The sequence below is a fragment of the Lepeophtheirus salmonis genome, chromosome 3, assembly GCF_016086655.4.
Source record: "Lepeophtheirus salmonis chromosome 3, UVic_Lsal_1.4, whole genome shotgun sequence".
NCBI classification, from domain to species: Eukaryota; Metazoa; Arthropoda; class Copepoda; order Siphonostomatoida; family Caligidae; genus Lepeophtheirus; species Lepeophtheirus salmonis.
The window spans coordinates 150,471-211,418 of NC_052133.2; the positions used below are offsets into that span (position 1 = coordinate 150,471).

Sequence of the window (60,948 nt, forward strand, 5' to 3'; positions counted from 1 at the left end):
ACGTCACTCTTTCTTTGTTCTAAAATCTTTTTTATGTGCCCCCTGCCGGGATATCTACTTTTTTATTTCCAGCACGTTCACATTGATTGGTCAATTTAGATTCCACCATTTCTTTTTCAGCAACGTTAGACTCTAATGGAACCATTTTTCTTATTGAGCGTAAAAATTTTCTGCCATTTGTTAGGCTTAGTGTTGTTGAAGTGACAACGTTGTTCTGGTTATTATGAACTTCAGTAATCCTTGATAACTTCCATGAATTTTTCTCTAATGAATCAGGTTTTAGGATTACTGTATCACCCTCTTTGATTGAATTGGTATAAGACTTCGACCATTTTCTGCTAATACTTAATTCATTTAAATATTCTTTTCTCCATCTTGTCCAAAAACCTTTCACGAATATTTTCCTTAACAACCACATGTTAACGTAGGATAACGTGGCCAAGATTGATTCATTCGGAGTGTTTATTACAACCTTTTGACGAACATGAATCAGGAGGTTTGCAGTAGTAGCTGAAGGTGATATGGGATCCTGATCAGAAACTCCCAGTTGTCGATCATTTATAATACTAATTATTTCTATAATTCATGTTTTTCTATTACTCGAATTGTCACTCAATTTGGTTGCACTGCAATTCTGAATTGTCTTTTAAATATGCCAATCATTCTTTCTGTAAACCCGTTTGATCAGGATCCATCTGGTTTGGAGAATTCCCAATCTATGGGGAATCCCCATGAAAGGTTTTTGCATAAAGCTTATCAAACTTGACTTTAGAAAAAAGCTCCTTTAAATGGTTGTTTGCTTTTTGAAAATTTGTTGCGTTATCTGAATAAAATTTGGAGGGTCTACCACAAACTTCCAAAAAATCGTCGAAATGCATCGAGGAAATCTAATGTTGAGCATGACCTTGCAACTTGTATATCTATAGCTCTATTGTTTAAACATGTAAAGAGTGCAGGCCAAATCTTTTGAGGTTCGTTATACATTTCACAATCATTTTTGCTTGATAAAAGTCCTAAGTAGTCTACTCCAACATTATACCATGGAATTGGATTATCAATTCTCATAGTTGGAAGTGCTGACATTTTTGGTGATTCAAACTAAGGTGTTTTGTAGGATTTCACTAATGCTTTGACATATGACAAATTTCCTATTACCCAATATTTTTGTCTTAGCAGATTAAATATCTGTTTTTGACTGATATTCAGTCTAGATTGATGAAGATTTAATATTTTTCTTTCTGCAACCAGACTTTTAGGTAATATTATAGGGCTTTGAATTCATGTGATAAGGATGATGCCCAATGAAGACGACTTTCGAGTCTTATTACTTCTTGATCTTTATCCCATATAACGGGTAAGGGTCTTAGACATGAATTTTTTGGAAACTTGTTTTTATTGTTAATCTTGCCTTTCTATTCTTTTCTATTTCTTTTAAGTATTCAGATTTCAGATTTTAAGTACGTTTTTGATCCCTTTTTATAAGAATAAGTTCTGCCATTGAATTTCTTCATTAGTCATTATTGACCTAAATAATTTGGACCTTTTATCTCTTATTCTTTGACCCATTCTTTTGATTTGAATTAATATCTTTAAAATTTTATATAACTTACTTTGGTTTGATACTAATTTATCTATTAACTCATGGGCGTCTTGTTCCTCTTTATAAGATTCTGCGTTTATCTTAAAATATATGTATTTTTGTATCTTATATTGATTGTATATTTTCTGCAGTAATTTCATTGAAATAGATATCTAAATCATTTTTTCATTGTATCTATAGTTTTCATCTACTACCGAAGGATTGGAAAGAGGTTGTTTGTCACAATTGTTTTGGTTTTATGAAGAAACATGGGACCAAACAACCACATATCCTCTTTTATTTTTAATTCTTTTAATATGAGACCTCTACATGGTAAATCTGCAGGATTAAGAATACCTAGACAACATCTGATAGATGAATCTTGAAAATTGTAAAGTATTTTTACTATTCATCGTTCTTCCTAGATTTTGATGTGTCCTTTATCTCTCTGAACTCTCTGAAGATTGAGAAGGGAGTCTGTAAAGTTTACTATATCTTTACTTGTGACAATTCCCTTAAAAGTTTTTCGGAAATAAAGTCTAACTCTGATTGCCATAAGTAGGCCAACTAGTTCTTCTCTTTTAATCGTTAATGTATCCTTAATATGTGCTCCTTTACGTAGTTTTTTTGGCATTACTGAGGTCTTTGAGATTGCTAGTTGTGATGTGAGCTTATTGTGTCCTGTTTTTGACACTATTTAAACTGCAAATCCCATACCTTTTTATCCGCGTCTCCAAAGATTGCAAAGAATTCAAAGGTACGGCAGTCCATCTTGGAAACGAGAGTTCTTTTAATTTGGGAATTTCAAACTTCCAATCTTTAAAGATTTGTACAGCATCTTGAGCGATAAGATTAGGGATGAGTTTACCACTATCATCTTTTATTGTTTTGGTTAATAGTTTCTCATCCCAAGAAGTCTTATTGTGCTATAGCATAGGTACAATTTATTTGAATTTCGTTACAAACGGTGATACATATCCTTGTGTGTCAAATACCTGACTTGCAAGTGATACTATATCTCTACGAGTAATCTTTTTTGCATTTGGGTCAAATTGTTTAAATTTTGAATAGAGATCAAATTTATATTCGTTTGATTTTTTATCTAATTTAAGACCCAAAATGGAAATTATTTCTGAGGAATCTGTTTTATCTTTATCAATGGTGTTTAATATGACTTGACTATTGGCCGTAATTTTGTGACCTTGAAATCCACCACTTTCAAGAATGATAAGGATTTATTTTATTAATTTAATTGTTTCTTTTTCAGTATCATCACCAATCAGAATATCATCAATATAAGTTTTTGGCAACATAATATTTACTGCTTTTGGATATTCTTTTATCCATCGATTTGCATTAGCTGGGAGACAATAAATTACCATATATGGACTAAATACACATCTAAATGGAAACCAATACATTTCAGGAGGATTTTTATTAGAATTGCTCTAAAGAAATCCTAACATTTCCATATCTGATTCCTTTTTTAGTCGTATGTATAGAAACATTTTTCTTATATCTATTGTTGCAATAAACTTGTGCATTTTTTAATGCAAAATTAATTGAAAAATTTGTGGTAATAAATTTGTACCTGTAATGTATTTAATATAAGTTTTCTATTTTTCGAATTAGGTATATAATCATTTATAACAATCTGACATTTTGTTGTCAATCGTTCAGGCTTTAACACAGGACGACTAGTCAAACTATAGGTTGGGTGATTATTATTTTTTGTAATTGCATTGGAATTTTTTCCGCATATCCGTTTTCAATATATTTATTACAAGTGTCATCTACTAATGACAGATGTTCTAATTTAACTTTATTCAGAACCTTTTGCCAGGTAGCCAATGCGCTGTCATAATTATCTGTCATTAAATGACTTTCTGTGTTAGGATCATTCCGGGGCATTTCAACAAACCAGTATTTTTGTGTGGAATCATACACTGCTGTTTCTTTCATATGTTGTTCTGCTTGGAAGTCCATAACTGAGATAAATTTATTATCATGTTCATGTTGGCTTATACTTACATTTTCTCCTTACCAAAATTTTGTTAAAGTCAAAAGTTCCAACACTATTTTTATATATAGCTTCTATTTCATACTGTAATGTATTTCATATTTCCTTCCCCCTTGTTCTTCTTATCGTCTTGTATTTTCTTTTATTATGTATTAAAGTCCTGTATTTTACGTAGTATAAATATTCATGTATTTTGTATATTAATTAGAGTAGGTTATTGTATTATAAAGAATACAGATGTTCCTTTAATAAGTGTTATATTATTCCTCCACGTGATTTCTTCTCATTTGTCTCTCGGTCGTCCTGGATCTCTCCACCTATAAATAAGTTTGTGTCTCCTCTCCCTCGTCAAGACACAACACATACTTGCATTATTCAACTTACTGAGAGAATTGTACATTTACAATTGTAACTGCATCAATTCCTGTTGCTTCTCTCAAACCCCAATCCAACTTTAAAACTTTTGCTGATGGCATTGAAATTTCAGGAGAAAGTCTTTGTTCTTTCTCTATTAGTTAAGAATAGTAGGGTTCAGCGATCAGAAGTTGAAAAGATATTTTAACTCTAATGGGATAACTTTCTGTGAACCGAATATCTCTTAAGTGATCATAATTCTTAGGATGCATTACCATATGGTGAAAAGGTTCTCCAATTTCTTTTATAGTAGTAGCTGTTATAATTTATGACAAAAATTTATTTGTCAATACTCATTAATTGAAAGAATACATTCAATTCTGAAGATGCAATATTTTGATCTCCTGCCACGTTCATTTTTAAAACAGTGGGATTTCCATTTAATCACAAATTTTGTGCAATATTTCTCTTGATAAATAAAGCATTTGAACTTGAATCGAGTAACGCTCGTACTTTAATTAATTGATGAGTAGATGGATTAATCAAATAACACATAACAGTACCAGATATACCTTTATAATTCGTAACCCGTAATTGATTTGTTTGTTTTACACTAAGTGAATCCCCCTGTGAATTACCCAAATGACAGTTGTAATTGTCATATAAATTAACAACTTTATTGGAATAATTAATATACGATTTTTGTATATTTGTAGGATAATATTTCATAATAGAATTCACTTTTTACTAATCAAACTAATACTTGTGCTTCTTTCCACCAGATTTCTTATTTTGAGAAGTAATAGCTGACGTTATCGACGCCGAGATTTGATCACTCATTAATTTTTCAATTTTTTTGACATAAACAGCTATTAGATAATTCTTTGCACACCTATTGTATCTTTCAACGCTCTTAAGTGGCTCAGATTTTTATAGTTTATTGAATAATTAACTCTTCGCATACCTATTGTATCTTTCAATACTCTTAGGTGGCTCAAATTTAAACAGCTATTAGATCATTCTTTGCAAACCTATCTTTCAACGTTTTTTGGTGGCTCCGAATTACGGCTGTTCTTAAAATTAATTTTATAATTAGTGTGTATGAGGTTATTCTTTAACCCAAACTTAAAGGAGAAGGACTTCACGGCTAAGATAATTCTGTACCAGTGAGCCGAAACACCGCAAAATTGATAAATAAATACAATGCCTTCCATGTTATTCCAATGAATCTTTTGTTCAAAGAAACACAATAGTAATTAGACATGCAATAAAAATGAGAAGAATGATTTGATAATCAGAAGACCATTCAACTAAAACTAGAAAATTTAACCTATGAGATTGATGAGGAACCCTATTCAAAATTTCGATTCAAGGTTGGTCGAAGGACCATGTAAATCTTAGTAAATAAAGACTTTGAAAAGACCCGAGTATCTCTCAATACCAAAAGGTGAATAAATAATAGTAGACTGTATAACTTTCAAATAAATAAATACGTGTATAACAAAAGATGTGTTAACTGTAGAACGGTTATATTTCGAATGAATTATATATTCAAATGAGCAAAAAAAAACCACTTCATTTGGAGGGCAAAAAATGGTGGAATATAATAAGGGTTGCTCTCATAGAAAATAAACAATCAGTGTGAAGATTGAAGAAAATAAGCAAAGAGATACAATGGTTGAATTCAGAGGTGAGTATTCTGTTAATCGCTAAACTATTAATTAGTGGACTAATTAAAAATTAGCAGAATACATCAATTGTAGTAACGCTTATCCCATCATTTCTTCTCACTTACTTCGAAATTTGCTAGTTTTTGAACATGCGATATTTGAGCATATCGTTTCGGTAACACTTTGAATTTGTTCTTAATGTGCTCACCAATATCCAATTTTTAAATGGATAGATTTATAACCCCGTTGCCTAGCTCCTACTGGTCTGTTAGCACCACTTCCATGAGTTCTAGTGAGAAACACGTCTCAAGAATAAAACATTAAAATGATATTGAAGATTTTTTTTAAATAATAATTTGTGGGGCTTGGGGAAAATAGTTTGTTTAACAAGACGTATTGATTTAGAGTAACTGAAGATTTAAAATGTAATAAAATATTCATAATTTATAATAATATATCGAACTCCATTATCCATATCCACTTCAGAGGTATTTTTAGTTAGATTAAATTCAAATATCACCATTTATCATTGATATCAAGTTGTATTCAACACAATTGTTAAGTCATCATTTTACGTGAGATAGTGAGACGTGGAGCTTTATATTTATGCTTCAATTAAACGCTTCTTTAATAATATCAATCCTAATCCTTCTATATTGTACAATATATTGTGTTGATATTTTTTTCACAACATATGTTCCTTTTATTTTATCAAAATCTATAAAAATATATAATGCATAATTATTTCATCAAAATCTAAAAATATATATAATGCATCATTATTTAATCAAAAATGAGAATAAGTGAATATTGAATAGTTTAGTTAGTCATGTTTTTCACATCTTTTTTGATAAAGAATATTGATTGACAAAGGCCGAAAAAAGTCCTGATACTTCAAGACCAAGACGAGACTAAAGTATTTGCTCACAATTCAAATCTAAGTTCTTGAATGTATTCATTGAATCCAGTTCCAGTCCTCGCATTTTTTTCATTGAGTCTAGCTCAAGTCCTCAGAAATAAAACCTACTTAAAATTTCATGCAGTGAAAAAATTAAAATGAATTTTGAGTCTTAGTTGAGTCACAAATCTGAGCTTTTGAGTCCTATCAAGTATCGAGTCTTTGATTGTATAAACTCTGATATGAAAATGGTTTTTTTTGCTATAAAAATATACCTAATATTATCAAGATGATGTATATCCCATAATTTAATAAAATAAAAAGAAATTATGAATATAGCATGCCTTTGATAAGTTGATAATTCCCTAAGGTGATGAATTAGCCGAGCCAAGGACTCGGAGAGACTCCAATGACCTAAGGCCATAATTAGAACAAGTAGGGAAAAGTTAACTACGTATCAAATATTAGATAAATGCATGGAATTAGTAGCATCCCAGAACAGCAGCTGTATTCTATTCTGTTCCAAGACAGAGTTGCAAGTACAGGTAATAATTTAAGGTCACGATATTTTGATTCCCAAAGATAGAGCATGTGATCCAACCAACCTCAACTACAGTGACATTCATTATTTTAAAGATATAAGATAGGTGAGCATCCTTTTTTTTAGAGGGAGATGTTAACACCGCACGACTTATTAAATAGACTGGATGTAAAAAGAGGATATGTCCTGGGAAAAGGGAATGGTTGATCACTCTAGATATTTATGAATCACAATAATTAATCTTCCCTACAAAAGAATGGTTCTCTTTCTAATTTATTTTGTAGTTTAACATAACGGGGGTAAATGAAAGGAGATTGTGTTGACAGTTAATGTCATAGGACATAATATTTATTAAATTTTTCAGGATATTCTCAAGGGCTTTTCCAGAAACTGCTCACCTAACTCCGCTAATGGTCAAAATGGACAAAGCAATAATGCCCAGGATCGTAGACTGCAGGCTCCCAATATCAAGTGGTGCTGATATTTGTCACGTCGTTGCTTAATTGCACAACCTGTCCCCAATAAGTTCTGGTAAGACAAAGAAGGCTTTTTGCCCACTAGTTTTGCGAATACGATTATTTCTAGAGTTCTTCATCACTATGTAACCTGATATTATGATATAGGAGCACGTGTAGACCTAATAAAGAATGGACCAATGGGAAAACAGATTTTATGAGTTCATCATTTTGTCCAAAGTTTTTTTGTTTGTTTTTTTGTAGTGTTCGTTCTACTAGAACCAAATGAATTACAGGTGTGTGCATCTAAAACTAAAGGCTCCTTTAAATTTTACTCCATGCACATATTTGTGGTTTTATTGAGTTGAAACCGGTTTATACTTTGGGCCAAGGGTATTGACTAGTTATAAATAAGGGTGATCATTTTGGTAAGAATACAAAAACGTGCGAGGAGAAATAAATAAATACGCATGGTATCATTGATTAAATAAAATACATCTTCTTCTATCAATCAAGAACGTTATCATTCCCGTCTTTATTATTCAATATTAATATAATATTAGATGCTGATAGTCGAAAGAGAACTGAATAAAATGCCTAAAATAACGTCGCCTTCTGTCTAGATTTCTGAAAATGGAGGCCCAGGAATTTGGAAAATACTTACTGGATGAGAAACAGATGCTTGTCGGATTTGTTGATATAAATGTGCCTTTAGTCCCCTGTCTAGAATTACACGCCACTCATTATCCTCATCTCATATCAAGAGCATGGACATTCATCTAAAAAATCAAGTTAATGATGGAGCCATCATTAAATTAATGGAGGATGTTGGTAATGATGTCATATATAGAAATACATATAAAAATGTTTTGAGTCATCCATACCAAATGACGATCAAGTTATCAGTAAAAATTATAAAATATTTACTAATTTCGAAATTGAACTCTGAATTTTGTACTATCTAACAGTAAGTATTCAATTTATTTTAAATCTAACCATAAAATATGACTCTATTTTACCTAAACATATCAAGAATATCCAGGTTAATTACGGTAGAAACAGGATTACCTTCTTCAACGACAACGTACTTAAAAGCAAGAATTAGAGGCTTGAAGAGCAGGGAAAAATGTAACACTGATGATCGACGAGATTTATTCGCCCCAAAGAGTAGAGTTTGATAACTTTATCTAGAGGACCTTCAACACCAGCAAGGAATAGAATTTATATTGACGGATATTTTTCACATCATTATCATCCAAAAACTTGCTATATCTGCAAAACTCTAAAAATATATGACGATGATATGACCTTAAATCAAGAAAATAATAAAAGTAAATACTCAACTACCGTTAGTTATCATAATACCTTCAACTAGATATGAACTTCTTAGAAACTTATGTAGAAGTGGGATACGTTCAAGTCTTTTAGCAATGATCAGAGATTCCTATTATGTAAATAGTTTTGTTTGCACTATGTGTTGTCATATTCTAGAATCTCTTAAATTTTAGTCGAGGGTATTATTATAGTTTTTAATAGGTAATGGTAATTGAGTATTTACCCTATTTTTTATCCAATATCCTATGAAAAACCATCAACAACTTGCAAATCTGGTAACTGTGTTTCTATCTATATTCCTAAAATATCGATAAACTTTTCCACGTTGTGGTGAAGAATTCTGCGTTGCCTATTGAAGATAAAATATTTGTCATTATCAATAAAATAAAATAAAAACATTGCCAAACTACATTCGAACTAACAGATGATTGTACGTCCAATATTATATTTTTATTACTACATACGAAATAAAAACTATTTTTATACTAATGTAAAAAAAAAATATGGTAAATGAATGTCGAAAGTAATATAAATTAAGTTTTAATTTGTCTGGGTATAAAATGAAATTATTAAGTTAAAGGAACAATATAATTTAGGATAAGTTAAGAAATTGATTAATTTAAGATTGTAATAAATTGTTACGTGTCAGATAAATTTATCAATGTTCATAAATCATTCTAGTCATTTCTCCTTTTTGAAGTTACAGGAAAGGAGAGTCAGCCTTCTTGTGTGAGCGCAATATTTTTGTTTCCTTTCCAGTAGTTCTAGTATTCCTTGGTACAACTCATAAATCAGAGTTGTAGAGAAAATAGACCCATAGATTGCAACCGGAAAAAATTGGTCAATATAGTGAGGCTCAAAAAAATCGGTTCACGATTAGATTTTGTTCTACAAATCAAGATCTCGATCTGGACGGATATATTGGTCTAAAAAAAGATAACATAAGTCCGAACGGTGAAAAAAATTAGTCTTGGAGCGAGCCTTAAGCCATGCATTGGAGATCTACAATGCTATTATATTGCTTATTATAATATACTGAAAAATAATCAATTGACTTAAATACGTACAAAATGAATACCAAAAGAAAAGATAACCAAAAAAAAAATCGATTTGGGATTTGTATGTTACTTAAGGTATAGCAATCAATCGTGTGATAAGGATAGAAAATGAAGTTAAAATGATTTTTGAGGAAGTTTCAGAAAGCGATTGTTCTGTTTGGACTTGAACAAAGGAAAAAAGAGCTTCACTCGAAACCAAAGCAATTGAGTTTGCTCTGCTAAACTCAAAAGCCCATATTGCGAGCAGGCTGATATCATTTGAACCGATTATTGTGGAAGAAGTGAGGGATATAATTTTTGCCGCATCTGTGAGATATGTGGCCTTATCGCTGAAAATTCCAAACATAAGAACGGATACATGGACCAAAGCATCAGAAGTGATCAAGTTTATTCTATCTATGGGATCCAACAAAAGGAAAGTTTTAACAGAATAATCAAGAATTTTAGGAAAAGCTTGTCATAGTATCATATTTTATCGTTTTAGTTTTATGTATTACACATGATTTGGATATTTTAGTTCGTTTTTGTGAATTTGTTCTGCATGTATATTAATAGTAGATATGGTTCAATTCCGGGGCACTAAATTTAAACTACAATGTTTTCTTATGTAAACTGTACGTATTTGCCCTGGACTTTATTATTACATTTATGTTATCTTTTTTGTTTATATACATATATTAATATGAAGGAATCAAAAAAAAAAAAAAAGTGATGACTGTTGTTTCTGAGAGAAGAAAAAGGAACAAAAGAATTGTTTTTGCATCTAGAAGTTTGGCTTTAGAGTCACCAAGGACGTTGCATTGTCTTGGTGGCCTAGAAAATAATATATTTGTAATGCAAGCTATTATAATAAGTTACGAATCGTCTTAGGTTAAATAATTTCGTACATTTAAAGTTCGAAACTTCTGAATGCTCTTCAATATATGAATTCAGTGAGGCTTCATCTATTTTTTAGTTATTTATATATATAAAATCATGCATAGTTTAAAACCATTTATACTAATAGTCGTCATGTATCAAATATAACTATATTAATAATAGACTCATCCCAATAGAACAATGCTACACCAATACTTTAATAATTGATCAATACAAAGGAATCTCATCTTATATCATAGCAATATTTATTATAATTCGAATGTTATCAAAGATTTATAAAGCTTGAAATGAATGAAATTACGACCAAAGTTTCTTGACTCTCTATGATTGTCTTTGAGTATATTCTTCAGTCGTCGCAGGGACAAGTATTTCTTCAATATAAAATGCAGGAGACCGTTTTAATGGGTTTCAGTGCCTATGACAGTGCTTAAACAATGCTGTACATTGCTAGATAGAAGTAAAGATGCTATTTTCGAAGCTGAATACGCCAATTTCTCATTTGCGGATTTGTCAAGTATAGAGACTTCTTGTAACTTATTGTTTTTCTGTGTGATAAAACAGCTCAAATAGTGATACAAACGTTTAAAGCCGTCCCTTTTGTTTCATTTTTATAATAATTTTTCATTAAAATCAGGAAACACATTGGGGCAAGGATCATCTTCCGAATGTTTCAAAGCTTGTCTGCAATCACTGCATTTCAATACATTCTGAAAAGCCTTGCAGCAGTAGCCACCAATACAAGCAATAGTAGCTGAACACAATTTGCAGTCCTAAACTGCGCAAAAATGGCATTTCAGTTCATTTTCTTTTCCTGATAGTCCTTTGACTTACTGGACTGCACGGAACAAATAAAGAACGACACAAAACTACGTTTAACACAATTAAGTGCTAATAGTTCAATGATACCTATAAGTTATAAGCAAACTAACAAAGGCTGAATTTAATTATAACTAGACATACATATATAATCAAAATCAATTATATTTTCAGTTGTGTACTTACCTAGACACTTTTTATTACCATGCGTCTGTTATATGGAGAAGTGCAGATTCAACAAGAAGTGAACGGAGTAAAAAAAAATTCAGGTGCAAGCAGATTCAATTAACAAACATTATACTAAAAATTTAGTTGAATTTTATACTTGCTTGTGTTGAGTAATTAACTCTAAACTGATTGTCAAATGGGATTGAACAAATTTTATCAAACATGTTTTTCTTCAGAAGATAAAGAAAAAGCTGAATTACAGAATTCAGATCATAATGCGAAAGTTACATTTCATACAAATATGAGTATGGCATTATTCATTGGAACTGTTCTATCATTGCAAAGCTGCTTATGTGTAATCACAACTGCAATAACTATCGTATATAATAAAGGATATGACAATTATATTGGTATTACATTTTTTGAAAATATCTTTCTGGAGTATGGAGTATATTCTTATATTCTTGGATGCACGATTCAAGTCCTTGTAAATTGGACAATGATGCTGGGAGTATTTAAAAGGATTCAATTTCTAATTTTTCCATGGCTTTTATACTATCCTGTATTTTTTGTTTATTTTAATTCTGTATTCTATTATAAAGTTATCTCCGTGTGGAATGTGGAGGCCTTAAGGAAATATATTTCTGTGAGTCTTGTTTTTTATTTCACCATTCCATTCGTAGTTTCATTTGCATTCGGTTATCTTTGGATATGGATGTTCAGAATGTGGATACAAATACGGACACAAAAGTTAATCCCAATCTATTAAATATAATTACAGAAATGATTTCTTTTTAATATCAATAATATTATGATATATTATCTAAATTTTGAGTATTTTACCTTATGTCTCGAGTATTTAACAAAATAAATATATATAAAAGTGTATTCCTCCAATTTATGATCTTTTATTTACTGCTTGTTCTTGTTTCTGAATTTAAAATGAGCTAAGGGAGTGTATTCAGGTCCTCCAGTCTGCTCCACTTCAACTCATCATCCTAGCCTTTAAAGAAATATCAACTGTTAAATGCTTCTAGACTCGTGATTCTCAAATTTTTAATCACAAATAATTATATTTATATGATATTTGGGACTTGGTTTCTTCAATTTCAAAGCTTATATGACTATGATAATTATGAATTAAATATGCTCTATATTTATGGAGCCTTAGATAAAAATAACTTTGGACAATTCTAAATGATTCACTAAGATGATTAAAAAAAACACAGTTTTATGCCTATATTAAAGCCTTTTTTGTTCCATGTTTTCCTTTATTAATATCCCATCATCACCTCTAGACATCTGTATGGAGCGTTATTCATTGTCTCATCGCATCTTCATTTTATAAATATACATACATGTCAAATTGTCACAATTTATCCTCGTTAAGAGAAACATTATGTTCTTTTTGGCTCAAAATATAAAGATTACTCAGTATGCTCTGACGAAGAAATGCTAGTCTCTTCCATAAATTAGGGACTAATATTATTGATTCAGCGTCAGATTGTTCATATTTCATAGCTTTTACTTGGATTATATTTTATTTAACAAGCAATATCATTTCTAAATTAAATACAGATTCTAATTATCTTGATTCTATGTGTATATTTTTTTCAAATAAAAACTGAATTTTGACTAAATATCCTGTTATAGTAGTTTAAAAAATATATTTACTAGGTACATATATTTGAATTTACTTGGGGTTATTGATTTTATTGTTCAAAAATTACAATAATTACATGTATAATTTTATATTATGTTATAATTTCAGTATCTATGAAAACATAAAATAGTTCAACTTTTGTTCATTACACAAGAGAAATTATTGTTCATTTTTTAAAGACTTTAAGAATTTTAAATACTGGACACCTCAAACCAAACTCAAACTCAAACTTGGACTCTATTACATATTTTCAAGATTTGCAAATTAATTTGATCACACAATAAAATTCTCAAGACTTGACATTAACTCAAAAGCCAAGACTCACGACTTCACTTGGGGTTCAAAGTCATTTCAATCCTATCACTGGATATAAAATACTCTATTAAAGTATATTTTCTTTTCTTAGAACTTCAACTGAGTTCCATGAAATAGTTATTGACCTGGACTTGTAAGCAAATACTTGAGACTGGACTATGACTTGCAGTAAAATAATTTTTCCCCGCCATTACTTTAAACAGATCTTCTTTTAATTTTCTATCGACTTTTACCCAATCAGGTGATAGGGTAAATGAAAATTATTTTCCTCATATATACATAGTCAATTCTTTGAATAAATGCTTCAAAGGTAAGCCTTCCTTTAAGGAATAGACACCAAATGGTTAGCTCGGAAGATCTGTTGGCTCTCTAAATCATCTGCAATCCTTTTATGTACTCTTTTCGGTATCTTTTCGTATAGAAGGCTGTATTATACAACAAAAGAATCTTTTATTTATCACAGCTTGTACAAAGTTCAAAAGAACATGCAACTATTGGCAACAACTCCATAGCATAGCCAAAATGCACTTTAGTATCAATCTTAATGTTGTCATTAGAGAGAACTAGCCCTATTGATGAATACAAACATTATTTCCTTCAAGTAAGAACTACTGTTCTGCCTAAAAATAACTATCGAGTATACTTTCTCAAGATAAAATTTATCCTGTGATAGTATCCGAAAATACAAAGGATAATAAAAGTCTTTGAAATAATTAAACCAATTTAGAAATTTTTTTTATATATTTATTGACTGTGGTAAATAATACAAAGAACGTCAACACCGCTTTTAGTTGTAGTAAAAATTTTGGTAATAGAGAAATAAAATGTTCCACGTCGCACAACTCGAGTTCTCCAACCTATGCTAATAATTGACCATTGTATCTAAAATTACACATTTTTAACTATACTATTAGTTATATTAATGCCAGTTAATTAATCATCAAATGTAAAATTGAAAACTTCTCTTCTCTGAGTTGTTCTAACAATTTCATAAAACATGATTTGGATAAAGTGATACGAGTATGAGATTAGTCAAATAAACAGTGGATAAGGGCTCCGAATGGACAAAGAACGGTTCTGTAATAATGCAACTGTTTTTCAGGAATGAGTGCACAATATAGCCAGTCAAAATTTGTTAATTTATTAACTGTAGAGGTTCAATCCAAATAGGTAGAGTCCAAAGTCTCTATTCTCGAGTCTATATTGTCACAAGTCATTCCTTGCAAATCAAAGACCTTAAATATCTTTTATTTGATCATGTTCAAGTCATCAGACGACTTCTTTTAAACTCTTTTCCAGTCCATTATTATTCTTTTCTTGAATTTGAGTTATGGAGTGGAAAAATGATGACTAACTAATTTTAAGGAATTCAGGAATAGATATATCAAACGTGATTTACTGTTAGTGACTAATGTCAAAGTTACAATTGGTAATAATAGATGAAGTAAAAAGTTCTAGCGTTTTTTCGCTTTATTTCAACATTAAAATTAACATTGTAAAGATTATGCGATGTAGATCAAATATACGCCATTTTGTTGGTCGACTTTTTTCCATATTGAAGGCAATTTCATGATTCTGCGATTGAAGAAGTCTTGTCCCTATTGGTAAAAAACTTGACTAGCTCATTTTAACAAACCTCTGTTGAGGTCAGTGTTATAACATCAAGAAATTTTGTAAACGCTTAAAAAGCTGATAATCGCTTGATGCCAGGTTAGAAATATATGGCAGGTGCAATAAAATCTCGCATCCAAGCTATTGGGCTTCTAGCGCGTCGTTAAATATGTGTGTGGCCTGACGTTGTCTTAATTAATTACAACACCCTTTTTATTGGCCAATTCTGGCTCCTTCTGTTCAATTGCCTGCTTCAATCTATTCATTTGTTGAAAATATAAGTCCAAATTGAGTAATTTGCCCGATGGGAGTAGCTCAAAATGGATGATCCCTTTCAAATTCCAACAAACACATATAATAACCTTATTGACTGTCAATCCGGTCTTGGCTATCGTTTGAGCCACTTCACTGTGATTTGACTACGATATCATTCTGATTTTCTTCTTTTATGTGTCCCATTTTTTATCACTTGTTACCATACGCGTCAAAAATTGATCGATTTCGTTACGATTAAGCCAAGAGTTGCAATATCAATTGCATTCAAAAAGGTTTAAAAAGGTTTTTCGTCTGGCACCCATACATCGAGCTTCTTCTTGTTGAAGTCGTTCTTTTTCTTTGTATATTTCATTTTTCTAATTTATGGTAAAAATGTTGTTCTGCATTCTTCGAATGTCACTTGAAAATGGGTAGGGAGCCCCTCCGGAAAAATTCCCGGCCCTACCGAACCTTGCACAATCCCCAGCATCTGTTGGTATGCATGATAGGGGGACATGACCAATTGCAACTGCAAGGATGGCGGCAGTCTATCATTTCGAATGTCTGATGATCCGATTTCTTTTTCGGTAAGAAGTGCCAGTCCTTCACCGAAAAGAAAAATCAGAGATGACGTCATAGACCAACAAGACTCTGAAAAAGGTACGGAGAGATGAAATGTTCCGCTTAACACTCTGTGGCAATTTTTTTCAATTGAACAATTATAACGAAAGTAAATCGATCCCCTAGATCCCATAGATTTTTCTAGATTTTGACGTCGCCGAAATAACAATTCACCAACTAGTGATCCCGGCATATGATCTATCCTATTTAAATTCAGATATGAGTACGGGAAAAACTTTTATAGGTCTTAAAAAACTATGGTTACAATGAAAAGCTTTGAAATGTTTTTTCAAACAATGACAAAATTTCTAAAACTCACGCAATGGTATCATAAGGCCTCCTTTAAAAATCAATTCAATCCAAGGGATAAACGTTTCTAAATAAAATCCAAAGTCACATATATTTTCCCCTACATTTGGATAAAGCTCTTTAAACTTTTTCCCCAAAAATCATGCAATATAAGACAGAAAAAATCCTGTAATATAAGACAGACTCTGTTCTACACACTGGGCCGTGCAGAGTTATTTACCGATTTTTGTTCAGATCATATTGCGGACAATAATGACATTTCGAATGACTTGAAAAACAATTTATTCATACATTTTTAGAATAATAAAATAGTTTGTGATCAAATTTAATCAATGTAGCCACCATTTGACTCAATGACACTGGTCAGGCGACGTCTGAAGCTGCCACAGACTTGCTGGATGTAATCGGCGTCCATGGAGGCCCAGGCCTTGTTGACAGTAGCCTTTAAGGCATTTATGTTCTTGTGTCGTTTTTTGCAGGCCTTGGTCTCCACGTGCGCCTAGATAGAGAATTCTAGTGGGTTCAGATCTGGGCTCTGAGGGGGCCAGTAGTCCTTGGCCAAAAAATCATGTTGTCCTTGAGCCACTCCTGAGCTTTCTTGGAAGCGTGGGCGGGTGCTCCATCTTGTTGAAACCCCCAAGGAGAGTTGCCGACTATGGATTTGATCCACGGAAGGACCTTGGACGCCCGAATCTTCACATAATCCTCCACTGTTAATCTGAGCCACTGGGGAACCATACCAGCTTTATGGCCTTCCCGTTGGATCTCCAAACATCTCCAAAGCTCACAACACGGTCATTTTGCCTGTTGAAAACAGGATCGACCATAAAAGTTTTCTCATCTGAAAAAATGATGATGCGTCCAGATGAGCTCTTGATATCATTCAAGATTTTCGTTACACGCTCATTTCTGACTTCTCGCTGACGTCAGTTAGCAAAGGGCGTTCAGTACGCCTCGGAGACTTTCCTCCAGCCCTTTTCAATGCCCTTGGAACAGTTGATGTGGACGTTCCTATCTTTCTGGTCATTTCGGCAATGGACCTGTTGGGAGTCCTCTTGAACACTGCATTTACTTGCCTTGTTGAGACAGTGGGCTTCTCGCCAGCCCCAGGGGAATGCTTGAGATCACCCTCAGCCTCCAAGCGCTTGGAAACGTTGTAAATTGTCTTCAACGAGGCCCAACCTGTTCCTGAATGTTGTTATGAGGCACTCCCGCTTGGAGGAGGGCTGCAATTTCGATCCTCTTTGCTTCCTGATTGGACATGGTCTCACGTGTGGAAGTTGTTACGCTCTCACAGAAAGGATTTTTGTTTATTTTAACAGTAAAAATACGAAACAATCAGATTGGTTGCCACAAAACCTCTTAAAAAGTATATTTACATCATCGGTAAATAATTTTGCACGGCCCAGTAATCATTGGAAACTTCAGATGATTATTCTGTAATTACTTTTTCAGTTTTAAGAGCTTCAAGAAGTTCAACATCTTCTTAAGTTTACTATGATTCAATGGCATCCTTATCATGCTTCTTTTTTTGTATATTTGACGAAAAGTAGTGACCTGTTTATTGATTTCGTAACTATTTCGCCATCATCCTCATCCTCTTCAACAGCTGGATTTCTTAAGACAAGTTCATCATTATTTAGAACAAAAGTTACTTTTAGTCTTCTCAGGGCTTCCACTGGGGATGGATGAGTGTTGTTTCCTGCGATGGCACGAATCCGTGAGAATAAATTCTCCAGAAAATCTTGATTTATATGAGTATTTAAAATGAATTTCATTCCCTTATCCTTGATACTTTGACAAAATGATTTTGTTTTACGGATGGAGATTAAAATTCCCTTTTGAAATGTAAGCTGAAATTTTTTTCTTGTTGGGACTCAGAGATCCTGCTATAAATTTCCATAAGCCTTTCATTATCAGTCTCAGTTTCCGAATCCATACTAGTTGCCTGGCCCATACTTGCTTCCCACAGTTATTTTTGCAAATTTCCATACGAATACCTTTGGAGGATTTGGGGTCATTTGAACTTGGAGAAGTAAAAGGAATATTGAGTGAGGGGACTGAAAATTATCTGAACAGTGACGTCACTACGTCAGCTGAGTCAGCTAACACCAACCAGACAGAAGACCCTGTTGCCTCACCTTTATATATAGTCACCTTGATTATATGGAGTGATGCTCACGACTAACATTTTTTATCCACTTTCAACCTCGAATGTAAGAAGGGAGAGGAAATATTCTATGAAATCAATTATGAAAGCTAGCTTTTTGTATATTTCTGGTTGCCAAATGTTAATTATGATTTAGAGAATAGTTATTAATATATTGACAATTATTATTTACGTTAAATTAAAAATTTTATCAAAATAGTCATATCTGACAGAGTATGAAATGACGCGAATGATAAACGATTGGTTGATATAAATTAACATAAAATCCTAAATCTATTTTTGTCAACATTTCTTTCGGTATTCATTTTATACATATTTTAGTCATTTGAATATTTTTCAATAAGTAATAATAGGCAATAGAATTATGGATCTTCAAAGTATGGGTGGAGACTTGCTCCAATATCTATTTTTTATGTCACATTTTGTAATAAAGTGATTTTTTCATATACCAATATTTCCATCCAGATCGAGATCTCAGACCGTTGAACGAAATAGGTCGTTTTCAAATCATGGACTGGCTTTTTTGGTCTCACTATATCGTCACATTTTTCTGGTCGCAATCTATGTACCAATTTACTCAAACACTCTGATTTATGAGTTGTACAAATACACATTTAACTTAATATGACGTCATTTAAACGCATTTCAAAACTTTGAAAAATATAGGACGTCATCTACAATTCATGTATAGAATGGTTCTTGTCCGAAGTTTAAATGAACCCGAACTTCTTTATTTAGAACCGTACAGCGTTACATCACCAAGACAAAAATTAACAATATATGGCTTCCTTCATATGCTGCACTAGACTGGGATAGAAAATGGTAAAAATATTTTTATCGATCCATCACTAAATTTCCAGCAGTTCATGTGTATTGCCTACCAAGATGTCCTAAAGGGAAATTTTTGGGGGTCCCACATATCAGGAGGTCAACAGAAGAATACTATACCAAAGGATCTATTAGATACCTGTAAATTCGTGGATTGGATTACTGCCCCGGTATTCGATACCACCTCCAGTCATAGTGGAATACAGAATGAAGGTACTAAGCTAATAGTATACATATTAGATAAAAAGTTCCAGCATGCAGTCATTACCTATATACTGGAGATAGATAGTTGTACGTGCAGTTTGGATGAAGTTTTTTAATAAAGTTCTGGGACCAATCTACGTGGTTCAAACACTTCAGGGACAAATGTGTTAACTTGAATAAAGGACATATAAAAAGAGAAATAAATTTTATTTTCCCTGTAATAATTCAAAATAAAAATCCGCACAAAATAATTAGAACTGTTCAAAATAAACAATTTAGATGACTAACTACAATGTGTTTTTATAAGTTTTAATATCCCCTTTTGTCAGTCGAGGTTGCGAGTTGATGAAAAAGCTCTACATAATATTTGGCGTTAGATCCGATGGCTGTGCGCTGACAACAGTAGAAACAGGGTTTGTGAATAGCGTAATTCGTGGTTCCATCTTGTGGAAATCTTAGAAACGATCGTTGAATTGTTCCTGCAAATTTTCAATATCTGCCTTGTATTTCTGGATTTGTTTTTCACCCTCCGGGCTCTTTTTTCGAATCCCAGCGCCCACAGGGTAATGTGATGATAAATTAACACGAGAAGAACAGTCTTAAATGTACGTTGTTATGTGTCAGAAGGGTCATGTCACAAAGAAACTTTTAATCTTTGAGCTTTCCTCAGTATACCCTTATATCACCACTAATACTGTTCTCAAACCCCCCTGGTATTTCTAAACACAGTACAAAAAACCGCTCTAGATATTTCCCTCAACTCATCCACTTCCTCCAAAAAGGTGATGAACCTTCGGCGACATATATATATATATATATATATGTTCCCTCCTTGGATGATATTAGTAACTTTTGTCACCAAGTCTATGGCATGGCCAAATTTAAACATCTTTGGACTGTGGGCGAGAAAGATTAAATAATCCTCATGACGTTTCTTCAGATCAGCTACAATCAACTGTTAATAAGGAGGAAGGCAAAAAGAATATAAACAAGTAAATTTGCTAGAATTACTCCTTTGTCAATACCCAATTATACTCTGAGTCTAACAAGGACTTATAATTATAAATTTGCAAAAAATCCTCAGGATTATGCTCCGTCTTTTATGAGCCCATACGCAGGTTCCATCAGGTTTTGAATATAATTGAATCTATTTAGGAAAGGATGTTCACTACTCACGAATTAAATAATAGTAATGTGTCGTTTGCGAACGTAACGGCTATATGAGCCGGCTCTTTGAAGTGAACGACTCGAGCTAACTCACCCCAAATGATGGATTTCTTGCATTTTTATTATATTTTTTCGTCAAGATGAAATTTGAACTAAAATTAGTAGGAAATTTTTTGGGGCGATTTCTTTCATAAAAAAAGGTATTTCGGGCAAATTATACTGCAAAGGAAAGTTTTTTCTCTCTTTTTAGTGAGTTGATCTGAAAGACTTGGTTCTATAAAAAGAGCCTGAATTTGGTAAAAAATGGTAAGGAATAGAAAATTCATTCTTCAGATTATCAATTTAAAAAAACGGGCAAGCCAAAAAATACACCGGATTTTCATCTCTAACTATCTGAAAACTTCACTGAAATGAACAACTCTTAAAAAATGCTCGACCAAAGCAATAATTGCTCCAATGAATATTGCTATGATAACAATTGCAGAAATTCACGCTGTTCAAATTAACGGACAGGATTTACATTATTAAAACATGCCAAAATAATATACCATTATTTTTGATTTACACTCACGAGGATGTAGATAGTTTTAACTTCCCAAGGAATCAATAAGAACTTTTTGGGCAATTATTTTATTCAGGGAACGATCTAAAGTAAATCTATAATATAGTTATGGATGTGACAATTTTCGAAACCCTGGTCATCATGCATATAAAAATACAATATGTATACTAATAACCTACTAGATTTTAGTGTCAAATATAAGCACAGTGTAAGAAAAGGGCCCATATTTTACTTTACAACAACAGGTATCCCATATTAGAGTAGAAAAAAGTGAGATGTGGATCGATAATGGCCTAGAGGCCACATATGTTCTCAAATGGTTTTTATTAGTGGGCAAGATAATACCAGTTTTAATTCACTTTATTTTTTCACTAGTGGTAGTGGAGGACATTGTTTAGAGTAGTGTTGTATAAGTTTACAAAGACTGCATCCCAGTCCTACTAAAATTTGTCAGTCCTAGGACCGGTCTTTTACACGTCCTTACAATACACAATTTTTGAAATAAATGGAATAGGTATTAGTATATGTTTTATATTTATGTATGTATATATCATAGTTTGTATTATCGGAATATTATGTTAATTCAATACCATCCAATCTATTTTGTATGTATATATTTGTTATGTTAATATACATATACAGTATGTACAAAAATTGATGGTGGTTTTTATAAACTTTATTTTCTTCGCAATATGACGATCTTTAAGCTTAATACATTTTTTATGCATTTTGACATCCTTTAATACAGATTATTCAAAGTATCGGAATAAATATTTTCCCAAGCTTTTGTCAGTTTTTTTTGATTCATCCTCTGAAGTTGCTGGCGCATTTTCATTGAGTTAGCCTCTAGACCAAGGCTCACAAAGTTTCAATGGGAGACAAATCAGGACTATTGGCAGGAATCCAAGTTGTGTGAACACCCCTTTTGTGTCTTTTTGGAGTGGCCCCTATTCTGCTAGAAAATGGTTCTTGATGTGTCAAACATCCCTTATCTCTTGCCCACACCCAATCTGTTTAGGGATTTGGGGCATGAAATAGCTCAAATAGACTTCCATCACTGAAGAGGATCCATTTTCAGTCATCTGCAGTCTAGTGTTTCCGCTCACGACAGAATTGAAGCCGGGCCTTCTTTTAGTTTTCTGAAAGTTTGGGGTGCAGACGAGGTTTGTATGGTAAATCATTCAAAGACTGACTCAGGTAGTTGTGGACAAATTACTTGGATATTGGATAGCCCTTTGAAGGCAATCTAGCTGAAAGTTTCCTTGTGGATTGGCTCTTCTTGGTCAAAGATTCTGAAATCACAAGTTTGGGAAATTTGCTAATTTTTTTCTTCCTTCCTTAATCCTTCTGATTTGCAAAGCCTTGGCCCTGGTCTCCAAAGAATGCTCTCTCACCATTTCGGATATTGAATTTCAACTAACATCCTGTGGTATTTTCTGAGCACTTTTATACTGATGTATGATGCAATCAATTGAATTATTGTATCATAAAAATTCAATATTGCCTTATGATTGTATAAGCCAAATTAAATTTTATTCCGCCTAAAAAAAAAAAAATTAACTATAAAAGGGATCTTTTTGAAACCACCATCGATTTTTGGACATACTGTATATTGAATATCACATGGCCCAGTCGGTAGAATGTTAAAATCTGAAATAAAATAAGATTCATCCAGGATGATCGAGCTTCGGAAGCTTAGGGGGGAAGCGGAAGTGGTTACACAGCCATCATCTCAAAAATGATTAACTTATTCGTGATTTATTGGAGTAGGAGGGGATTATCCGTCGGATGGAATTCCCCTAAGGATACGCTGAGAAGCTTTGGAGAGCGAAGCTAAGCTCAGTGACGAAGTATTTGTTATCTAGAAGTATATAGTCAAGGAGTACGAGTCAGAAGTAAATCATTTGGTTGAGTAAAAGCTGAAAGTCGATAAGTTGTATTGTGCTATCGAGAAGAGGAAGACAAAGTTGAAGCAAATGAATGAGATAGAATGTGCTCAGATGAATTCAACAGGAAAAAATCTCATTAACCTTCCAAGCCTTGAGGAGCTGAACCTGTACGTCGAATTGGAGGACTTTTAGGAGTGACGCTGGAGATTCCAGAAATAGATGGTGTCAATGAAAGTGAGAATGGAATCGCCATAGCTCAGTGACACCATACTCGGGAGATATTATTTTCTTGAACTCGATGTGCGTTCGATCCCGGGTGATTTCTAGAGAAAGAAATATATAATACTTTATGTATGTATATGGATTTCACAAAAAAGATTCCTAGGTTAGATGGCGTGATTGTAATACTACAATGTTTACTTATACTTGATCAGTGCAACTCCATCTAACCAATTAAAGGAACAAAAAAAAACAGTCTTCACCATATGAAGTATGAAGTAGCATGTTAATTTTCTGCTGACCTTTTTATCGAACAGTACGCCTCGAAACGTTCTATATAATTTACAAATGCCAAATGAAAGAAACAAATCTGTGGAAGATATTCTCAATGCTATTAGAAAAAAGCACAGTGACAAACATTCTATCATTGTGGATAGGTTTCAATTTGAAAATAGAGATCAACACAAGCATGAGTCATTTGACGGCTTTCTCACGTCACTGAAGTAATTGTTGGAGGTAGTGGAGCTTTGTAAAAGTTGTGTAAATTATCGATGAGTCTCGATAATTGTTGCAGGTTTACGAGATAAAAACGCGAGGCGTCATATTTGCAAGATGAAGATACCCTCTCTCAGTAAAATTAATCAAGTTTGTAGAGGAAGAGAGTTTGGTCTTTTCAATGAAGAAGTTCTGAAATCCGGAAAATCAGTTTCAATAGTGAAAAACAAGTCAGGATATCGAAAGATATTCAGGCCCCGATCAAATTCAAGACAGCTGAATTGTGGATGATGTGGTTCAAATGCTCATGATGGGGGAGAAGAATTTCGGGCTTTTAATCAAAAATATTTATGAAAGGCTGGGATACTTTGCTCGGATGTGGAAGCATAAGAGGGATGAAATGGTTTAAAAAAAAAGTGAAAACTTGTCACATAAGGTCGAATTTAGTAGGGAATACAAGACAAAAAGCACCCACTTTCATGTAGAATGTCGAAGTACAGACGAAAAACTCTACAAATAGGTGTGATATTAAGGATATTCCAGATACGGAATGTGAAGCATTCATTTGCAAAGAAAAAATCGTTCGAAGCCTTTCTGTGGAAGATCTACATGGTCCCAATCACCGTAGCCTATGAAACTCAAATTGCCGTCCCATAAAATCCAATTTGGGACACACAGTCTACCAATGACGAATAAATGTGGATACACTGCAATTTATTCCAAGATATATTTTTTGCTATTCTGAGAAAAAAATATTCATAATATAAATTACAATATAAAATAGTTGAGGAGATAAATAATATATATATATATAATTTGTTGCTACAATGTTTTTACATTTTTACTATTTTCCTTCTGCAAGACATGATTCTTTATTTTAATTGTGTTGGTCCTTAATTAGGATGCTAAATTAGTCCCACTTATCAGTCCTACAATGGTGTCCTTAATATCAAAGCGCCCTCTAAAAAGCATAATTTCTGATACGCACGCACATTTAAAGTACTTTGGTTAACAATTCTAATCCATTTGGCATGTAATTCTACACGTAATATATTTATACAACGAAAATCTTAACAAGGGAGAAAAACTAGGGTCTACTCAATTAAATATTAAAATATGAAGAAACACTTTAATTTCTCAAGAAGTTGCATCAGTTCTTGATCGCACTAAAGTGTTTAATCGAAAAGCTGTTTATAGATTAGCAGAATCAGTCAAGAGTATGGGAGAAAATATTAATGACTTTGCTCTTAACCAAACTACTATTTATAGTAAGAATATTGAATATAAATTAAATAATATTAAGAAAAAATTCCGATGTAACAATTCTCTGGTAATCCGTTTGGATGGTAGTATGATGTCCAATCTAATTGTGAAAGATATGTTTGATTGTCTTCCAATTATAAATTCTGTAAGAGGAATTTCCAAATTATTTTGGGTTTCCCAAGCTTCCAACTATACAGGTGAAGCGCAAGCTACTACATTTTATAAGCCGTTCAAGATTGAGGAATAGTAGATAATATTAAAGTTATTTGTTTTAATACAAATAGCTCAAATATAGAAACATGGAACTCGTGTTTTACTAGAGAAAATGTTTGATAAAAAGTAATTACCGTTTGCATATAGACATCACATTATAGAATTAATATTTAGATCAGCTTTTAATGCATGCATGGGAGGTATCACTTCGACCCAGGTTCTACTCTTCAGAAGATACCAAAAAAAGTGGCAAATGATAGACAAAACTAATTACGAGCCTGGAGCTATAATTATTCATTTTGCCAACAGCAATCTTCAACAGAGTCTTCCAAGAAATTATTGGTCCCCAAAACGTGGAATAAAATTTATGTCTCTCGGTCAAATACAAAACACTCGTTTTTTTGTCTAAAGTATTGTTTAAAAATTTGGATATTTAAGTCAATATTTAAATTAACTTCGAAATAGGAACCCAAATTCCACGATATTTGCATCTTTATTGTGCAAATATATTTGAAAGCATGGATTTCTGCTCCTACATCCTCAAATGCTTCATTGAATGATTTGAATTTGATGAAATTACTTAATAATTATTCCAAAATCAATATTCTTATTTCAAAAACGACATTTCAAAATTTTTGCATCAATTTATGGTATTTATCTGAAGAGCTTGTTGGTTTGTCCATATTTGATGGTCAAGTGAGTTTAGAAGACTTTGTTAGAAAAAAGACAGAAAAAAAAAATCACGAAAATTCTGAAACTCCATGACGAGTTTTTAAAAGTTGATCCAAAATTGTGGCCAAGTAATGATGAATAAAAGAAATCCCTTGAAATAACTTATTCTCTTCAAGTTGTCAATGACCAAGCAGAATGAGGCGTGGCACTTATTAAAGAATACAATGACTCGTTAACAACTGACAAAGCGCAGCTTCAATTCTTATTACAAGTTGTTGAAGAGCATCAAAAGATGTATCCAGACTCGAAAAAAAAACCTGTATCTGGGATACCTTTGTATATTAAACATATTACTCAGAAAAAGGGATAAATGTTTATAAATATAAAAATTTTCCTCGTCAATTATTTTTCATTATAATTCAAATTAAAAATGAAAACAAAAATATATCAGATAGTAAATTAAGTCATCTTTATAAAATTACAGAATATAAAAAGCTTTATCTTAACCTGTTTTCATGATAATTGAAGAAGAAATCACATTTTTTGAAAAAATGGGCAATTTTCAAAACTTTGAGGCCATTGAGTTACCTCTAAATATTTATCAATTTCGCTGAATTTTCGCAAATTAAATTTTTTTATCAATAAGAACGGATTTTGAACCGGCGACCCGGACATTTCAACCAAATGAAAATAAGAAACACATTAGTCCATCTTTTCTTAAATATTTTTTCTTACTGAACTCAATATGAACTTAAAAGAAGAATACAATATAATATTGTATATTGTAGGAAGTATGAAGGACGTTTTAAAATCAAATGATGGAAATAAAATATACATTTTCTTTATTGGCAAGACAACTGCACAATAAATTTAAGACTAAATTATTTACAGTGGATACAGCATTACTTTGCTCACACAAAAATATCTTATATAATTTGTGTTTAGCTGTCGTTTACCTCGTCTCACTTAATACGTGATGGCCATTTCATAATTTATTCTTTTTGAGAAATAAACGAATTAATAAGTTATAATAGTTTTGCTCTGTTTCCAAAAGGTCAGGAATAAAAATTTTATTTGATCCCTGGTTGTAAAAATATTATTTATATAAAGAAATTTTTGTTATCATATAGAAATAAAAATTCATTGCAACACTTTTTAATAAAATATAACTAGGCAAAATTATAAATTATAATACTGTATCGAATAAAATAATATGTAGGATTTTAATATTATAAAATATATATATATATTATGTAATCCATTTTTAAAATTGTGGGTAAATACTATGACGATGATGGTATAGGATTACATAATAGGGAATAATGGCAGTTGGTGTGATCGACTTATTTGGCTAACTACCAGATAATTTCGAGGCATTTTTCTGTTTCTTTTTGTATGAAAGCGTGCATGATACAATTAAGATAACGACATGTGCAGCCTAGTTTCCGGCCTATTTCCCATTTCTTTTTGTATCAAAGCTTGTATGATACAATTAAGATAACCATGTGTGCAGCGTAGTTTACTTGTCCATATTAGTGTAGAGTTAATTTTTAAATTTGAAAAACGTTAAGCGCGGAAGGTGGCAAATTTTTCTTTTTAGGCCAAAAACTTTGTTTATAAATTTTGAACAGTTTTGAAAAATATTTAGAAGTAGCTCAACAACTCCAAAGCTTTGAAATTTTACATTTTTTTTCAAAAATGAGTATTTTGACCTAAATATCATCTAATAACTTTGTGTTACAACAAATCAAATAATACAAGAAATTTAGCTGAGTAAATTTTCAATCGAAAAATTTGTATAACTTCTATACTAAAGTTTGTTATTTTTGTCCAAAAGAGCAAAGATTCCTACAAAATTGTATTTTTTGCTATATGTCCATCCGTTTGTTCGTCAAAGCAATTATATCCATATTTAGTAAATTTATATTTCCCAAATCATTAAGAATGTTTGATTTTTTTTACTTGAAGTGTATTGAACAGGTTAAATTACTATTAGTTTGACCTTTTACTTACCTTTTTTTTAAAAAAAAGCCTTTATAACTTAAATTAATCCTATAGTATATTCAAAACCTTCGTAGTAGTCGTGGTTAAGAGCTACTATGGGCTAGTTTTAGTTGAAAATTAACATTGTAGACCAATTTTATTATGGGTTTAGCATAAGAAATATCACAACCTAAAGATTTTTTTTTTTTTCAATGATTAAACTTTTCATCATTCATTATTAATATAAATTTTGAATATAAATTAATAAAGTTATAGATGATCTTCGACCACTTGGATGAAAAATTGGAGCTGCGATTCATCACCTGTTAATAGAACATTATATTCTTTAATGAGACCAACTCTACGTTCAGCAAGATAATTGAAACTTTTTAATGAATGATAGAATCAAGAGCTTGTCAGTAGTTATTTCAACCATTCCATAAGTCAGGGTCTGTCTCAAGAAATGTCTCTTAGAGGTGCGGACATTGAGACAGTTGCTTTGATTTTGTTGTTGGGATAATCTTCCAAGCTTTTGTCTTTTAATTCATTTAGAGTAAATAACGACCTTTCTTGAGTTTCATTACTCAAATTTTGCAATGCCTTTACTATACATCTCTTTGATTATAAACTTAATATAATGCCAATTAGAGCTAATCCAACTAGTTCCTCGGACAATTACCATAAGTGCTTGAATATTTATTTTTTTTGATTTTGGTTTTGATATGTCTGAATAAATCAAGGAGGATTTAAGGAGGGATTTTATTAAATCAAGACGTTATCTTAAGACCTGAGGAGCCAGGCTCGAACAAACACTTTCACTATAAACACACAAATATTGCACAATCATCACCCCTCTATGCCTGTCTATTTGAATTGAGATCAAAACATCCAAATTTTGAAGTGGTATAAAACTTTTGATAGACATAAGGCGTGGTGTAGAGCACCAAGTGACATGAATTTTACATCTCGGGATTTTACATCACCAAGGAATATAATTTCCAGGTTAAGAAATTGTTTATAGTCGAGTCGAGGAAGATTTGTTTCCATACATTTCTTCGCATAATCAAGGCACTCTTGTCGCACGTCTTCTACGAGACTAGCTATTTCAAGATCCTCAATTTCAGTATCATACATACATAGCTGCATTAATAGATGACCATATTCCTGGAAATCTTTTCAACATTTAAACTTCAGGTAATAAGACTCGAATGCTGTGCTTATGATTAAATCCATAATATGTTGTCTACATACCAGAAATAAAGGGGTTTTTCCTAGTTCTTTCTGAAAAAGAACACAAGCTCTAGCAGTCCTACCCGTATTTGAATTTGTTGAGTCAATTTGATCATGTATTTTCTGTCATGAAAATTTTAAACTAAATAGCAGTACTCAGAAATGTTATCTCAGTTTAAAATAAAATTTAGGTATAATTAAGTTAATTATCTATTAACATTTGGCTATTAAGACGTTTTCGATCAAGGTATGGTGAGAAAAAGGTTAACGTCTTTACAATGAGTATTTCTTTATACGCAATTACGATTTATAAAAAAGGGATTTAGCTTACAAAGTACTTTTATTCGAAAAAAGGTAATTAAAAGTTTGCAAAAATGTCAAATTTATCCTAACATAGCCTCTTTATTCTGTTTTGAGTAATAAATTAAAAATTGTAAATATTGATATCATTTCTATTACGAAAGCACGGATGGACATAAATATAACAAAAAAATGCAAGTTATGTGAATTTTTCCTCTTTTTGACCAATTAGAACCAAACGGTATTAAAAAATTATTAAATATTTTTGAACGTATATTTACGCAGCTAAATTTATCGTAAAACAAGGTTTGTTGTAACACGAAGTGATTAGATGATATTTAGGTCTCTTTTACCTAAAAGGAAAAATAAGCGGCCCTCCAAGGTCAACATTTGTCTAATTTAAAAATAAGCTCCTCCTTAGTCCACATGTTTTATTGTATATTTTTTTTCTAGTGAACTCAATATGAACTTAAATATAATATTGTCTATTGTAATAAGTATGACTGACGTTTTAAAATCAAATGGTGGAAATAAGATTTATATTTAGAGGTTAGAATAAAGTTGTATTACTACTACCCTTGGGATCATTTCATGGTAGCTTTATTTGAGAACAAGTGGGAGTACCCAGGCATTGCTTTGTCTTATTTGTTAAAACTATAACATAAAGTTGTTTTTTTTTTAATTTTATATCAAAATCACGTGGTATTTTAAGCAACTCTTCCATTTTGGTATAAAATTTAAAATCTCAAAAAATGATGGATCGACGGAATATATACAATTAAAAAAAAGAACAGGGATCACTATATAATCCATTAATCAATGATTGATTAATGATAAGTCAATCATATTGATATTTTTTTCTCCTTTTGGACGAACTTTACTCTGAGCCGCCTACTCAGGAACGTAGATGTACCCTAATTATGTGTACACTAACATCACAGGTAAGTTATGGAACAGACTGTGATCCTTTGTATCACCCAGGTACTCAGTATTTGCCATTTGTTGTGGCAGAATGACTCAGCACATTCAGCAAACTGAACTTACTGAAGGAGAACTGCTACGATCTTGTAACAAAAGATCAGGTGCCCACCCGATTTTAATCTAATAGATTTTTTTTGTCTGAAGCTACCTTAAGGCAAACACGATCAAAGATCACTTAGCATTCATGCCCAGGGACTTCGTCATCAAGGCATGCTCCCAGTTCAGAGGCTCTATCAAGGACATGATTATATCGAGCAAGGCTCATGACACATGACATACAATTACTTTCTACATATTTCAAATAAAAATATGAAAAATTACGGATATTGTAAAAACGAAAGAGGGTTGTAGTTCTTCTTGTTCATCTTGTAGTTTTGTGTAGTATTTTTACACAAGCCTCACTTTTTAAGACTAATTGTATATGAAAACTGTTGGATTATATGACTATGACGTCAATCTTATATAATTTGTCCCCGACAGCTAAATCCTGATCAAAATTACAGGCTATAAATAAGAAAATGAAGCTTAATAACCCCTGACAGAGAACTACTTGGAAGAAAATATGACCAAATATTTTAAGTTTGGAGAGAAAGAGATTAAAAGAACTTTGTTGGTTATAGTTCTACGTTATAAAAATAGAATAACATATCTGTTTGAAATAGGCAATATTTTGTAAAATACAATATGAACGTCAATTCGAGCTAAGATTATTTCAATAGGACAGTTTTATATATTTACTTTCAAGACCCCTTAACCCGGATTATCACATCTATCATACGTGTTAAAGTAATTGTGTAAAGCCAATGTACTACTCATAACTTGACATACTGTAATTTTTTTAAAACAACAACTCTCTCTGTCAAAATGAAGAGGTCAGTGTCGCAGATAAAATGCGTCTCGCTAGGTGGCTTGAAAATCAACGCCAGTCTGATGGAGGAGTCGAATGTAAAATATCTAGGATATCTTCTTAACATCAGTTCAGGCTTTGATGATTGCAGTTCAAAGAAAATACTAATATTACCTAAAAAAGAAGATAGAGCATATAAAAGACAGAGGTCTCCTGTCTCTGAAAGAGGGAAAATAAACGATTCAAACATTAAAAAACATTCGCAAATAAGTAAAAATATCCTCAAAAGTAAGTGGATACAGTGGTAGTCTTAGATGAAGAGTGGAAAAAAGGACTGTTGTTCAAGCCCCCATGAATCCAAATCGAGTAAGTCCAGCCGGGAGGAGACATTCCCTCCCAAGGGATAAAAATAGAACACCGGCATAAATACAAAATTTATAAAATCATAAACCTTAGAGCCAGATGTCTTCTCTATTTCACTTCAACATCAATTATATTTCCAATGTACAACGGCGTCGAAAGTATTTATTTATTTACATTCGATCGGCTTCCCACATATTATTTGCCTGATAGATAAAAAGAAAGATGGTATAACGACAATATTGAATTTAGTCCCTAATACTCACTAAATATCAAGTTTCACTGGAGTAAAAAATATAACTCCAATCACACAGCTAAAATGTTTTCGTTAATAATATATAATATCAATTCAATTTCATCGACGTTAAGGTATTAAAAGTTTTTAATTATTTGAGTGCAATCAAAAACCTCCCAAATAAAAAGCTATTTAAACAACTTGATTTTTTATTAAAACAGTTATTCAAAGACAATACACCATAATAAAAGAACAAGTGAACACTTATGACTTATATTGTTAACTCCGTAGTCTGTCTTAGTAGAGCTTTAAAAATAATTAGCTACCTAAGAGGAGTTTCGTTTCCCAACGTAGTCGCTCTAATTGGTACAAGGTGTGAAGATATAAATGACATTGTCCACCTCTTCCCGAAAACTCATTCTTTTTTTTCACAAAAGCAACGAAAAAGACCAGCCATAACTCAAGAGGAATAATTGTCCTTGTAAAAAAGTTGTTTAGTCCTCAGATGAGAGAGTCAGATCATGAAGGGAATTATTTAGACCTAGAGATGGATTTCTTTGAACGAAAAACGACACTATATGCGTTATATGGTCCAAACTTCGAAAACATGCTTTGGTTCTCTAACATACCGAAAAAATTTGATCCAAAATCGGAGAGGGAGTGTCTAATAGTGGGTGACCTCACAATTACCTGCTACACGTCACGTGACGCTTCTGGCTATAGGGGTTCCGATAAAAAAAAAAATACCAAAGATATAGAAAAGGTTATCATTGAAAAAAATTATAGGACCTGGGGCTTGTGTTTTATGAGTTTGCACCAAAAATAAAAAGTATACGATCTTACAAAGAAACGGCAATACTTAAAAGAAAAAGCCAATAACCTTATGAAATATCTTTGGACTAATTGGGAAAAAACTTTGAATCAGATAACAGCTAACTCTGTGCAAGGCACCGCCATATTCTATTAATTCAAAACAAAATGACTTTGTACACAATTAATTGACAAATTTGAATAATATCGGTGAAATTCAAAATCTTTTGCAGTTCAATTCAATTCAGGTCTAGATAGATAACAAAATATCAAAAATAACTCAATCGAGGACTTTAAATAGGTTCCTACGATGTATGTATTTTATGTATGTAGAATTTTGTTGACATCAAAATGACCTTTATTTGTTGGAAAAGCACTGAGTTATTGCACTTTTTCTAAGCCATAAATTAAATTTTCTTCTCATACCTCCTCAATAATGACGTCACTTGTTCTTTTGAATTATATGTTTACATAGGTAGATGCCACATTAAGGTGCCTTTAAAAAACAAAATGTTATTATATCATGAAACAGTTCTGTTTTATTTTGAGGTTTTTCAATATATAAATAAAATGCCAAGAATCATACAGATATCTTACAAAATTAGAAAACCCTGGTGAATATGACTAATTATTTTAATTACGATATTTTTTTACGTATATTTTCATTTTGATACAATTTAAAATCAATATTTTATTTTATAGTGTCTTAAAATAATATGGATCAAAAGGAGATCAGGAAGTCGCGATTACTGTAGCGAATGCATTTTTAAGACAGAAATGGTACTTTACAGAAGAATTGGTTATGTTAGCTTAATTCAGCGTATTTATATTAGGCAGTTTATTTTTAATTTACTATAAAATTGATATAAATAACTAAATTTAATATATTTATGCAGAAAAAGACATAAATTAAAGAAAATTAACTTTAAATATAAAAAATAAAAATTAGTTTAAAATATTATAAAATAAAATATTGATTTTTAGTTGTATCAGAAGGAAAATATAGGTCAAATAAAATAATATATAACTTAGAATTAGTCATATTCACTAAAATATAAAGTTTTCGTGTTCTCAAACCATAAAATTTGTAGCAATTTTTTCCATCTAAATCCAGTAAATCTTTAAACTACACACACACACACAGCATTCACATTATATAGATTTGTAAAATAATTTTCATTTTTCTGATTCACAAAATGGATAGAAGGCTCTTATTACTATCATTGAAATAAAAATAAAATTTTCGTAATAACATATTTGACTTTAACCGAAAATACAAGTGGCTGAAAATAAAATGTCAAGTAAAAATAATTAAGTTCCTCAAATGAATATTCAAAACTTATTTCTTTAAAATATTAGACCACGTGATTTAATAAAATTATACTAACCTGTCAGTCAATGTCCAGTATTTTTTAGAAGCCTTAGTTTTTTTTTTTTTTTAATAACTTATGTAGTACTTTTTTTTAACACTTGTAGTGTTGTATGAAGGTATAATCATTCATATATTTTTGAATAAATCATTTGGGAACTGAGGATAAGCTTAACAAGATGTTTCTACTTTTGATTATTCTTTGGAATCATTTGTATCCAACACAAGGTGAGTCTGTTTTATATCACAAATTTCAAATATGTTTAAATCAAATTACAGTTCTTGTTAAGTAAAATATCCTGAATTAAAAAATATTTGTCCTTTGAATGTAAGTGAAAAAATATTTTTTTCTAAGTAAACCCCTAATTTGCAAATAATATGATTCGAAGAAACAATCCAAGAAAATATCCAATACCAAAAAAAATAAGTTAAAAAAATATGCAATTAAAAATATATTATCGTGTTCTGGTTTTTTGCTGCATAAGTTTAGAAAATATATATAAACCTACTTTATTCCTCTGTCTTTGTTATACGACATCCTTTTGTTATGTATCCTCGCCCATACGACACCTGGGAGGGGGCTAATATCAGATAATTTAAAAATGGACTATAGGAAGCCATGTTTAGCTGGTGGAGAGTGCTGTAATTTCAAGTGAAAAAATGAAGAGTAAGCTGAACCTTACTGATATAATATTCATACTTTTTTTGGAGGCACTCGCCAGTGGTTTTCAACTTCCCATAAGGAGGTTGTAGAAACTGAGGAAACTGCAGCACTCATTTCCAATGTTTATAAATCAAAAACTTTATTTTGTTGCAAGAGGACTACAAGGCATGGATGGCTCATGAAGAAAAGGAAAGATTTTAGAATTATCTATTCTTTAATCAGCGCGGTGCAAAGTGTGCATTCATACCTTTGATTCCTAATTTTCATTTCATTATTAATCCAATAACTTAGTTTTGAAGTTGTTTATTTTTCACAAATTTTTAAACTGGAATTTTTTTTCTTGGTATCTCAATCAATGTTATTTTTTTTTTTAGTCTAAACTGTTATCTTATTCTTTTATCTTTAGGAGAGAACATTCTTATAAAGTGGTAACCACTCTTGAGTGTCCTCAAACGACTTCAATTAAAGATGAAGATTTGTTGAAGAGCTATGAATGGAAGTCCTCATGGAGAGAAAGTACAAGACTCACTCAATATCCAAACTGGAACAGCTGGCTTTTAGTAATTATGAGCAAGGCTCACAGACTTTAAAAAAAATGGTTGCCGTGTAGAATTGTCACATCCTCTTTATATACAAACTAATCAAATGTTAGTGCTGAGGAGTGCTGGACTGTTCTGATTCTTAATTATCTTTACTTTTGCCATCAAAAATACTCCACCTTATCAAATTATTCTACTTCCCTTATAACGTGGTCCTGAGCCTTTCTGACTGGCTTATTGCAACATCCTCTACATACCACAAGGCTTTTAAAATTGAGTTTATAATTGTTGAGTCCCGGCATTATATTTCTTCAGTAATTGCTGAAAGAATTTCCATCATGCCTAGAATCTCTTTGTCCAATATAGACATCTCTAAAAATTTTGAGGATTTGGGGTTCCCCTCGAAAAAGCAGGTCTCGCCAGGACCTTTGCACTAATAATTAGAAGTTTATCTCAAGTCTTGTTTACGACCCGCTCGCTTATGTCCTTTATTTTTGCAATTCTTTCATCATTTTACAAAATGCAGTAATATTAGTTGTATGTATTCAAAGCTTTTGTTTTGGGTGAGCAAGAATAAACTACTGGAAAGGAAAATATGATCTTTAGGACTGGTCTCTTTGACTTTTAGTAACTACAAAAATGAAAATGATATTAGTTTCTGAACATTGAATAAATTTTGATTAAAATTTATCACAATCTTTAATGGATTCACTTTATACAATACAAACTACATTGTTTATATAGCTTTTATTTTATTTAAAAGGATAAAGTATAATTATTGGAAGTAAAATCCAGCAAATAAAACTGAGTGACGTCAATATAGTCTCCTATGTAGCATAACAATGGACTGAAAGTCGATTGAAGTACAGGAGATGAGTCCATAGGAGGTAAATACAATTAAAAACTACTATAGTACTCTAATTAAATTCTAACTATGTACTACAAAGGAAACATCAATTTATATTAAAAGAATTAAGCAAAAACACATTTTTGAAATATATAACTATTAAAAATTCAGCTGGTTCTCAAGAAAAAAAAACTTAACTTCAAGTGTTCACGTCAATTCATGAAAAAAAATTGATCTGGCGCAGTTAGTTGCAGGAAACAAAATTGCCACCCTTGTCCAAAGTTGGAACAATTCAAAATGTTTGTGGATTAGTAATACATCCAGTACAACTTGTATGGCAAAAATCTCATTGTTGCTCTTTTGAAATAAATAGTTACACGGATTTTAACAAAACGAGTCACCATTCCCCTTCATGAGATTAACCATATTAAGAAATTACTAATTTTTGATAAGATTTAAAATGAGGTGTATTGTGATTTTTTTGCTTGTTTGGGAAGGCAAATATATGTAAGATTGTTTTGCAATACCATTCTACAAAAAAAGAAAAATACGGAGCATGATCAATCTTTGAAACTGTGTCCAAATATTTTATAAACAGCTCATTTGTCATGAAAAACACATCGAAACAATTAAAATCCAAATTATAACATAAGTTTTCTCCCGTTTTGTTTCTTTTTAAGCCATATCAGTTGAATTATTTATGAAATTTTATATTTTTATTTTGTTAAGTTGAGAATAAATTGTCAAATTTTTCACATTTATTATTTCTTTAAAGGACAGGTGGTGTCGAATGATGGAATAAAAAGTGATCGAAGTATTCTATCTGATATTGGCCGTCGTTGGCCAAATGGTATCGTACCATATGGTGTTCATCCAAATGCCTCAAGTCTTGCGTTTGAAATAAAAAAAGGTATGGACTACATTGAGAAACAAACATGTGTGAAGTTTGTTAAAAGAAACACCGAGACTTCGTTCTTGTACATCATTGCGTCAGAAATTGAACAATGTAGTTCATATGTCGGTTATTTTTCAGATAAATTCACTCTTATGTCTTTGCACAACATAAAATGCAACGTAAGTCTGAAGGAAAAAATTACTCAAATATGTAATTATAATACTTGTAAATATGATTTTCATACTTTCTATAAAATAGAATGGAAGAACCATACAGCACGAATTGCTCCATGCTCTTGGGTTTACACACGAACATACACGTCCTGATAGAGATAACTATATGACAATTAATTGGGATAATATCAAAGAAGATGCATATCGAGAATTTTATAGATATGTCGAGAAAAGTAGTGATATAAGAGATTGCACAAAAAGCCCCCTCACAAATAAATCAGAATGTACACGCGAAGAATTAGTGACAACGGAGGGTTTACCTTACGATTATGGCTCAATAATGCATTATTCAGAAAATGCGTAAGTTGTTATAATAATAATTATTCCTAAAAATATTATTCCAATCAAAACTAATTATACATATTTTCTTCCAGTTTTAGTAAAAGTTCATCCAAAACAATTAAACCAATTCAAAAAGTTCCATTTGGAATAGAAATGGGAAAAGCTAGAAGCTTAAGCTACTGGGATATTTTAAAAATAAGGAAAGCTTACAATTGCTGTAAGTTTAATTAAATTTAAAGTCGAAACTCAGTTTTAAATGGGTTTGTTTTTAGCCATGTGCTTAACATTGGGCCTAAAAAAAACCTGTAAGTTCCCTTTCAAATATCGCGGGAAAATGTACTATACATGCACTGATGTTACCAGTGATACACCCTGGTGTGCAACAGAAGTTAGTGAAGAGACGAAAGAATATACCGAATATGACTACTGCGAACCAAGTTGTATAGGTGAGTCCATTATATGTGCAGTTACAGGGTCTGCAATAACAAGCAAGTCGATTACTATAACACAATCATTCTAAGTATGATAATGTTTATTCAAATATTTATTTAAGGAATATTATGTGTTTTAGAATCCATATTAAATTTTTATATTTTTAACAAGTATCGAAAAATATTTTTGGGCGAGCTTTTATCTTTTAAAATTGATGAACTATTTTACCAAAAATGTTAGTAAATTAAAAAAAAATCAATATTGCAATATTTTACCACCTTTGCGTTTTTTAGCAATTTATTTCAACTTATTGGCATTTGCGACTGTAAATTTGTGAGTTGGGCACTCTCCCGTGTTTATTACCAATAGCCCGCCAATAATTCTTAATGCAGCCACAAATTATGGGCTACAACGAATGGTTTGGAATTAATATATGTATCCATGAAACTATCAACAACTTGATAAATGGCCAGATGATTGTTCTGGTCCCCTAAGAGTCAGCATTGGACCTGTTGGTATTGTATTTTTTTTATTACTGCTTAGAGTTTACAAAAATAAGTACAATTAATAAAATGGTAGTTAAAAATTAACTTTGGTATTTTTTGGTCCACTTTTAATCAAAAAGTGTCATTTTAAAGCTATAAGGTAGGCTCAATAATTTGCTTTTGCAAACATATATTCTCCCTCCTCACAAAGTATCAATTTTTTACTTCACTTCATATAAAATTTTGGAGGAACTATATTACACTAATATAATTAGAGCTCCGTAGCTATATGACAACGTGGTCAGGAGAATTGGTACAAGAAATTATCATAGTTTAAATTGAATGGCCCGTAGTAGAAAATCAAATGAACAACAATTAAATAAAACCCCAAAATTACGAGCAAAAAGCTCTTTTTCTTTTTAAAAATCCGGGCAGTCTTTCTTTTTGTCATCATTTGGGCATTTTCCCGAATCTTTCCATCGATTAATATATTTATTGTAGAATGAATGCAAAATTATACGGAGGAAGGGGGGAAAATTAACTGAAATACCATCACTTTCACTAAACCTCTCTAAATATATTTAAAAAAACTGTTATTCGGCGTACTTGTTTTGTTGGAACCTGCAACTTTAAGATTTAATATTATTCAAATGCTGTTGTACATTTGAATTTATGCAAAAAAATCTTGATAAATTAGTTGATAAATCTTATAACTTTTGTAAACATCAGAATGTGGAACCTCCAACCATCCTTTTAAGTCTTGTAATCAAACTACAGAGGGAGAAAAAGGAACTGCTCAATTGGAAGATTATCCCTGGCATGTATTCATTTTGAAATGGAAGGAGGATGATGTGAAGTGTGAAGGGGCCATACTGACAAAACATCATGTCATCAGTGCAGCTAGCTGTATAAAAGAATATGAAGATGAAATACTAGTAGTAAGTAGAAATCATTATTAGATTGAATATATTTGCCTTCCTCAATGAACTGGGGTATGATGCTGGATGAGCAGGGGCGTCCGCAGGAGGTAGGCTGAAGCATCTATACTCACCTTATCAAATTACAGTTTTTTTTGTTTTTTACTTGATTTTTTCATCATTCGGGCAAATCCTGCAGCGAGTATAAAATTCAATATTTGATTTTTTCCCCAAATAGTTTATTTTTTTGTGAATAGTTTTGTATTTATGAAAAAAAATTCAAAATATTTAATTTTTGTGAATAGATATTGAATTTTGAATTTCTTTTCCAAAAACATTAAAAGTTGAAATTAATTTTTTAATGCTTTTTTAATATTAATATTTAATATTATTAGAGTAAGTAAAGTTTTTTATGCTTTTAACAAGAAAAAAAACATAATACATACATAAAACTATCAACATCGTTATATAATTACTAATATAAACAGGCTTATTATATATTTTTATTAGCAGGGGGGGGAGGGTTGATGAAGCTTTATTTTGGACCAAAACTACCTTTTAATGATGACTTTAAATACTAAAAAAGTCGCATTGGAACATGCTTGGTTAACATATACGTCTACATGCTGCGTTTGAGACTGATCTTTGAGACCATTTCGGATTATATGTGTGTTAACACCAAAAAATGAAAATAAATTAGATATTAAATGATGATGAGATGTTATAAAAGTTTTGAGGTGGCTTCAAAAAATTTTAAGGGGACTCAAGCCCACTCCTAATCCCCCTCCGCCCCCCCCCAAAAAAAAGTAGTTCCTATTGAGACCACTCGTAAAGACAAAAAAAGTACCGAGTTACAACGGGTTAAATTTTTTTAATAATGCATAAAAAATGTACTTATATTTTAGAATATCTTTTTCTAGATTAAAACAGGAAGTGTGGACAGTGAAGCCTTCTCAACTCGATATATATTGTATTCTATCAGCGATAAAGCATATCACCCAGACTACGACTCAACAACTCATGAAAATGACATTGTCATTTTAACTGCAGAATTTAACATTGTGCCAAATATAAATTTAATCCCAGTTTGTTTACCGCAAGTAAGCACTCACGACTTTACCAACATGCTTGCTACATGTAAGTAGATTATTTTGCATCCACTATCTCATTATCACAAAAATTTATGTATTATAGATACAGGAGTTGATATTCCGACAATTTCAACGCACACTAAATTAGGATTCCTTATTACAAAGATTGTAAATGACAACCAATGTCAAAGTTCCAATACGCTGTGTGCAAAAGCTATAAATACTTCCTTAATTGGAAATTGGGGATCGCCGCTAGTTGCAAAAGTTGATGGATCATGTGCTTTGATTGGAATACATTCAAAACAGACTGAAGGAGACGGAATTTTAAAGTTCACTCGTATTGATCGTTACTTGGATTGGATCAAACCGAGAATATTGCACTATTATATCGTATATAAAGAGTATAGCTTTTGGGAGTCCGTTAATGATGAAATTAATGGAAATTAATGATGAAATTAACACATAAATCTAACGTATTTTATTATAATTTAATTACATAATATAAATAAGTGTTGGATTCGAGTATTACTCGAACTAAAAAAAACTCAATTAAGACAAAAGTTTTCCTCAAATTAAGCGAAACATCCCAACCCCTCATCTCCTTTAGAGCCATCAGATGTAAAGGTCATGGTACTTATATACCAATGAATCTCTTAGATTAAAAAAAATATGGATCATTTTGTAAATTTGAGATAACTTTTTTCATCTCAAAATATATCCGCAAATTTTCAATGCTTAACGGGATTTAACATTTTTTTTTAAATTCCATATAGATTCTATTGCGTGTATCAACTTATGGCTGTTTAACCTCCATAAAATTGTCTAAATATAAAATGTTATTTGTCTTCAATGTTACATATGATATTAAAATTATCAGTAAAAAAATGAAAACGTTTTTTTACCATTATATTTTACACGTGTAAGTTCGTACTATGTTGCTTAATTTGACAAGGAGTTTTTATTTATATGAATTTAGTTTTAATAATATTCTATTTTTTTTAATTTTATAAATATATTTGTACTTATATTGTATGCTATTTACGATTTTTAATAAATATAAAATACATGTAAAAAAAAACAACTCAGAAATTAATGAAAAACCAACTATTAGAAAAATGTATAATCAATTATATGGATAGTACATTGGTCGAGGGATAACATACCAAATAATTGATAAATTACAAATCATAATAGCCTGCCACAAATTCGAGGGTCGAAGTATATCTTTTGGTATTGAAATTTTGTCTTTAAACGAATATAAAATTTTAATATTACTTTTTAAAATAATGTTATTGCTTTTTAATATTCAATTTTGTGTTTTGCATCATTTCTTATTTTCTTGTTTTTCGCATCCAATATCATTTTTTTTTTAAATATTACCTGAAATTGCGATAATAACATACAAATTTAAGCATTTTCAATAAAGAATATCCCTACTAAATTAAAAAGTAAGTTAAGTAGATTGAAGATGAGGAAGAATATGATGAACACATAATTTTACAAAGATATTTTATTCTCTCTAAAGATGTAAGATTTCTTTATTAATTTTCTAATATCAACATGGGTATTTTGGCGTCTTACTTTTCATTTAAGTAAATGTGAGCAAAAAAGTCATTGAAGTAAATTCAAAATATGATATTCATGTTACTTTCATTTCAACTTATGTATCAGCGATAATGATGAAAAATGAGGCTATAGAAGAGTCACAACTAAGATTAACAAATGCTAGGGCAGCTTCATATAGCTAATGAGAAACAATGTTATTTTATTGCTATAAAACTTTCAAAAAAAAAATTTAAATAAAAGGAGTAACTGTTCTTAGACTCTTAACTCTAATCTCTAAACAGTACAGTACGTATCCTAGCCCCACAAGGAAACTTTGATTTCGTTGTAGGTTGTCTATAAATTTTTATTACTATTTTATTACGAAAGTTAAATTAAACGATGCAAACATTTTAAATGCATTAAAAAAAAGTAAGTAAAACTTTTTTTTATGAAAAGGATTTTGCCAGTGCTTTCAATTTTTCATAATTTTTTTTACTTGTCAGAATGTCTAATAGAAAATGTAAATATTAAAATGTAAAATAAGGACATTTATTTACAGTCTGTAGGATAAAACCAATTCAGTGTTAGTCAAGGAGATAATCAAATTATTGGAATGTCAAGTATAATATTTAAAGGACAATAATAATTTATATTTTCTGGAAACAGTAGATTCGAAATTAAATTTCCAAAGGTACCTACAAAAATACAGAAAATCCAAAAATCGACTCTGGCCTTCAGTCCTTACTCCTAACACTGTCTCCAGAATGTTTTTAAAGTAAGTGGGCCAAATGATATAATGCTGAAATCATCGGGTGGCCAAATTTTTTAAAGGGGGGGGGCTTTATTTAGCATTTTTTGATGGTGGGAGTTTAAGCATTATTGACAATTCTGACAGAATGCTTTTGTTTTTCATTATTGGAAAATCATTTTTTTTTTCATAGGAGACAAAAAGCAATTTGAAAAACACTCAGAGGTAAAGTTCTGTTTAAGGCATACAAATTAAACGAATGAGTTTTTTTTTATAAATCAAAAGTAAAAATTTCCCTATGAATTTTTTTGTTTACAATCAATTTCTATTTTTTTTAATATGTGTATGTCCATGTTTTACCAATCAAACAGTCCTTTTGCTATTTTGTTCAAAATCCAAAACTAAGTCAAACCCGTGCTACTGGAACCATAATAACGATCTCTTACACTCCTTAGTACTTTCTATTAAATGGAAAGCTAAATAAACTTAATCTCCCGATCAAAGATCAACTTCGTGGCAAACTAAGAATGGAACAGGACTCCTCATCCCTGCTCAAGGGACCTCTGGAGTCCTGTGGATGCAATCCTGTGAAATATGACTTGGTGAAAGCTATTTTCAATGGACCAACGACGGATGTTAACGCTGCAACTGCTGACATTAGTCAAATAGGTGTAACGCAACCTTCGAATTTTGCCCAAACTTGGCTGAGTAGGGGTCATCAATGGGCAACATGGATCAGTGAATTCTTAGATTACTCCTCCCTGTTTGATAAGCTATCCACAGACCGCAAAACTGCTCTGCTCCTACACTGTGTAGGACCTAAAGTCCAACAGTGTAAAAATACCCTGAAAGTAACGGCAATGGAGACGAGGACTCATACAAAGCTCCGTGCATTAGATGAATGATGTGTTCTGCCCATACGACTCCATTCTATTTGAAAGATTTTGGATCAACTAATTGAAGCAGGGTCTAAGCGAACTACTTGACGATTTCGTATTTCGTCTACTAGCACAATCCCGCTTCTGTAAACTCAGCTACTCTGCCTGCAATGCTTTGGTCAAAGAACATATCATTGTTGGAGAAATTTCTGAGAAGCACTGGCTGTTCAATGCTACGCCAACTGGTGTTTGAGAAGAAACTTTACAAACTAGATGAGGTTGTCAGTTGAAATGTGCTATAGAATCAGCAAAAACTCACTCAAAAGAGATGACCAATTAAAAATATTACAGTTCCGAGTACAAAGGTTCAAAGGGTAGCTGCACTTACAAAAAGAAGTAAATTGAAAATTCATCTAAACCTCTCATAAAGAATACAAAGTAGAAGTTTTGTGGCGTCCTTCGACGCTTTCTCTGTCCTGCTGTTGGGAAAACCTACCAGGAATGTAGTCGAGTTATTCACTACATGTCATGCTGTAAGTCTGATTCTAACAGCTCTCTGAATCAACTATGGAGGAAGATCAAATCTAAATGTACAACACGCTTAATCCCTCTAATGGCCGTGAAATTTAGTTACAGGATGCTGTCAAGAAAGCTGAATGTCTACAAGCAGCTCTGAAAGCTTTAAGATCTAATAAGTGGTCTGACGTCCCCGAAAATTCGAAACATCTCTATGGATGTAACTAGTTCTCCGTCAAGAATCACCAATTGGTCTGGGGCATTCGTGTGGTCATTCCTTCCCCTCTGAAGAGAAAATGAATCGAAGAGCTACACATAACTTATCGGAATATAGTCAAATGAAGACTGGTGCTCGTTGTAGAGTGTAGTGGCAATACATAGATGAAGAAATCACTAATATGTATTCAAATTGCAAGACGTCCCAAAAAAAAGCTTCCACATCCTCCTCAAAAATATACTCATTTCGCCCATGCAAAAATGTGCCAAGGATCCAGTTGGACTTGGCCAAGGTTTGTAAAGAAAATCTCTTAATCATGATGGATGCTGGTTCAAAATGGATCGAGGCTGCTTGAATGTCTAGCACGACGACTTGTCCAAAACTTCATCAATTCCTAAAATATTTTACAAGATTTGGGTTCCCGGTAATGAACTTTTTGAAAATAGTCCTCAGTTCTCCAACGAACTTTTCAAGTCGAATTTGTCTGAAGGGGATGGGCGAATTTGTCCTTTCCGCCAACGTACCATCCTCAATGCAATGGTCAAGGTCTTCAAATCCTTTAGTCCTCTTATCGAATGAATAATTAAATAGATGTAATAAAGCTATAAAAGGGGAGGAGGGGAAAAGGAAATAAACACGGACATTTTTATGAATTACTCTGATATTGATCCTCAATTCTGTTCTGAGTCCAACGAAGACTTACAGTTATAACTATGTAATAAATCCTCATGGTTACTCGTTGTCTTTTATGAGCATACACGTTGCTGGGTGTTGAGGACGGCTGCAACCTTCATAAGGAGGTGTTGTCAAGCAGAAGCTTGGGAAGATGGTTCAGGGTCTCTCTCAATGAAGCTGTTTGAGGAGTTTCTCAACCAAGTTAAGTTCGATTGCATACAGAGTGTTTTTGACGAAGGATGGCAGTACTATTGAAGACAGAACATGGCTTCGCAAGAAAGGAGATGGCAATTGCAGCAACCTTGCAGAGCTCACAGCAGTGTTGAAGGGTTTGAACATGGCGCTTAAATGGGATTCAGGCGATTAAAGCTTTTTACGGCTTCAGCTGCAGTGTTTGCCTGGTTATCTGTTGTGTCTTGACGAGGGAGAGAAGACACAAACTATTTACAGGAGGAAAGATCCAGGACCACCGAGAGAAATGAAGAGAAGGAATGGCGTTGAGGGATAAGACAATACTTATTAAAGGAACATGTGTATTCTTTATAGAAAAAAAAAACCTACTCTAATAAATACAATAAATACATGACGATTTATACTAGGTAAAACAATGTACTTTAATATATATATATACAAGAAAATACAAGACTAGAAGAACAAGGTGGAAGGAAAACACGAATACAAATACAAGCACCCTGCTTGTCCCTGGGAGACATATCGTTCACACTCGATGTACCCTCATCCAACTTTGGATGATCCAGTGGAGATATCATTGCACATTCACAACCCAATGATGTGAACGAGAGAGAAGGAACAGCAGAGAACCAGAACTTCATAGGGTGAAATCCATTTTGAATGATGTGGTCCTGTACACGGACACACACTTCACTTCTTGTAAGTGACCATGGTGCTCTTCCTTCCTCCACGAGGCCCAAACTGAGGCACAGCCATATTGCTCCACCTTCCGCAGACTAATGAGCGTTCTCCCTGTCGACGAAAAAGAGCTAACCAATTCTAGCAGGGCTAGCTTCGCCGAGGATCCCACAGCAGGGAGGTCACGTGATCCTGATCCCATCCTCGTCTCCAATGTTGTATCTTGACGAGTGAGAGGAGACACAAACTATTTATAGGTGGACAGATCCAGGACGACCGAGAGAAGTGAGAAGAAGGAAAGACGTTGAGGAATAAGACAATACTTATTAAAGGAACATGTGTATTCTTTATAGATACAAAAACCTACTTTAATAAATACATGCCTATTTATCCGAGGTAAAACAATGTACTTTAATGTATATATATATATATATACAAGAAAATACAAGACCAGAAGAAGAAGAACAAGGGGGCAGGAAAACACGAATACATTACAGAATCCTTGTCCCTGAAGGAGAACAAGAAGATAGAAGTATCTGGTCTGTCAGATATGCTTGTGAAAATGCGGCTAACGGTCACAGTTTCAGCTCAGCAATGATTATAAACTATTGTTCGAAATGGTTGGTGAAAGTTATCTTTCACTGCCATTATCTCCTATTCGGTAATGGAATTATTGAGAAGCACCATCGATCCGTAAAAACAACGAGGGACAAAGAGAGGGAGAGGACAAGGGCAACCATGGAGGAGTGTCTGTTTTGTTACAATATGATACCGGTGTATAGGAACGGAGATAAACCAACGGAACACCTATTTAAGATGAAATGGTGGAAGCAATACTAGTAGGAAATTAGTCGCGGAACCAGTGTAAGAGAACCCTATAACATCTATGAGGAAGGGGACGAGGTATGGGTTAAGCCTCCTGGGCTCGATGTTCAATTAGATGGAATAGAGTGATAATAACAAAAATAAATTCTACATTCAGTGTAGACGTGAATGGTGTACCAAGGCACATTTACGAAGTGAGAAAGATGGTTGAGTTATCACATCAAGTCCAAGGAGCCAAAGAAGTAGACAAGATCGGGCAAAGGAGCCTGTATAGCGCTTCTGAAACTAGGCCCAGCGGCAATTGAAGATTGCCTGGTTATTTAAAGGATTTTTTACCATGACATGTTATTTTTGATGGGTGATATTTTCTGTTTGTTATTGTATTATTAGTTTTGATATTTGCTGTTGTTTATGATAGTATTTGTAAAATAGATTTTAATTATGATATTAGGATCACAAGGGTATGTGGCTTGAATGCTTCAAATCGGTTTGGTGTCCGATATATAACGAGACGTCCTATTTACATGTATCTGTTTTGGCGCTTAGTTACAAAAAAGATCTCAAAAGACGGAGATATACTAAAACTCAATTTTTAGAGAATATTTATTTCGAGCGTTACAGAAGCGAGTCTTGAGATACTTAGTTCCAAATAATAATGTCCTTCTTGGCTGACAACCTCTTAATCCATTTTTGTGTAAGGAGCGCTTCAAAGATATGCGACTGATTTTGACATATAAACCTTGTAATTCTTCTAAAATGACTTTAGATATCTTGCTAGGATCATTGGTGATATCCCTTAGTATCATGCGTTCTATATTTTGTGTAATCTAGGACCTGTGACAACGGCCTTTTCTGTTAACAACAGAATGATGAACTTCATTCTTGACAATAAAGCAATTCTTCGGCCAGTGCTTCTGGGACAGTAAATAGTTTGGAAATCCATTTGTACCCCTCCCTAGACTTGTGGGCCTTAACTATGCTTGTCTTTAAATCCAAACTAAGTTCCTTGGACTTTCCCATAACATAAGTAGCCTGTGATTTGAGTGATATTATCGGCTAGAGATGTCAATCCTTTTATGGGGCAAAGAAAGTTATAGAAGATTTTAAATCATCCAATAACTTTCTTCCTCCGAAGTGACGGTTTCAACACCTTTTAGAGTATCATAAAGAAGGAGTTATTTTTCTTTTTTAATTTTATGTTGAAGGGGGGTGAATAATGTTGAAAACCATTCTTTAGAAAAAAGTTAAATATTTCTTAATGAAGAAAGCTAAGATTAGATATTATTTTTTAAATATTTATTTTTGTTTAATATCGTATCAATAAGAGTTTAAATTATATGAAATACGATAGTTATACGATATTTTGATCTTTCAGATTACTAATGATAACTTAGATAGTTTAATCTAACATGAATATTATAAATTCCCATGTAAGTTTGGCATCCTCCTACATTTGTACTGAACGACATATGTATGAAAGAACACGCCACGAAGAATTACTAACTTAAACTGAATGTATTTCAACGAAGTTCTTTCATCATATACTACAGGTATCTCAATCTGTCTTGTCTTAAAAGGTCTTACAATACTCCCCCAAGAGTTTGGGTCAATTATGCCCCATTAATATCTCTGTAAAATAATTAAACGAGTTACAAGCGAATAAATAAATACGGTAAAATGAAATATGAACTAAATAAAGTATATAATTTTTGATGTAGATTCTTATAACTACGAGTCGTCCTTGAATGTAGGGAGGATATCCTTAACTCTGAAAGCCAGTTTCAAACGGTCGATTGACAAGAAGTCAGTTCGATGTCCTATGTCCAGACATAAGGTTCTGTCCGAATTAGATAAGACTTTAAAAGCTGCCAAATATGAAGGCACCAGGGATTGTTTAACCGGCTTATTTCTGACCAAAACATAATCCGACTTCTTAAGAGCTTCCAACGCGGCACTCACTCTCACTGGAGGCTCGGGGATAGCTCTTGGTGGAGACTAAAATTCGACCTTGATTGACTCTATCTGAGGGAAGTACTTACTCCTAAGCTTCTATAGAGCAAAGGGGCCAACTCCCTCAACAATTATCAACTTAGACTTAGTTGAGAGGTAAGTCTGTCCTGGTCCCTATAAATTCGAGCGCGCTGGTATGAACCTCGTCTTAAACTCGGACCCATTAAGGAAATCCTTTGAAGTACTCATAATTTTGGCCACATTAGCTTATTACTCTGGATTCTGCCTAGAGTCAAGCTGTCCTGTTAACACAATTAATTTTAATAAATTTATTCTCTATATAATCTGTGAACCGTAAGCGGAATACCCCCCCCATACCCCCTCCCCTAACTCACTTATACTGGTTTTATACCTTGTCCCCACCACCTAGCCGTAGCTCCCAAGGATAGTCCTCCACCTCTGATGCGTAACTCATTCAGACCCCCCATTACCCCGTGACCCCCACGAATGTCAATTCTGCGAAAATCGGCGATTTTCGAAAAAACCTAATTGTTTTTAGCCTGCCACAGTTAACTTCTACTTTTGTACTATAATCCAACCCTAAATTGAGAATTTGTGCCCTCAACATTTAAGTTTAACTCTGCCAAACTTTATTTTTACTTCAGGGAAGCCCTAATTTCTAGCCTATATGACTTTTGTCTATAGCTTATAAAAAGGGGGCCTTCACCTTTATTCAAGGGGAGTTTAAATCTCTTAGCCCCTGTTGGGAGCATCAGTGCGTTCAGTTATCGATAACAGTAGTCTCTGATTTTAACCTAAGACGTAGTTCATTGGAAAAAATGTTGCTCCCGGAATAGCTGGGATGACCGAACGAAGACTAAACATCACAAATGGAGGAGTGTCTACACAAGATTTACCTTCTTGGTTCATTCTTGAAGTGAGAGAAGTCTTCAAAGTCCTGTGAAACCTCTCAATAATGGCATTGGACTCAAGGTGATACGAGGTGGGGAATCGGCTACTCGAACTGAGGAGTTGCCCCAAGCGTTTCCATTGGGAACCAGTAAATTAAGCTCACCGATCTGAGTGTATGTTCTGAGGAACTCAGAATCTCGATACCCATCCAGTGCAAAAGATGCACACTATAGTTACTGCTTTAGTAACTTTTAAAGGAAGTGCTTCTGTCCATTTCGTAGCTCTATCCAAAAAGGTCAGAATCCATATCTCCTTGATAGGAGCAGTGGCCCAATGATGTCAACATGGATGGTGTTAGCCTACCGGGATTTTGATTAAATGGCGTTGTTCCATAAGGTTTTTGTGTGTACTGAGGCCTTGTTTCTATGACAGGACAAACACTCACCCTTCCAAGACTTGACTAGTTTTCCAAATTTCATAATACGAGGGATTTACCAAAGAATATACAAGTCACTACAATATATATTTAAGATATCTTTATAATGAATCGCCCTGAGATTTTCTAGGAAGAGTTACCAAAATCAACATAATCGTATGGATATATGGAGATACATCATATATGAGTTATATTGATTTTTTTTTACCAAAAAAAAGATACTGATATCATACAATAAGAATATCGTCGATGATTTGGATCCAAAGTGGCCAACTCTGGCTTTTCTGTCACAAAATAAACTTTGTCTTCCTGTATTTCTTGCCCAAATCCATGTATAATATCAATATAACTTTAAATACTTAATATTTTATCTTAATTTATATTTTAACTTCATAAAGTAAAAAGACATAGGAATCAGTTCATGAACCAAATTAATTCCTTACAAGAAGGTGAATAATTTCTTTCATAGGAGCCTTCAAATTTGATATTTAAATTTTAAATTAACTGATATTGTCAAACTGAATCCAATTATTGTAGATCCAATAAAATTCTTATATAAACGGTTTATGATAAGCTAAATACTATTTCAAAGGATAGTATAAAATTATTTAAATTTATTGATTTCAGAAATGAGCTTAATAACTTCGATTTTTTTTTCTCTATACTTTAATAATACAATTTTTAAAAGCTATAATATATATTTGGAACTTATTGTTGGTTGTCCTCGATAGTAACTGTATAGTATTGAATATATTATATTTTTGAACTTTTACTATTATTATTTTTAACAGGACGTAATTACTGCTTAATTTATATTTATGAACAAAAATGGATATTTATTTTCAAGCCAAATAAGTGAAATTTATTTTTGAACATAATTCAAATCCGGTTTTCCCTTAAGTTCAGATAAAGAACAAAGACCATCATCATGGTCTAAATTAGTTTCAGACATATGATCGAAATGAGTAATTATTTTTCCACGTCGTGCTTCAGCTTAATAAATTAAGTTTCTTTCAGAATTACTAGTTTGTTTATTAAATTAAATAAAAATCTATTATAGTTGTCTCTTAAATTTTTAATGTTGTTTTTTCAAGTAATTTTATTCTTTTAAATATAATTCGATTCTATATTATATTGGAGTGTAATTATGTTAAACAATTAAGACAAGTGTCAAAATAGACTGACTAAGATTTCAAGGTATGACAGATTTCATTATGGCGACGGGCTTAGTTATATTTATATTATTTTTTTAATTCCAGAGTATTCCAATGTAAGACTTGGAGCTCATTCCCGAGTTTAAAAATTATAAATTCAACTGCTTCATGCATCAATATTTTTATTAAGAACAACTAAGGAGCTTATTTGGTTGTTAAAAGCTTTAATCTGGTTCAATATTAAAAGGCAGGTACCAGACTTGGAGAGAGAAACATATATTTCTGTACAAAAAAGAAGTAGTAGATTTGTGTCAAAGGGAACTTTTTTCCTATGAGGCTGCCGGCTTCCGAAGTTTTATGGAGTCAAGTTTTGAACTAAGCCCTTTCAACTTTGGTGCACTGACCATTCCGGAGTCTAATCCAGAATTGGTGCAGTATGCGACCGAGCCAGGATTATCAAGCTGGACATTTCTTCATAAAACATGGAGGTACTGCCTTTGACTCTATGGAGAATTAATTGACATTGATGGCTGGAAATCTTTGCCTATTTTCGTTTGATTTTGGGTCTAGAAAAAGCTAAAAGAAGACGTTTCTACATTAGTTCATATAGAGTAAATGGTAAATTATATTTGATCTTCATACAGTGCAGCTCATTCTTACCACAAAACACTAAACAGTTTGAGGCATACTTCCATTTGAGTCCTCAAAAAGGAAGTTAAGAGGTCTCATTAATCTTCATAAAGGTCCAAGTCAACCCATGATATCCTTTCCCTTATGCTCCGCAACTCAATTTCCGTCATCCGGACCTTTAATGAGCATCTTCTAAAAAGTAAAATCTATTCGACATCATAACTCCTTCTAATTATCTTTCCAAACAATAACTAAACCGTCCCTCTAGTGGGGGGAAAAAATATGTGCACCATGACATCCTTTAACTTTTCATCATGTGGGTGCTCGTTTAGCTACTTGTTTAATGCTTTAGGGTTGCCATATTGGTTTTCGGTTTTTTTTTTAGGATGCCCATTCTACACTGGATTTTTACCTTTGTATAAACATAAACTGTACCTTAAAAAACACTCACTCGTTTATGATTGAACATACTCCCCAGGATGAGCAACTCTTTAGTTATAATCAACCGATAATATTAATGCCAACTCATTTGAGGGTTCCAAATTAATTAATTTATCATTTGATGAAAGCACCTCCTGATTCTTTAATTTTTGAAATAAGTTTCTCTAACATTTAAGTTGTTCATAACAATACAAAACAAATTGACTTTATAGCATTTGGGTCAACTCATTTACCTGACAATATATTTTCCATATTAACTTATATCCAAAATAAATACAGATTGTAGCTTAATGTAGAGTATGATCTTTGAGTTGCTGTGTCAAAATTTCAACATAGAAGAGACCTGCTTTGCTCAATGCACAGTGCATATTTGTCACATTAAGATTAATTATAATACTTATAATTGATTAGGACGATGTTGTACAAAGAAAATTCTAATTTTATAATATTTTTGTCTATAACAATGCACATTAATTATGACTCTGGCCATCCTAAGCCTCAATGACAGCCAACAAACGCCTTCAGAACCCCTTGCACTCATTGGGAACGTCGTCCTTTTTCATGATCCTCTCCTGCAAGTAAACAAAAATCTTCAGGTCATCAATATTCAGGCGATGGACATCACAAGCCTTTTTCTCAACTTGCCACCGAATGGAGTATCTAGTGGATTTAGATCTGTGTTTTGAGGGGGGCAAAGGTTCTTGGACCATAAGAAATAAACACTTATTCGCTTTCTATAACGAGTATGAGTTCATAATCCTTGTATTATATCCTCTTGAGTATTCTTGGTATAAAAACTACATTTGGCAACGAGGGTGGGATCCGAGTATAAGGATCCCTCGGATACTCAACGGCCAAGGAAGCCTTCCATCACCCATAAGCCTCCTAGAATGATTATACAATGTAAATTTTGCGGCTTGGTACACCGTCCTCTTAAATCAAACGTCCAGCTATTGGAAAGACCTGCTCAAGGGTGTGGGAGGCCTGACCACTTCATCCTAGCTGCGGGAGTGGGCAGAGTCATATGGTCGAGGCGGAGTTATAAAAATCCCTCACCTTAACTGCTCTAAGAGAGCCTTTGTCAAAACAAAGCTCGATGATAAATGGGTCACCTTCATATCGATAAGGGAGCCAACGTCAACATTATCCCTACTCGACTTGTGCCGGACAAAGCCGACCCTACATATGGTGGTCATATTGCCGTTTTTGGTGGCAGCAAAATTCCTACTGGTGGCCTTGTTTATCTTCTGCTGATTCTGAAGGGTTCTCGCCTCAAAAATCTTGCCCTTGTCATTTCAGACTTCGAGCAGCCTATCCTGGGATCGCAATCCTGTCTGGACCATGGCCTTGTCTCCATGCATAAACCTTCATTCCTCTGCAACCAAGTCTAATCTGCAGACCCTGACCTCAAGGTACTCAACACTGAACAGATCATAACTCCTGACTCTACTAATAAGTTAATATGGCTGGCAATTTCTTCATCTAGTTCAAACAACGATGAACTCCTAGCAGCTGTGAAAGAGGATGCATCTCTTCACCTTGCAATTGAAGCAACAAGACCAGGTGACTGGTCCAAGGTAACAGAAGACTCATACAAAAAGAAATTTCATACCTTCTCATTATAAATGGACTGCTATTTTGGGGAATTTGTCTAACCATACCCTCTTCTCTCTGAGGGCAGTTCCTCGACAAACTTCATTTATCGCATCGAGGAATCGTGAAGATGAAATCTGTTGTGCCATGTAAGCTATGGTAGCCTAACATAGATAATGACATTAATGAATTCATAGCTGCCTGTAAAACATGCAAAAGTAACACCACATCTCCTCCTTCTCAATTCACCTCCTTCCCGCCTTCAAATCCTTGGGAACCCCTAGATATTGATTATATGAAAGCCGGAAAACAGGACATTCTTATTCTTATGGACGCGGGCTCAAAATGGATTGAGGCCGCACCGATGTCCTACAGCTCAACGAAAAGCACCCATGCCAGGGTTATTCATTTGTTCGCTAGATGGGGATTTCCGCTACAAATACATTCCAGCAATGGTACCCAATTCTCAAGCTCACTCTTTGGGGAAAAATTGTCGCAAAAGAGCAGTGAAGATAATCAAAGATCTCATGCGGAAGAATCATGGAACATCAATTGATGAACTCCTCTTTACATACCGTTCTACTCCTCTCTCGTGTGGCAACTCGCCTGCAGAACTCCTATTTTCAAGGCCAATGCGCACCCGTCTGGATGAATACCTCCATACTAACACTTCAACACCTAAAGAGCCAATTAAGAAGTAATAATGTGTATGGTACATGAGTTATAACTTTCGTATGCCTATGTGGGTCCCTGGCACTACGATTTAGAAAATTGGAACAACTAGATGGAGCGTAATTAGTAACGAGCATATTAAAACCTGTCACATCAATCAATTCAGACCTCGTTGGATGGTTGATGGAGGTGATTTTATTAATCTTACGTCATAATGTTATGTATCTTACATCATGATTCCTTGTAACAACATGTAATTCCTTTTCCTACACACTTAAACGTTGTACTGTGATTTTGTTCAATAAACACTTATTCCTTTTTTATAACGAGTAAGAGTTCCTTATCCTTAATTATATCCTATTAAGTATTCTTGGTATCAACACCACAGAAACCAAATTTGCAGCACTTTTTCTCCAGTTGATCCCACAACCCCAAAATTATCACAGAGGCCGGATGTTAGGCCTTGGTGACTGTCCTGATGTTGTTGTTAGTCCTGCCAATGCACACCACCTGATCATTTTGCTTGTTGTGGACAAAGTCAACGGTATGGGTCTTTTCATGAGAGAAAAAAATTACCCGGTGATTGTTGTGCTTCAGATCATTCAAGAGTTGTTCACATCACTGAAGACAGAATTCTTTTTGACGTTGGGAAAGGAGTGGTCATTCAATTTTTCTAAGCGACCTTCCTCCAGCCTTTTGGCGGCCTATCCCACAGTAGACCGACGCAACTTTTTCTTCTTGGTGATATCTTCATCGTTGGGTTAAGCTTAAAGGCCTCAATGATGTATTCAGGTTTCACCTTGGTGGGTCTTTCACTCTTGGCTTTGTCCTGAAGGAGTCCCCATTAGCCAAACAATTTCTGACAGGACAGACTGTGGCCTTGCTGATGCTAAAGAACTTCATGGGGTGGATTATATTGCTTAGATTGCCTCAATCGCAACATATACCGAATTTTTGTTTACAACATGTACATCAATCAAAGGCTTAGAATCTAAGCTATTCTAATATAAACGGAATTTAATGATTTAATCAACAACACCTATTCAAAACTGTATTTCTGAAGGAGTATCTCAATGAATGGGGAGTAAATGCAATTATATCATGTCCTTATCATCCTGAAAACAATGGTCATACTGAACCATGTGAAAAATCCATGAAGACTCTTGTTAAGAAGACCAGAGACATTAAGGGAAAATTGTTTCTCAGAGCAATATTGGAATGGAGGAACACACGAAAAGACCATGGAAGAAGCCAGCAGAAATAATGTTCGATCATCAAATTCGATCCGTTGTTCCAACCATAAGTTCAAACTTAGAAAAGTCAATATCCTTGACCAATGTCGAGTAGGAGAAGAGGAGAAACAAAAGTATAAAAAAGCAAGATTTATACCACTACCGAAAAATAAGAAATCAAAACACTATTCAAATGGGTGTAAAAGTTAGAATTCAATACAAAGTTAGTATGCTGTGAGACCTTCTTGGAGTTGTTGTTGGAGGAATCCGCGTCACAACTTATAAGATAAGCCTAAAAAATGTCAAGATTATTATAAGAAACCGCAAGTTTATTCAACTTGATAAATCTGTAAGTTTTGATGTAAATATAAATTAGTGTTATCATAAACGGAAAGGGGGATGTAGTATATTTATACCGGTAGTTGCATGAATACGTTCACTAATTTTTAAACACTTATATCTCGAGGACCAGAAATAAAATAATCCATCAAAAGTAACTCGGGAAATCTTTTGGCTTTGATTTTTTTTTCTTACTCGCATCAAACAAAGTCGTTTACGATGAATGACGAGGCCAAACGTCATATGGTTGTCACTCTCCTCCGCGCCGGTAGGTCTATCAAGGAGATAATCAAGGACATTGGACTATCCAGGACTACTGTGTTCATGGTCTAGAAGCTTGTCAAGGAAGGAAAAGATCTGAAAGACCTGCCCATACCTCTGGAATGATTCACTCGCTGCCAGCATGACATTGTGGAACAAAAACATTTGGCCGCCTCATTCACATGATTTGAATACCCTTGACTACAGTGTGTGGTGGCAAATTGAGAAGAAGGCCTCTGCTACCCACCACCCCAAATTTGGACTCATTGAAGGCCAGCGTCAATGAGCAATGGGCAGCCATGGAAAACCATTACATCATCAATGTGTGCAAGGCCTTCCGCGGGTGCTTGGAGGGGGTCATAGTTGCTGATGGCGGTTATATTAAGGAATTATATTAAATTTTATACCAGACTTAATTCTCTATTATATAATTGTCAAAAAAAATACGACATACGAATTTTATTACACATTTAATTATTTGCCTCAAATAGTTCGTGTATTTATGCAACTACCGGTATATTATAGTTGTATTATCGGAATGTTATGTTAATTCAATATCACACAACCTATGGTGTATGTATATATTAGTTGTGTTAATATAAATAAATATAGAATATCACATCTACTTATATGTTTTAAGGATCGAACTCAAACATTTTTGGGAACCACTTTAGTAGAGGACAATAATTCCTAAGTACCAATCTCCGACATTTTATGAGTTCCAACCCGAGAACTAAAAATTGAATGGGTACTAGATTCTGTCTCTGAGAACTGTAAAAATAGCCGAAAACTCGATTTAACAAAAAAACTACGAAAAACCAAATTTGAATCATAGGATCCCAAACCCATAACTAGCGCAAGCTCACATTAAAGGAATTCATTTTAAAGTACTTTCTTCTCTTTTTACCATTTGGTGCCATATCAATATAACACTCATCTTTGAATTATTTAAACATTAAACAATAATTTGTGGTCAACGTCTTAAAAAACACTAGTTTAATTAAATAATATTGTAGTTAAAAAACAGACTAAGATTTATTGCTCTCCCTTTATTTGGACTTGTTATTATTTAATCAGAAACAATTAATTTAAACCAAGTTGATCCTCTTTGTTTAATTAAAAAAACAAAAAACATTTAATATACTCTGATACAGTCATAGCTAATAAGTACATAAATAATCGCTTCAAAATTACTGTAAAATGGAATCCGTACAACACCTCCGTCTTCAATGGAATCATTATGAATTTAACTTTAAACTAGAATTCTCCCGGACCTTATTCAAAAAGAGGAACTACTTGATGTGACACTCATATCAGGATCAAATCAAATTAAGGCTCTAAGCGCATGTTTGCCAGTATTTCACTCCATCCTTGGATCTGTATCATTCCAACAGCATCCATTAATATATGTATCTTAGAGGATTTAACTTTGATCACTTAAAGTTGCTTATTTCATTTATGTATGAGGGGGAAGTAAATGTGATCGAAGAGGAACATGAGGACTTTATTACCACAGCAGATGAGCTTCAAGTCATAGGTCTATTAAATGATCCTCTATCCAAAAAAAAAAAAAAAAAAAAAAGGATGCGCCAATCTCAACCCTCTTTCTCGACTATTTTTACCACTTCTACCTCAAAATCATTTCGGCATCTACTGGATATTACCAAAGTTAAGAATAACGTAAATGATTCATTTTGCACACCTTTTCCTGTCGAAAGAAATTTAGAAGACAATAATTTCATTTATGATTCAAACATTGCTCAAAATGAATATATACAAAGTGTAACTGACAATGGAATCCAAGATATTTCATCAGATAAGAAAAAGGGTTTCTATGATGTGGATATATTGGATAAGCAAATTAATCAGTGTTATTATATAAATAAAACGACAAAAAAATATCATTGTAAAAAATGCAACTACTCCCCTCTCTATAAAATACATGTTTTCTAATCACATTGAAGCTATGCACGTCACTACGAATGGGTTTGTTTGTTCCATCTGTAATAAAACATACAAAACCAGAGATTATCTAAGAGTTCATAAGTTAAAATTTCATAAAAATGAAAGAATTGTTTTAAAGGGCCCGAAGGTACCTTTTTAATGGTATCAAAATTAAAATCTAAATTTATAAATATTTGTCTCATTTTTGTATATTATGAATCTTGTCCCTCTGTTAATTTTTTTTTTGTGTATACCGTTGGTAAGTCAGTCAAATTATAGTTTTATTTCCTTGGACTTAAAGTAGTTTCTGTAAAAGTTAAAATATATTTTTACTAAGATGTATATATTATGGTTATATCAATGGTATGCGTATCTTCTTTTTTTTTTTTTTTTTTTTTTTTTGTCAAGTTATATTTTGAATATAATAGGTTCAAACAGAATCCTTTGAGGAATCGGATTGAGTGACTTCATTTCTGTATTTTTTTTTTTCCATTTACAAAAAGAGTATTAGTCTATATATAAGTATATATTATTTATATATTTGAACTTTTTTTGCGATTACGACATTATTTACCTTGAGCATAATAACATTGATTATTCTTCGTAGAAATATTCTGATCACTATTTTGTCTTGTAAAGGGGATACTTCCTTCAATAAGTCTAGTCCAGTAAATTAATGTCATAAACTATTATTATCTAAACGAGTATTACCCTTAATATCCTAATGGGTATTTCATCTTTTGGATGATCTGTTGTGTATCGATGAAAAATAGATGTTTGAAAAATTCCAGTCTTCAAAAACCGTTTCTGTGCATTTGAAAATGAAATTTGTCAAATTGAATTTGCTATTAGTTAATGGATTGAAATGTTTTAATTTTAAAGTTATAATGCTGAATTTTAAAAGATTAATTAAAGTTCCTTACGCAAGTTGTACAGAAAAATATAATCCTCAATTTCCGTTTTGAGGAAAAACTACACAAAGAACTATTTCGGATACATAAACGATCCCAAACACTGTACTGACCTCCATAACCAGGACCGTACGTCAGTATTGCGCTTTGTCCGCTTCAGCGGACCAAAAAAAAAAACACCTTACTCAACCGTCCACCAATCATATAGGTATGTAAATAAAGATGAATTAAGTCATATTTAATTATTAAAATCTATTATATATACGTAACTTATGACCAACTCATAATAGTACTGAGTCATTATAATAAAATTTCATATTTGTAGCACGTCCACCCAAAAGGAAGCTAGATAATTTTTCTCAAAATTGAACATGGAATACATTTTCCAACAAATAATAGTCCATTTAAATGGAAAAGTGATTTTGATTAATCCTTTGGAGGCACCACAAATTGTACTTAAAGTAGCCAAAATTCACCGGCACATATATAGAATTAGTAAATTAATAAATTATATCTTTAAGACAATATTGGGGCCAAATTAAGTCAGATAGATAAAACGGAGGTTTTAAACTACAGTTAACACTCTCGGGTATCTCAATTCATCGCAGAAATTTGAATTCAAATCCTGTAATTTACCGTAATATCTCTTTCAAATATTGCCTGTCATTTTATAAATATAAATGATTGAACCTTTGAATATAAAACGCGTTTTCCGCTTCCCGTGATACATTTCTGATCATTAATAAATTATTGCAATTATTTCAAGAGTACTTTACAGCCAAAAATAAAAAACAAAGACGCACACAACATTTTTCGTATGGATTTAAAGTACTTCACATTGAGTGGATATTTGAGTTAGATATTACGTTTAACGTTACTGGTTGCAAATGTGAAGTACTTTACAGCCAAAAAAAAAAAAAAAGACGCACACAACATTTTTCGTATGGAGTACTCTTGGAATATTTAAGAGCGTGAGAATTTGTTTCATTGAATACAAGATAAATTAAATTATTACTGCTTAAAAGGGACATAAATAATAGTTATGTACTTTTTAGAGTGGATTGTTGCAGTAATGTATTAATTATCAGAAATGTATCACGACTCATCAAATTACCCCAGCGGACGGATTTCTCATGGAATAAGACTTCCTAATATCGATATCGGACCAATCTTCTCTCCCGAGCAGCTCTCTGTAGTCAACAACAACAATATTCCCTCTGCAGAGGACTCTGAGACTAGCGACAATGTCCAGGGAGTTGAGAAGAGCAAGACTGAGGAGATGGAGTTTGTGGACGAAGGCCCAGAGTACCCTGTCGTCTTCACGAGCCAGCTGGGTGACCCGATACTTACCGGGTGGGAGCCAAAACGGAAGGGCATCCAGACCAGAACCAGAGTGGAAACTGAGCGGGAAACTGTGCCTAAAGTCGAGAGAGATCATCCTCTACAGCCCAAGTTACAAACATACAGTCC

General features: G+C 32.8%; 1 protein-coding gene across 1 annotated transcript; it reads left to right on the forward strand.

Moving 5' to 3' along the window:
* Window positions 1-34,469: 34,469 nt before the first annotated feature.
* On the forward strand, window positions 34,470-41,385 carry LOC121114533 (uncharacterized). The gene is made up of 8 exons (XM_040708526.2): window positions 34,470-34,572; window positions 37,170-37,468; window positions 37,548-37,822; window positions 37,897-38,021; window positions 38,077-38,250; window positions 39,451-39,659; window positions 40,559-40,775; window positions 40,833-41,385. The coding sequence occupies exons 1-8, from the start codon at window positions 34,524-34,526 to the stop codon at window positions 41,174-41,176; spliced, it is 1,692 nt and encodes a 563-aa protein (XP_040564460.1). The 5' UTR covers window positions 34,470-34,523; the 3' UTR covers window positions 41,177-41,385.
* The last annotated feature ends 19,563 nt before the right edge of the window (window positions 41,386-60,948 follow it).

Excerpts from the sequence above, each read along its gene's own strand:
- LOC121114533 (XM_040708526.2), top strand. The coding sequence starts at position 34,524 with ATGTTTCTACTTTTGATTATTCTTTGGAATCATTTGTATCCAACACAA. Across the intron at positions 39,660-40,558 it reads ATGAAGATGAAATACTAGTA|ATTAAAACAGGAAGTGTGGA; the intron begins GTAAGTAGAAAT and ends ATCTTTTTCTAG. Across the intron at positions 40,776-40,832 it reads TACCAACATGCTTGCTACAT|ATACAGGAGTTGATATTCCG; the intron begins GTAAGTAGATTA and ends TATGTATTATAG.